The sequence below is a fragment of the Leopardus geoffroyi genome, chromosome A1 (assembly GCF_018350155.1).
Source record: "Leopardus geoffroyi isolate Oge1 chromosome A1, O.geoffroyi_Oge1_pat1.0, whole genome shotgun sequence".
Classification (NCBI taxonomy): Eukaryota; Metazoa; Chordata; class Mammalia; order Carnivora; family Felidae; genus Leopardus; species Leopardus geoffroyi.
Window position 1 is genome coordinate 87335775 of NC_059326.1, and position 72089 is coordinate 87407863.

Below are 72089 nucleotides of genomic sequence, written 5' to 3' on the forward strand. Positions count from 1 at the left end.
AATAGACATTTTTCCAATGAAAACATCCAGATGGCTAACAGACACATGAAGAGACACTCAACATCACTCGTCATCAGGGAAATACAAATCTAAACCACGGTGAAGGGAAGTCTGGGTTATTCAGTCAGCTGAGTGATTTCAGGTCAGGTCATGATCCCAGGGTCATGAGGTAAAGACCCACATTGAGCTCCATGGTCAGTGTGGAGCCTATTTGAGATTCTCTCTCTCTCCCTCTGCCTCTCCTCCCCCACTCACTGTCTTAAAAATAATAACAATAAATAATAATAATGATGATGATGATAGAACTCTCCTTTTTAATAGAACTTCCTCATTTGGAGTTGATCTGGTATTTCCTGATAATTAGATTCTGGGTATGCATTCTCAGCCAGAATTACACACAAGTGACAATATTTCCTTCTCAAGTTATCTCACCCAAAAGCAGACATCCATTTGCACCCATCGATCTTTTTTTTAGGTGGTCAGGGTACTATCTAGTTCCTGTTCTTTATAAAGTTACTATTCTTCTTTCGCAATTGATTAGCCAACTGAGGAGAGATAACTCTCAGACTACAGAAGTATCCTGCTCTGATTTAAACTTCTCTTTAGATTTTAGTATGCATTGCTGCTTCATACCTGATCCAATCTTTACTATGATGGTTGAGAATGATTTTTTTTTCCAATCGCATGCTGTTGATGTTTATAGATTGATCTTCTATCCAGCAACTTTACTTATTTTTTAGTTCTGCTGGTGTGGAAAGCCTCATGGATATTTCCCAATTAATAGTCCTATTGTGGAATGTGTATTAATTCAGATCTTCCTCTGGGTCATTGAGGGGTAAATTCCTAACTCAGTTTTAAGTTCCTCGTGCCCATTTTTTTTTCCTCTTTCAAGCTTAACTGTGCTTTAATTACATTTTACCCTGTGCGTCAAGACATCTCTAGCAGGGAGACAGTCTGTAATAGTTCACTTCACCCAGATGCAAAAAACAAAAATCTAGACCAGAGTTACTAAAAAGGGCTGGTCCTAGGCAAAAAAGAAAAAGAAAAAAAAAGTTTCTAACAGAATATAAATCATATACTTCTTTCTTTATTGAGACAGTCTTACCAAGAAAAAAAAGTCACCTTATCTAAAAAGCATACTTAGGAATGGGATTGATTTACATTCTTGCGTAAGCTCCTTATATCAACAGTCCATAGGCCATAGTTTGAGTAGCAAAGTCTGGATAGTTCATTTGACAGATGAAGCAATGTTTCCATCCTGAACAATTCTGTGTGGTTCAAGAGTTGCCCCATGTGTAGAGAAGCAATAAGTCAATATTTATTAATGATTTAATGCTATGCAAAGAGTGGCAGATGAACTGCTCCTGAGATAAATCCAAGATAAGCTCTTATAATTGAAGGCAAAATGTATTTTCTACACAATACTTCTATTTAGGAGTACAGGCTCCATCTACTCTAATACTGTCCTGTATATGATTTTCAACTTCCTGTCCTACCAGAGCTGAAATTTCAACCATCAGAATGAGATCAAGGTGATTTTTTTTCCCCATGCATTACAACTGAACCATTTGGTAAAGAGATTTTTTAAACGCATAAAGCAATTTAACTTATCTTTAAAGTAGAGAGATTTCTAGGTACCTTTAATTAAGGAAAAGAGAGCATTTAAATCAATAAATACAAAAGGTTTTATATTTTTTGAAATTTCACCAGGTAAAATAAACATGAATTATTTTATTAGAAAATATACCTGTTACAAAAATTTTAAATAAATAAGTTGCTGCCACAAAATTGCAACATAATACATAGTTTACTTTTTCTGTTACCCTCAGTAAAGGTAAATAATGTAAGAGTGATGATATGGGTAAAAGTAAACAGAGCAAAGAGGAGTGAAAAAAGATATGAGGGAAAGGAGATTTAGAGAGAGTAAAAAGAGAAAAAGTGCTTTCTTAAATGAGTTAGTCATATGAGGTCACCAAGAGGAACATCTTCTTCGACTAAGTTTCTACAATGAGAACCACATCATTTGGATGATTTCATTGTCTTGGTGTCTTCAAGCCAGGGGTACAGGAGATGCTCATAATCTCGACACAAAGGCACCATCAGCAAGGTTTCGCTGTCCCACACTGGACCAGAAGAATCATGGAGTGATGGTCTTAACCCTGGATGGAGGAGTGCTCCCTCCCACTTGTCTACACCGGAACAGCAGGGAGCCAAAACGCTGGCATCTGGTGGCCAGCTTCAACTGCTACCAAGAAGGCTCAAAGACAATGGTCAACTCAGGCTTTTCTTCTTGAAGTATTTCTAATGCACATTTTGTATCATAATTGAAATACATTCCACACAACCTGTAAAAAGCAAAAGAGAGCCTTGGGTTCTACTCTTCAAAGAACACTCTCAGAGTTGTTTTGTTTTGTTTTGTTTTGTTTTGTTTTGTTTTGTTTGTTTTTTTTGTTTTTGCCTAATAAATCTCATCTCCTTACTTCCCTTAACCTAACACACTTCTAAGGTCTCTGATGCTACACCTCATGCCAAATGTTATTTCTGTTATATTTTTAACCTTTAAGTTTGGAAATGTTTCAACATATGTAAATTTAGAGAAAATAGTATAAGGGATCCCCATATGCCTATTACCCAGATTTGACAATTACTAACTCATGGTCAATCTTGTTTTATCTATTGCCCCCCTACTCCTCACATCAATGGATATTACAAACACAGCATTTCATACATCTATAAATATTTAACTATGTGACACTAAATAAAGCATTTTTAAAACACAACCACAATGCCATTTTCACACTGTAAAAATTTAACAATTGGGTGTCTCAGTGGGTTAAGCACCCAACTCTTGATTTTGGCTCAGGTCAGGATCTCACAGTTCATGAGTTTGAGCCCCGTGTCAGGCTCTGTGTTGACAGTGTGGAGCCTGCTTGGGATTCTCTCCCTCTCTCTGCCCCTCCCTGGCTCAAGCTCTCTCTTTCTCTCTCAAAATAAATAAACTTAAAAAAAATTTTTATGTTAACAATAATTTCTTATTATCAACATATGTCCAATCAGTGTTTAAATTTCCTCAACTGACTGATACACTTTTATATTATGTTCATTGAATCAGGAGCCATATGAAGCTCACACATTGCAGCCTCTAAAGTGTTCTTTGATACATTCTTCCCCCTTTATATTTTTGTAAGTTTCCCTTGCAACTTAGCTAAGAAATCATACCATTTGTCCTGCATCATTTCTAACAACCTTGATTTGGTTGTGTTATGAACTCAGTGTTTGTATTTCTCCAAAATTCATACATGGAAGCCCTAATTCTCAATGTGATGGTATTTGGAAATAGGGCCGTTGGGATATAATTAGGGTTAGATGAGGTCATGGGGGTGGGCCCTCATGATGGTATCACTGCCTTTATGATAAGAGATGCACACACTCTGTCTCTCTGTCTCTGCCTTGCTCTCTTTCTGCCATATAAGGACACAGGAAGAAGGCAGCCCTCTGTAAGCCTAGAAGAAAGCTCTCACTAGAAGTGGAATTACTTGGCACTGTGATCTTAGATTTTCCGTATTCTAAAACTGTGAGAAATAAATGCCTGTTTGTTTAAGGCAGCCTGAGCTAATGAGATAGGTTGATTGGATCCATGGGCTTTTCAGCCTATTTGAAGCTTGTCCCTTACCTCCGGAGTGTCCTTCTGGGGTGGGTCAAGACTCCACATACAGTAATGTCCCTGGCTTCATCCTGACATATCCTACACTTTGTCCCTCTATTTATCTTAGCTCTGAGAATGTTGGCTTTCCTGCAGTAAACATGCTCCACTGTGTCTGCATAAGGATGCAATGCTGATCCAAACTTCCGTTTATTCAAACTTGCATTCCATTTGGTTCTTAGCCTTGAGGTCATGAACAAGAACAGAAGTCCTTGTTATAATATAGAATTTATATTACTTGGTAAGATATAGATAATAAATGAAAAATAAAATGATATAGCACGTAAGTATTCTGCTGAAATGACATAGCGTGTATGTATGCTGCTGATTAATACTACAGAGGAAAATAAGAAAAAAAAGGCAAAAACAAGAAGGATATGCTGATCTGTTCTTCTCATTAGGATGGTCAGAGACAGACATGTAGAAGACCTTTAGGCAGAGAATTTAAGGATACATGGAAACAAGACATGTGGATATCAAAGGGGAGAGAGTTCTAGGCAGAAGAAACAGCACATGAAAAGGTGACAGTATTTTTGCAAAACTGCAAAGATATCAGTGGAGCACAAAGAACAAGTATTAGGAGAAGATGAATTTGCAGAAGCAACAGGAGCCAGATCACATGAGGCCTTACACAATACCATGAGTTTGTGGATCTTGAAATGTGATAGGAAGTCACTAGAGCATGTTGGTAGGAATGATATGATCACTGATTCATTTTTTTAATGTTTGTTTGTTTGTTTAGAGACAGAGAAAGAAAGCAAGCAAGCAGGGGAGGTGCAGACAGAGGGAGGGAGAGAGAATCCCAAGCAGGTTCCACGCTGTCAGCACAGAGCCTGAGGTGGGGCTTGATCCCACAAACCATGAGATCATGACCTGGGCCAAAATCAAGAGTCAGATGCTTAACTGACTGAGCCACCCAGGTGCCCCTGACTCATGTTTTAGTTGCACCCTCCATCTGCCATGGTAAGAAGACTACATGCAGAGGAGCCTGGCAGAATGCCACCAGAACAATCCAGATAAGAGGGGACAATGGCTTGAAGCAGGGTACAAGTCATGAAGTTGGCAAGAAGAGATCAACAAGCAGGTATGTTATGAAAGAAGAGCTATTAGGACATGCCAACACGTTGGACATGTGCATAAGAAAAAGGTGTCAAAGGGGCGCCTGGGTGGCGCAGTCGGTTAAGCGTCCGACTTCAGCCAGGTCACGATCTCGCGGTCTGTGAGTTCGAGCCCCGCGTCGGGCTCTGGGCTGATGGCTCGGAGCCTGGAGCCTGTTTCTGATTCTGTGTCTCCCTCTCTCTCTGCCCCTCCCCCGTTCATGCTCTGCCTCTCTCTGTCCCAAAAAATAAATAAACGTTGAAAAAAAAATAATAAAATAAAATAAAAAAAAAAAAAAGAAAAAGGTGTCAAAGGTGACAGGATTTCTTTTTTGGCCTGAGCAATTCACAATGAGTAAGCGTTGGTGGAGATGGGAAAGAAGCAGGTGTTAGATGGGGTGGGAGGTATAATGCAGGTTTGAATTTGGACATGTAAAGTTTAGGTTTATTAGACAAATGGAAAGTCAGACTAGTATTTGGACATGGAATTCATAAAGGTATAAATTGGGTGACACAGGACATATATGATAAAGCCAGAAGACTAGATGATGTAAACACAAGATAGAGTTTAGAGAAGAAAAATTAGTTCAATGATTGCATCCTGGGGATGCAGGATGTGCAGGTCAGGTTGATAAAGAGAATCCACAAAGGAGACTGAGCAGATACAGCTCATGAAGTAGAAGAAAATCCAGGGTGTTGCCTCTAAAGCAAAGTGAGGGAAATGTCTTCAGTGGAGACTGTGATTGTCCTGACTGACCAAGGTAGGAGACTCACTAGGGAGTTCTTACTCAAGAGGTAATGAGTGATATTACTAATAAGGAAACCCAACACAATGCAGATGAACTGACGTCTGTGGAATTTCTAATCTTGCTGATTCTGAAACTCTCTTTCCATTTGGAAGTCTTCAGAAACAAGACCTATAACACCCCACTGTGCAAAGACCTTGGCAATTACAGTGAACCATGGACTCCTCCGGTTCTGCAAAGTCCAGTCCCTTGCATAGCCATGTAATTCTATTTGGCAACTTTCATTGGGGTTTGGGTTTCTTTCAGGAAAATGAATGGAAACTCTTTTCACACTGAACTGAAATTTGATTTTCAAAGTTAATGTCTGTATAAAGTCTGCATGAAGTTAAATATGTGGTTCATGACTCACATGCTTTATGGAAAAAAAAAAAAAAAAAAAAACCTCAGTCTGAGTAAAAATGAAGCCCTCCCAGGTTTTGATAACTGGTCAACCTGTCCTTCGTACTCTGAACCCCACCACGTGAATCTCTGAAGAGCACACTTACTTCAGGCGTTTCAGGAGGCAGCCCTGCTGCCTCAGCACCTCACAGAGTAGCATGACCCCCAGATCACCAAGGTCATTGTTGCCTAGGCTCAGGTCCCGCAGGCTCTGGTTGGAGGTCAGAAGTGTGGAAAGGTCCCAGCAACAGTGTGAGGTGAGACTACAGTTGTCCAATCTGCAAGAAACAGGGTGATTTAAAGAAAATGTCCCCTTAGCCATCCCACCAGGTGCCCAGATCTCAGCCTGAAATGTTTCAAATGCACAAAAAGCACAGGATTAACAAACTTAGAATAATCCTCTGTGCCTGTGGTTATTCTTCTTTCCTTTTCAGATGATAGTATTTTTTTTTCCAGTCTACTGGATTGTGCAGATCAAATTAGGAATAGTAGTTTGTGAATTGATTTTTCCCCAATTCTATGCCTCTCCCTAAATTTCCCTAAAACACAAGTGTCATATCTTTCTATTCTTTTGTGGTGAAATCCACAAATCCAAATCCAGTATTTACCTTTACAGCACTGAGAAGTAGAATTCTTCCCAGGTGCATGATCCTGTAACAAGCCAAACCTTAGGAGAACATCATTACTTCTCAGGTACAAATCATTCTGTCATTACCCCACACACACACATACACACCTTAGCCACCATGCATCCACATCATTGTAATAAGCTAAGGGACTGGGGCACCTGGGTGGTTCAGTTGCTTAAGCTACTCTTTGTTTCAGCTCAGGTCATGATCTCACAGTGTGTGAGTTCAAGTCCCATGTTGGGAGTTCAAGCTGCACTGGCAGTGCAAAGCCTGCTTGTGATCCTTTCTCTCCTTCTCTTTCTGCCTTTCTCTCACTCAAAAATAAATAAGCAAAAATTAAAAAAAAAAAAAAAGCTAAGGGACTTACTCCAATATCTGAAGCTTGCAGCTGGGGTGCAAGAGGCCCTCACAGAGTAGCTTCACCCCCGTGTCTCCAAGAGCATTGCCCCTTAGGTAAAGGTGTGTGAGTTTCTGGTTAGTGCTGAGCACTGAAGACAGAGCTGGACAGCAACCTGATGTAAGTCCAGAATTCATCAACCTGGAGAAGGAACAAGGAAAAGAGTCATCAGTGTTCAGACTTCCTTGAACATTGCACAGCTATCTCACCAGAGGAATCTCTTCTTATCTAAAAAGCTACATCCTTCAACTTCAAGATGAGGAGCCAGCATCTTGTATACAATCTGAGGAGCACATGACTCCTTGTCTCTGGCCACATAAAAGAGACAAATAATAGTCTCAGCAGATGCTTGGCAGGGATCAGTAGAAGAGACAGAGGAAAAGCAAATTAATCCAGATTCCTTCCACATCCTTCTTCCTTCTTATGCATATTCCCTCTGCCATGCATTCTCCCTACCACCACATCTTCAAGAAATACATCACAGGTTGTCTGTCACTGATAATTCCTACCACATTGCACAGACTTGCCTTATTTGACTCTCACATTAACTGAGCAAGTTAGCAGTGCCGCAGTAACTATTATGTATCTGTTACAGATCAGAAATCTTAGGTTTATCAAAGCATATGTTTCTCTTAGGGTCAAAGAGCAAGCGTTCAGTGGATGGGGGACCTGGACTTAAGCCTTCTAGTGCCATCTCACCTCTGTTGCCCCTTCTGCCCATATTCTTCTTGCTTCTGCCTTGGAAGGAGTCTCTCAGAGAATAAAGCTCTAAATTTGCATTACACACAATGGGATTAAGATTTTTGGTGTACTACACTTGGGTCAAGTTGAACATATTCTATCACCAACAGAAGCATGAGGGTTTTGAAGTAGAGAGCTACATCACTCCAGCATAGAAGCTCAGAGGGTGGTATACAGTATACAGAAAACCACATATGCTAGGGCCTCAACAAAACCTTGACTTAAGAACATCTCATGCAATCATATTCTTTCCTTCCACAATCCTTAACAATGACATGCCTTTAAGCTCCAAGATGTCTTAGAATCAGGAAAAATAGAAACATATAAAGTAGCATGAGCAGGTGATCAAAAGAAAACAGAAGTACTTGTTTTCCCAGTCAAGGATGAATCATAATTTTAAAAATAGAATAAGCAAGACAAAGAAGGGAATGAAGCCCAAAATGGAGGAGTAAAAACAAAACAAAACAAAACAAACAAACAAACAAACAAAAGGCAAGTTCTGAGGGGCTTCTAGTGAGTTAAGAATGGCCAGTTAAGAATAATTTTATCAGATGGACTCTATTTAACATGTACAAGGGATTTGCAGGATTATTGGCTGTTCTGAACTGAATGTTTGTGTCCTCTCAGAATCATATGTTGAAATCTTAATCCTCAATGTGATAGTATTAGAAAGTATGGCCTTTAAGGGGTAAATAGGTCTTGAGGGTATAGTCTTCATGATGGGATTAGCACCTTTGTAAAACAGACCCCAGAGAGTTCCCATGCCTCTACTGCCATGTGAGGACACACCAGGAAGGTGGCTGTCTGAAAGCCAGGAAGAGAGCTCTTACCAGAAATCAGATGATCTACAAGCACCTTGATCTTGGGCTTCCAGGATCCAGAACTTTGAACATAAATGTTTGTTGTTTGAGTCACCCAGAAAATGGTATTTTTGTTACAGTAGCCTGAACAGACTAAGACACTGGAAAAGATGAACAACATTCCAGAAGACTGAAGATAGTCATCCAAAAAGAAAGGAAAGACCATTTGAAAGTTACAAAATGGCAAGCTTTGCCATCCTCCCCAGAAAAGGATTAGAAAAGATTATGAAACAGATGTTTGAGGAGCAGTGCACCATGAAGTGACAACAGTTACAAGCACAGGATGATTTTGTTGAGAATGAGTCACATATGAATTGTCAAAACATTGATAATATTGGTAACATTGAGACTGAGTGATGGGTACGTGGAGTGCATAATAAACTGTTTAGTCAATTGAACACCCAATTCTACCAACCAATCCACTTGATTCAACAGATGTAACCAACTTTGTATGTACATCTTGGTATCATGCAATCCATTCAACTAAGTTCTACATTCACTGGGCACAGATATTTTGCCATGTACTATATTGTTAAATTATTGGGTTTTTTTAATTTTTTTAAAAACATTTATTTATTTTTCACGGAAAGAGAGAGAGACAAAGTGTAAGTGGGGGAAGTGCAGAGAGAGATGGAGACACAGAATCTGAAGCAAGCTCCAGGCTCTGAGCTGTCAGCACAGAGCCTGATTCAGGGCTCAAAACCACAAACTATGAGATCATGACCTGAGCCGAAGTCTGACACTCAACCAACTGAACCACCCAGGTGCTCCTGTCTTTTTTTTTTTTATTTACTAATGATATGCCTTAGGTTATAAATATGTGTTCCAAAAAATATTGAAGTAAATTTAACATTTATTGAGGGTTTACTATATGTTTTGCCAAGACAATGACTTTAAACAGGATTATCACATTGAATTACTACAAAACCAAGATGCAGGTATTGTTTTTATCCTTATTTTTAAATGGAAAAGCTGAGTAACAGGGAAATTACTTGAAGAATAAGAAGAAGCTTCTTAGATGGACTGTGAGGGTGGGAGGGTATTTTGCATACAGGCAAAAGGAAGGCAGTAAGCAAGAGGAGGAAGGGTGAAAGAGGCCAGGTTCCTAAAACTAAAAACGAATTCAATATGACTCAAAATGGAGTGAACGGTGTGTTAGGTGAAAGGGCAGAAACAGTGATCTAGAGCTGGTCACAGATAGTTTCGTGTACCATGCAAAGAAACACAAACTTTGGAGGTTTTTGTTTTTGTTTTTGTTTTTGTTTTTAAATAAATGACTCAATATTATCAAATCTGTATTTTAGAAAACTCCTCTGGTGTTTGTCAAAAGAAAAAAGAAGGTAGAAGGAACTGAAAGTAAAGAAAATCGAGGATTTTCCTCTGTTTATTGGCTGATCAGCCTCTGGAAAGTGCCACTGTTCAACAAGGCAGTAAAGAAAGGACAGGCAGGCAACAAAGGGATGAGGGTGGGGAATAAGTAATAAAAATTAAAGAATTTTGCAAATGCTTACCTTGTGGCAGTTGTGTAATATTGGGGGTAGGGGTAGGGGGTGCAAAATGCAACCAGAGATAAAGTTCTAAAGTTCAAGATATTTGGCTATGCCTAACAAAATATAAAATGCCTACAAGTGTTCCCTCATTAATTACACTTATAGGTATCCATCGCAAAAGAAATATCTACACATACATAAAGTTATATAAACAAGTATTTTTTTCAGGGACGCCTGGGTGGCTAAGTCAGTGAAGCATCCGACTTTGGCTCAGGTCGTGTCTCACAGTTTGTGTGTTTGGGCCCCGTGGGGGCCTCTATGCTGACAGCTCAGAGCTTGGAGCCTGCTTCAGATTATGTGTCTCCCTCTCTCTCTGCCCTTCCCCTGCTCATGCTCTGTCTCTCTCTCTCTCTCAAAAATAAATTGAAAACATTTTTAAAAATTTTAAAAAACAAATATGTTTTTCATAGTTACTTATAATAGTAAAAAGGGAAAAATTCATCCAAAGATTCACTATTCAATAAGAACTTAAATAAATCACTATAATGAATATTATGTAATATTATGCCCAAATCTATAGATCTGTATATACCAGCATGGCAATAAATCCCTGATAAATTTAAGAAGAAATAATAAGAAAGCATTCATATTATGATTCTGGTTTTGACAGATAGTATTATGGGTTGAATTATGTTCCCCAAAACCTTATATGCTGGAATCTGAACCCCCAGTACCTCAGAATGTGACCTTATTTTAAAATAAGGTCATTGAAGATGCAATTGGTTAAGAAGAAGTCAAGAAAGTGAGCCCTATTTCAACCTGACTGGTACCTTCTATATCTATAACAGGGAAATTTGGATACAAAGACACACACCAACACAGAGACAATACCATGTAGAGATGAAAGCTAAGAGGTGATGCATTTGTAAGCCCAGGATGTGGAACATTGCCAGCAAACCAGCAGAAACTGAAAGAGATGTATGAAACTGATTCTTCATCACAGCCCTAGGAGGAACAAACTCTGCCAACATTGGGATCTTGGACTAGTAGCCTATACTGCTGGAAGACAATAGATTGTGGTTGGAACATTCACACCAACTACAGCAGAATGCACATTCTTTTCACATGTACACAGAGCATTTTCTAAAATAGATCATATGTTAGGCCACAAAACAAGTCTTAGCAAATTCAAAAAGAACTGAAATAATGCCAAGTATCTTTTCTGACCACAATGGTATGAAAGTACAAATCAATAACAGGAGAACAACTGAAAATCCAAGAATACATGGAAATCAAATAACACTCTCCTGAACAGCCAACAGGTTTAAAAAATTTGCTGGAGAAATTAAAAAAAAAAAAAAAGAAAGAAAGAAAAACAAAACAAGAAAAACAAAAATGGAAACACAACATACCAAAACTTACAAAATATGGCAAAATCCATTCTATTCCAAAAGTTTTTAGCTATAAATGAATATATCAAGAAAATTGAGTGATCCTAAAAAAATCTAACTTCACATATCAAGGAACTAGAATAATAACAAACTGAACCCAAAGTTACCAAAAGGTGGGGCACCTGGGTGGCTCAGTTGGTTAGGCGACAGACTTCGGCTCAGGTCATGATCTCACAGTTTGTGAGTTCAAGCCCCGCGTTTGGCTCTGTGCTGACAGCTCAGAGTCTGGAGCCTGCTTCAGATTCTGTGTGTCTTCCCCTCTCTCTACCCCTCCTCTGCTCATGCTCTGTGTCTCAATAATAAATAAATGTTAAAAAAAATTTTAAAAAATTAAACTTCAAAGTTACCAAGAGGAATAAAATAAAAAGATTAGAGAGAAATAAAAAAAATAGAAAACAAGAAAACAATAAAAAAAGATGAACAAAACAAGAGTTGGTTCTTTGAAAAGATAAACAAAATTGATAAACCTTTAGCTAGACAAACCAAGAAAAAATGAGAGAACCCAAATCAACAGCATTATAATTGAAAGAGGAGACATTACAACTGACACCACAGAAATATAAAGGAGCATTAGAGGCTACTATGAAAAACTATACCCAATAAACTGGACTACTTAGAAGAAATGGAAAAATTCTTGAAACATCCAACTTACCAAAACTGAACCAAGAAGAAATAGAAAATCTGAACAGATCAGCTACTACTAAGGAGATTGAAATAGTAATCAAAAAACTCCCAACAAAAAAAGGCTTAGGACCAGATAGCTGCATTGATGAATTTTATTATCATTTAAAGAATTAGCAGCAATCCTTCTCAAACTTTCCCAATCAGAGAAACTCATTTTTGACGCTAGTATTACCCTGATACCAAACTACATAGGATACTACAAGAAAACCACAAGCCAATATTCTTCATGAATTTAGATGCAAAAATTCTCAACAAAATAATAGTAAACTGAATTCAGCAGCACATGTAAAGTATTATTCACCAAGTCAAGTGGAATTTATCCCTGGGATGACAGGATGGTTTCACACATGCAAATCAATAAATGTGATAAATTACAGCAATAAAATGAGAGACAATTTGATTTTCTCAATAAAAGAAAAAACATTTAACAAAATTCAACATCCATTCAAGATTAAAAAACTTTTGCCAAATTAGGCATATAAGAAATGTATCACAACATAATAAAGGCTATATATAACAAGCCCATAGCTAACATCATACTCAATGGTGAAAAATTGAAACCCTTTCCACTGTGATCAGGGACAAGAAAAGAGTGCCCACTCTTTGCATTCTTATTCACCTAATACTCAAAATCCTAGTCAGAACAAGCAGGCAACAAAAATAAATAGAAGCATCAGAATTAGAAAGGAAAAGGTAGATTTTACTCTATTTACATATGATGTGATTTTATATATATATAAAACAAAAGATTCAACCAAAAAAAAAATTAGACCTAATCAAAGTTGCAGGATAGAAAATTTATATACAGAAAAAATAACCCAGAGGCCCAGGAAGATGGTGGTGTAGGAGGATGCTGGGCTCACCACGTCCTGCTGATCACTGAGATTCCACCCACATCTACCGAATTTACCCAGAAAATCACCAGAAGACTAGCAGAACAGACTCTCTGGAGCCAAGCTTAGATGGGAGGCCCCCGGAAGAGGGGCCCCTCCAGAAGCGGACCACCAAAGGCAAAGTGAGCTGAGGCTGCCCCTCCCACCACTGTGCCCCTTGCAGATCCACCCCAGATAATAGGCCAGATCCCAGCTAAGCAGCACCACAAGACTGGCAGTGTGCAAGTAGCCCAGACAGAGGCCTCACCACCCCACAGTGAGTCCTGCCCCTTGGAGAGGGGAAGATAAGGTACACACCAGTCTGACAGTGACCCTAGCGGTGAGCTGGGGGCAGACATCAGGTCTGACTATGCCCCCCCCCACCAAACAACACAAGTTACTCCAGAAAGAATGGGGGAAGAGCCCTGCAGTTCCCCGCCACTCCAGGGACTATCCAAAATGACAAAACAGAAGACTACACCTCAAAAGAAATTCCAGGAACTAGCGACAGCTAACGAACTGATCAAAAATGATTTAAGCAATGTAACAGAAAATGAATTTAAAATAATAGTCATAAAATTAATCGCTGGGCTTGAAAAAAGTATAGAGGACAGCAGAGAATCTATTACTACAGAGATCAAGAGACTAAGAAACAGTCAGGAGGAGCTAAAAAATGCTATAAATGAGCTGCAAAATAAAACAGAGGCGAGCACAGCTCGGATTGAAGAGGCAGAGGAGAGAATAGGTGAATTAGAAGATAAAATTATGGAAAAAGAAGAAGCTGAGAAAAAAAGAGATAAAAAAATCCAGGAGTATGAGGGGAGACTTAGAGAACTAAGTGACATAATTAAACGAAATAATATGCATAATTGGGATTCCAGAGGAGGAAAAGAGAGGGAAAGGTGTTGATGGTGTACTTGAAGAAATCATAGCTGAGAACTTCCCTGATCTGGGGAAGGAAAAAGGCATTGAAATACAAGAGGCACAGAAAACTCCCTTCAGACGTAACTTGAATCGATCTTCTGCATGACATATCATAGTGAAACTGGCAAAACACAAGGATAAAGAGAGAATTCTGAAAGCAGCTAGGTATAAACATGCTCTAACATATAAAGGGAGACTGATAACACTCATGACGGATCTGTCTACTGAAATGTGGCAGGCCAGAAAGGAATGGCATGAAATCTTCAATGTGATGAACAGAAAAAAATATGCAGCCAAGAATCCTTTATCCAGCAAGTCTGTCATTCAGAATAGAAGGATAGATAAAGATCTTCCGAAACAAACAAAAACTGAAGGAATTCATCACCACTAAACCAGCCTTACAAGAGATCCTAAGGGGGACCCTGTGAGACAAAGTACCAGAGACATCACTGCAAGCATGAAACCTGCAGACATCACAACGACTCTAAACCCATATCTTTCAATAATAACACTGAATGTAAATGGACTAAATGCGCCAAGCAAAAGATATAGGGTATCAGAATGGATAAAAAAAAAACAAGACCCATCTATTTGCTGTCTACAAGAGACTCATTTTAGACCTGAGGACACCTTCAGATTCAAAGTGTGGGGATGGAGAATTATCTATCATGCTACTAAAAGTCAAAAGAAAGCTGGAGTGGCTATACTTATATCAGACAAACTAGACTTTAAATTAAAGGCTGTAACAAGAGATGAAGAAGGGCATTATAGAATAATCACAGGGTCTATCCATCAGGAAGAGCTATCAATTATAAATGTCTATGCGCCAAATACAGAAGCCCCCAAATATATAAAACAATTACTCATAAACATAAGCAATCTTATTGATAAGAATGTGGTCATTGCAGGCCATTTTGCTACTTCAATTACAACATTGAACAGACCATCTAGACAGAGGATCAATTAAGAAAAAAGGGCCCTGAATGATACACTGGATCAGAAGGACATGTTAGATATATTTAGAACTCTGCATCCCAAAGCAACAGAATATACTTTCTTCTCGAGTGCACATGGAACATTCTCCAGGATAGATCACATACTGGGTCACAAAACATCCCTTCATAAGCATACAAGAATTGAGATCATACCATGCATACTTTCAGACCACAATGCTATGAAGCTTGAAATCAACCACAGGAAAAAGTCTGGAAAACCTCCAAAAGCATGGAGGTTAAAGAACACCCTACAAAAGAATGAGAGGGTCAACCAGGCAATTAGAGAAGAAATTAAGAAATATATGCAAACAAATGAAAATGAAAATACAACAATCCAAACGCTTTGAGATGCAGTGAAGGCAGTCCTGAGAGGAAACTACATTGCAATCCAGGCCTATCTCCAGAAACAAGAAAAATCCCAAATACAGACTCATTCTATGAAGCCAGCATTACTTTGATTCCTAAACCAGACAGAGACCCAGTAACAAAAGAGAACTACAGGCCAACATCCCTGATGAATACGGATGCAAAAATTCTCAATAAGATACTAGCAAATCGAATTCAACAGCATATAACAAGAATTATTCACCATGATCAAGTGGGATTCATTCCTGGGATGCAGGGCTGCCTTAACATTTGCAAATCATCATTGTGATACATCACATTAATAACAGAAAAGATAAGAACCATATGATCCTGTCAATCAATGCAGAAAAAGCATTTGACAAAATTCAGCATCCTTTCTTAGTAAAATCTCTCGAGAAAGTTGGGATAAAAGGAAAATACTTAAACATCATAAAAGCCATTTATAAAAAGCCCACAGCTAATATGATCCTCCATGGGGAAAAACTGAGAGCTTTCCCCTGAGATCAGGAACATGACAGAGGTGTTCACTCTCACCGCTGTTGTTTAACATAGTGTTGGAAGTTCTAGAATAAGTAGTCAGACAACAGAATTAAATCAAAGGCATCAAAATCAACAAAGATGAAGTCAGTCTTTCACTTTTTGCAGATGACATGATACTATACATGGAAAACCTGATAGACTCCATGAAAAGTCTGCTAGAACTGATACATGAATTCAGCAAAGTCGCAGGATACAAAATCAATGAACAGAAATCAGTTGCATTCTTATACACTAATAATGAAGCAAGAGAAAGACAAATAAAGAAAGTGATCCCATTCACAATTGCACCAAGATGCATAAAATACCTAGGAATAAGCCTAACCAAAGATGTAAAAGATCTGTATGCCGAAAACTATAGGAAGCTTAGGAAGGAAATTGAAGAAGATACAAAGAAATGGAAAAACATTCTGTGCTCATGGATTGGAAGAGTAAATATTGTCAAGATGTCAATACTACCCAAAGCTATCTACACATTCAATGCAATCCCAATCAAAATTGCACCAGCATTCTTATCGAAGCTAGAACAAGCAATCCTAAAATTCATATGGAACCACAAAAGGCCCCGAATAGCCAAAGTAATTTTGAAGAAGAAGACCAAAGCAGGAGGCATCACAATCCCAGACTTTAGCCTCTACTACAAAGTTGTCATCATCAAGACCCCATGGTATTGGCACAAAAACAGACACATAGACCAATGGAATAGAATGGAAACCCCAGAACAAGACCCACAAACGTATGGCCAACTAATCTTTGACAAAGCAGGAAAGAACATCCAATGGAAAAAAGACAGTCTCTTAACAAATGGTGCTGGGAGAAGTGGACAGCAACATGCAGAAGAATGAAACTAGACCACTTTCTTACACCATTCACACAAACAAACTCAAAATGGATGAAGGACCTGAATGTGAGACAGGAAACCATCAAAACCCTAGAGGAAAAAGCAGGAAAAAAACTTCTCTGACCTCAGCCGCAGCAATTTCTTACTTGACACATCTCCAAAGGCAAGGGAATTAAAAGCAAAAATGAACTATTGGGACCTCATCAAGATAAAACCTTCTGCACTGCAAAGGAAACAACCAACAAACTAAAATGTGGAATGGGAAAAGATGTTTGCAAATGACATATCAGACAAAGTGCTAGAATCCAAAATCTATAAAGAGCTCACCAAACTCCACACCCGAAAAACAAATAATCCAGTGAAAAAATGGGCAGAAGACATGAATAGGCATTTCTCTAAAGAAGACATCCGGATGGCCAACAGGCACATGAAAAGATGCTCAACGTCACTCCTCATCAGGGTAATACAAATCAAAAGCACACTCAGATACCACTTCACACAAGTCAGAGTGGCTAAAATGAACAAAACAGGAGACTATAGATGCTGGCAAGGATGTGGAGAAAGGGGAACCCTCTTGCACTGTTGGTGGGAATGCAAACTGGTGCAGCCAGTCTGGAAATCAGTGTTGAGTTTCCTCAAAAAATTAAAAATAGATCTACCCTATGACCCAGCAATAGCACTGCTAGGAATTTACCCAAGCGATACAGAAGTACTGATGCATAGGGGCACTTGTACCCCAATGTTTATAGCAGCACTTTCAACAATAGCTAAATTATGGAAAAAGCCTAAATGTCCATCAACTGACGAATGGATAAAGAAATTGTGATTTATATACACAATGGAATACTACATGGCAATGAGAAAGAATGAAGTATGGCCTTTTGTAGCAACATGGGTGGAACTGGAGAGTGTTATGCTAAGTGATATGAGCCATACAGAGAAGGACAGATTCCATGTTTTCACTCCTATGTGGATCCTGAGAAATTTAACAGAAGACCATGAGGGAGGAGAAGGAAAAAAATGGTTAGAGAGGAAGGGAGCCAAAACATAAGAGACTCTTAAAAACTGAGAACAAACTGAAGGTTTATGGGGAGTGGGAGGGAGGGGTGGGTGGGTGATGGGTATTGAGGAGGGCACCTTTTGGGATGAGCACTGGGTGTTGTATGGAAACCAATTTGACAGTAAATTTCATAATAAAAAAAAAAGAAACTAAAAACAAAACAAAACAAAAGCCAAACAGCAATAAAACAATAGAACAGATCAATGAAACCAGGAGCTGTTTCTTTGAAAACATTATTAAAACTGATAAACCTATAGCCATACCTACCTAAAAAAAAGAAAAGAAACAGAAAATACCCCAATAAATAAAATCACAAATGCAAGAGGAGAAATAGCAACAACACCACTGGAATAGAAACAATAATAAGAGAATATTATGAAAAACTATATGCCAACAAATTGGACAACCTGGAAGAAATGTTTAAATTCCTACAAAAATATAAATTACCAAAGTTGAAACAAGAAGAAATAGAAAACTTTAACAGACCCATAACCAGCAAAGAAAATCTATCGGTTGCCAAAAATCCCCCAACAAACGAAAGTCCTGAGTCAAGTGGCATCACAGAGAAATTCTACCAAACACTTAAAGAGTCGATACCTATCCTTGACAAACTATTCCAAAAAATAGAAAAGGAAGACGTAACTCATTCTATAAGGCCAGCATTACCCTGATACCAACATCAGACAAAGACTCACTAAAAAAGGCAATTATAGGTCAATATCCTTGATGAACATGGATGCAAAAATTCTCAATCAAATACTAGCAAACTGTATATAACAGTATATTTAAAAAATCATTTCAGGGAGTAGTTAAGTAGGGGGACTGTGATTCTCTTCCCTCAAACACAGCTATATTGAGGTCTGATTACTTAGAACACCCAGGAAATCAATCTGCAAAGGGGCAGAAGGATCTCTACAGTTGGTGGGATACAGCATGGCTGGTGCAAGGATATGATTTAGGGGAGAGAAAAATGGCAGTGCCACAGAGAAGATGGAAACTTTTCCATGGAGAGATGAAAGAAGAAAAAGAGAGAGGGGTGGAGAAAGTGCAGTATCGAGTTAGCACAAGAGGAAAACTCTGGACCACAGACTGGGGATCAAAAAGTATTGAGTTCTCCAGTTCTTTTTTGAAAATAGTATTTGGAGCTCAAATCCTGAGGTTTTGGAAGTCCATGACTTTTTCTAGAATGGAGCTGAGGCTCGTGCTCCTGGGGTGGAAGAAGCTGGCCCCAGAGTGCATAGTATGGTGTAGAGAACTCTGGGATGAACCGGGAGAGAAAAGTCCTCTTCCTTGACTACTTTTGGAAAAGAGTTTATTGCCTCCACAAGGACAAAAGAGCCTTCAGATTCCAGCCAAAGGCCTTTCATCAGCAAGATGGAGAGGCTCTACTCTCCATCCTGGAGAGGAAGGGAGTGGATCCGTGCTGTGTCAAGTCCTTTAAGACTTTAGGTTTTGAATCCCAGCTGCACACCCAAGAATAAAAGCAAGAGAGCTTTGGCACAGGGCAAGCTGACTTCCCTTGCTCTTCTATGATGGCTGTCTGGACAGTGGGGGTTGAGATCCCCACTCCAAGGTCAAGAGATTGGGGTGGTGCCACTTTCCCCCCAACACCAAAATAGTGGGGCTTCAGAGAGCAACACATGGACCGCCAATGGAAGCAGGACCTGCTTACACCAACCCTGCCCCTCTGTGCCTGGAAACTGCTTATTTACTGGGCAGGACTGATTCTGAGCCAACATGGCCAGCCTCTCCTCCATACCAGCACGGCTGGCCACTATCCCCCACCCCCCAGGAATCAACAGACAACTCTTTGTTCTTTTTTCCTCCCTGTTCTCTTTTTCTTTTAGAATCAGGCTCATAGTTCCTTTTTTCCCCCATTTCCTTTTTTTTTTTTTTTTTTCTTTTTCTTTGATCAGGCTTTTTTATTCTTTTCTTTTTTATTCTGTTTTCTTTTCTCCTGCTTTTTTCTATTTTTTTTCATTTCTCTTCCTTTGGAATCAGTCTTTTGGTTGTTTGATTCTCTGTTGGGTTTCTTTTGTTTCTTTTCATTTTCTCTATTTTTGGAATAAACCTTTCCTCCTTGCTTTTTATCCCCAGGGTTATTTTAACGAACAAATCAAAGCACACTTAGGTAAAGGTCTTAACACTTCACTACTGCAAGCAAGGAAGAGATCTTCAGAGGACCCGCCAGTGGGATAGACCAGCCAAAACACAATAGCAGAGTGCACACAGCATACACCAGAAACAATTCCTGGAGTTCCAAACCCTGGACAGTGTATAACCCATTTTTATATAGTAGTACTCTCAGGAGCAGGACACATAACATGCTTTTAAAACATGCAAAAAACAGAAATTTAGCCAAAATGACAAGACAGAGGAATTCTTCCCAAAGAAAGGTCAAGAAGAAATCACATCCAGCTTGTATCTTGCTCAAAACAGATATAAGCAATATAGATGAACAAGATTTAGAACAACAGTCATAAGGGGAGCCTGGGTGGCTCCGTTGGTTAGGTGTCTGACTTCAGCTCAGGTCATGATCTCACAGTTCATGAGTTCAAGCCCGCATCAAGCTCTGTGCTGACAGCTCAGAGCCTGGAACCTGCTTCAGATTCTGTTTCTCCCTCTTTCTCTGCCTCTCCCCTGCTCACATTCTGTCTCTTTCACTCTCTCTCAAAAATAAATAAAAATTAAAAAAAAAAAAAAAGAACAACAGTCATAAGATTCATACCTGGGCATAGAAGACACCAGAGAAATCCTTGATACAGAAATCGAAGGCCTAAGAATTAGTCAGGATGAATTTAAAAATGCTACAGCTGAGATGCAAAATAAACTAGATACAGTGACAGTGAGGATTGAAGAAGCAGAGGAGACAATAGGTGAAATAGAAGTTAAAATTAGGAAAAAATAATGAAGCTGGAAAAAAGAGGGAAAAGAAATTATTAGATCATGAGGGGAAAATTAGAGAACTAAGTGATTCTATGAAATGAAACAGTACCTGTATCATAGGAGTCCCAGAAGAATGAGAAAAGGTGTCAGAAGGTTTATTTGAACAAATAATAGCTGAGAACGTCCCTAATCTGGGGAAGGGAACAGGCATCCAAGTCCAAGAGGCACAGAGAACTTCCTTCAAAATCAACAAAAACAGGCCAACACCATGACATATCATAGTGAAACTTGCAAAATATAAGGATAAAGAGAGAATTCTGAAAGCAGGTAAGGATAATAAGTCCATAACCTACAAGGATAGACACATAAAGTTCGTAGCAGACCTGTCCACTGAAATTTGGCAGGCCAAAGGGGAGTGGCAGGAAATATTCAATGTGCTGACTGGAAATTATGCTGCCAAGAATACTTTATCCAGTAAAGCTGTCATTCAGAATATAAGGATAGATAGCAACTTTCTGAGACAAAAACTAAAGGAGCTCCTGACAACTAAACCAGCCCTGCAGGAAATCCTAAGGGGAACTCTGAGAGATGAAAAGAAAAAAAACCAAAGCAGCAAATACTTCAAAGGACCAGAGACCATCACCAGAAACACCACATCTACAGATAATGCAATGGCACTAAATTCATATCTTTCAGTAATCACTCTGAATGTAAATATACTAAATTCTCCAATCAAAAGATATAGGTTATCAGAATGGGTTAAAAAAATATCCATCTTATGCTGCCCACAAGAGACTCATTTTAGACCTATAGTCACCTGCAGATTCAAAGTGAGGGAATGGAGAACCATCTAGCATGCTAATGGAGGTCAAAAGAAAGGGAGAGCAGCTACATTAATATCAGCCAAGCTACATTTTAAAAGAAAGACTGTAATGAGAGATGAAGAAGGACATTATATCATAACTAAGGGGTCTATCCATTAAGAAGAGCTAACATTTGTCAATATTTATGCCCCCAATGTGAAAGACAAATATATAAATCAATTAATCACATACATAATAACACCCCAATTACAACAATGGACAGATTATCTAAGCAGAAAATCAACAAGAAAATAATGACTTTGAATGACACACTGGACTGGATGGACTTCACAGATATATCCAGAACATTTCATCCTAAGCAGCAGAAAACACATTCTTTTCGAGTAAACATGGAACATTCTCCAGAATACATCATACACTGGGTCACAAATCAGCCCTCAACAGGTACAAAAAGATTGAGATCATAGCATGCATATTTTCAGATCACAATGCTATGAAACTTGAAATCAACCCACAAGAAAAAGTGTTGGAAATACCTTAAATACATGGAGGAGGTTAAAGAACATCCTTAAAGAATGAATGGGTTAACCAGGAAATTAAAGAAGAAATTTAAAAAATACATGGAAGCAAGTGAAAATGAAACACAGTCCAAACACTTTGGGATGCAGCAAAGGCAAGTCCTAAGAGGAAAATACATTGCAATCTAGATATATCTCAAGAAACAAGAAAGCTCCCAAATACACAACCTAAACTTACACCTAAAGTAGCTAGAAAAGGAGCAATAAATAAAGCCCAAAGCCAGCAGAAGAAGGGAAATAATAAAGATCAGAACAGAAATAAACAATATAGAGAAACAAACACACAAACAAAAAAACACAGTAGACTAGATCAATGGAACTAAAACCTGTTTTTTATATTTGAAAGAATAAACAAAACTGATAAACCCCTAGCCAGACTTCTCAAAAAGAAAAGAGAGTGGACCCAAATAGATAAAATCACGAATGAAAGAAGAGAGATTATGGGACACCTAGGTAGCTCAGTCAGTGAAGCATCCAACTTCAGCTCAAGTCATGATCTCAGAGTTCGTGGGTTCGAGCCCCATGTCAGGCTCTGTGCTGACAGCTGGGAGTCTGGAGCCTGCTTCATATTCTGTGTCTCCCTCTCTCTCTGCCCTTCCCTCACTCATGCTTTGTATCTCTCAAAGATAAATAAACATTTAAAAATAAAAAAAAAAAAAGAAAGAGAAGGGATCACAACCAACATCACAGAAAGACAATTATAAGAGAATACTATAAAAAATTATATGCCAAAAAACTGGACAATTGGGAAGAAATGTACAAGTTCCTAGACATTCACACACTACAAAACTCAATCAGGAAACAGAAAATTTGAACAGACCCATAACCAGCAAAGAAATTGAATTAGGTATCAAAAATCTCCCAGTAAATAAAAATCCTGGGCCACATGGTTTCCCAGGGGAATTTTACCAGACATTTAGAGTTAATACCTATTCCTCTCAAGATGTTCCAAAAAATAGAAATGGAAGAAAAGCTTTCAAACCCATTCTATTAAGCCAGAATTACCCTTATTCCAAAACCAAAGACCCCATTAAAAAGGAAAACTACAGGCCAATATCCCTAATGGACATGAATGCCAAAATTCTGAACAAGATAATAGCAAATCAAACTCAAGAGTACATTAAAAGAATTATTCATCATGATCAGGCAGGATTTATTCCTGGGCAGCAGTGATGGTTTAATATGCACAAATCAATCAATGTGATATACCAAATAAATGAAAGAAAGGCTAAGAACCGTATGATCTTTTAAATATATACAGAAAAAGCACTTAACAAAGTGTAACATCCATTCATAATAAAATTACTTAACAAAATAGGTTTGGAAGGAACATACTGCAACATAGTAAAGGCTATATATGAAAAACCCACAGCTAATATCATTCTCTATGGGGACACAGTGAGAACTTTTCCTCTACAGATGTGACAGAACAAGGATATCCACTCTCACCACTGTTATTTAACGTAGTACTGGAAATCCAGTACTATGCCAATTGTCTCAGCAATCAGACAACACAAAGAAATAAAAGGTATCCAAACCAGCAAGGAAGAAGTAAAACTTTCACTATTTGCAGATAACATGATATTCTATAAGAAACCTGAAAGACTCCACCAAAAAGTTGCTGTAACTGATATATAAATTCAAAAAAGTCACATGATACAAAATAAACGTACAGAATTTTTTTGAATTTCTATACACCAATAATGAATCAGCAGAAAAAGAAATTAAGCAATCGACCCACTTACAATAGCACAAAAATAAATAAATAAATAAATAAATAAATAAATAAATAAATAAAACAATAAGATACCTAGGAATAAACCTAATCAAAGAGGTGAAAGACCTGTATTTTGAAAGTTATAAAACACTGATGAAATAAATTGAAGAGGATGAAAGAAATGGAAAGACATTCCATGCTCATGGATTGGAAGAGCAAATATAATTAAAATGTCTGTACTACCCAAAGCAATTGACACATTTAACACAATCCCTATCAAAATACCACCAGATTTTTTCACAGAGCCAAAACAATCCTGAAGTTTGTATGGAACCACACACACACACACACACACACACACACACACACACACAAATGCCAAAGCAAACTTGAAAAGAAAAGGAAAGCTATAGGCATCACAATACCAGATTTCAAGTTACATTACAAAGTTGTAGTGATCAAAACCATATGGTACTAGCACAAAAAAGATAGATACATAAATCAATAGAACAGAATGGAAAACCTAGAAATGAGCCCACCACTATATGGTCAATTAATCTTTAAGAAAGCAGGAAAGAATAACCAAAGGGAAAAAGTCTCTTCAACAAACAGTGTTGGGAAAACTGGACAATAACATGCAAAAGAACACTGGTCCACTTCTTACTCCACACACAAAAACAAATTCAAAATGGATGAAAGACCTAAATATGAGACCTGAAATCATACAAATCCTAGAAAAGAGCATAGACAGTAAACTCTTTGACATTGGCTGTAGCAACTTCTTTCTAGTTATGTCTTCTGAGTCAAGGTAAACAAAAGCAAAAATAAGCTATTGGGATTTCATCAAAATAAAAAGCTTTTGTACAGCAAAGGAAACAACCAACAAAATTAAAAGGCAACCTATGGAATAGGAGAAGATATTTGTAAATGACATATGTGATAAAGGATTAGTATCCAAAATACATTTAAAAACTTATAAAACTCAACACCCAATAAACAAAGAATCTAGTTAAGAAAAAGGCAGAAGACATGAATAGACATTTTACAAATAAGGCATACAGAAGGCTAACAGCCATGTGAAAAGATGGTCAACATCTATCATCATCAGGGCAATATAAAACCATGATGAGATATCACCTCACACCTGTCAGAATGGCTAAAAATAATAATTCGGGGAACAAGGGGTGTTAGCGAAGATGCAGAGAAAGGGAAACACTCCTGCATTGCTGGTGGGAATGTAAACTGTGCAGCCACTCTGAAAAACAGTATGGAGTTTTCTCAAAAAGTTAAAAATAGAACCACCCTATGATCCAGAAATTGCACTACTAGGTATTTTCCCATGAAATACAATATTGCTAATTCAAAGGCATACATGCACCCCAATGTTTATAGCAGATTATTTACAATAACCAAATGATGGAAACAGTCTCTAAGTGTCTATTAACTGATGAATGGGTAAAGAAGTGATATATATAATGAAATACCATTCACCTGTCAAAAAGAATGAAATCTTACCATTTGCAATGACCTGGATGGAGCTAAAGAGTATTATACTAAGTGAAATAAGTCAGTTAAAGAAAGACAAATACCACATGATTTCACTCATATGTGGAATTTAAGAACAAAACTAATAAGCAAAGGAAGAGAGAGAGAGAGAGAGAGAGAGAGAGAGTTAAACAAACCAAGAAGCTGACTCCTAACTATAGAGAATAAACTGATGGATACCAGAGGGGAGGTGGGTAGGGGGATGGGCTAAATATGTGACGGGTATTACAGAGTACATTTGTTGTGATGAGCACTGGGTGTGGTACGTAAGTGCCAAATCACTATATTGTACACCTGACACTAATATTATAGTGTATGTTAACTAACTGGAATTGAAATAAAACCTTTATTTATTTATTTATTTATTTATTTATTTATTTATTTAGAGGGAGGGACAGAGACAGAAGGAGATAGAGGAATCCCAAATAGGCTCCACACTGTCAGCACAGAGCCCAACACAGGACGTGAACTCGCAAACTGTGAGATCATGACCTGAGCTGAAATCAAGAGTCTGACACTTAACTGACAGAACCACCCAGGCACCCCTAAATAAAATCGTTTTAAAAAGGTGATGGAGTAGGACGATTTTGAATTCATCTTGTCCCACAGACACAGCAACAGCTTCATCTATGCACCCAAAACTCTGAAAACTGGCAGAAAAGACATTCCACAGAGAAGAGGCCACATGGAAGTGGATAGCAGACATGGAGGCCTAGTTAAGAAGGAAATTCCTGACAAATCTAACTACAAATGAGAGGGATACTATAAACATGGAAAAGGAAAAGAAGCAGACTTCACACCAGTCACCCCAAGCATGAAAGACCCACACTGGGAAAACAAGTCACCACAAACTCTGGCTTTGAAAGTCAGTGTGACTTAACTCTGGGTATTTTAAAAATCAGTTGACCAGAGGGCAAGGGTAAATTTAATCCATACCTTAGAATAGACAGAATAATAGGGGTGCTTGGCTGGCGCAGTTGAAAGAATGTGTGACTGTTGACCTCAGGTTTGTTAGTTCAAGCCCCACATTGGGTGTAGAGATTACCAAAAAAAATAAACTTAAATTAAAAAAAATAGCCAGCATAATAAATAATTTTGCCCAAGCACAAAAGCAGCAGTTGAAAAGTATCTTGGGAATACGTGACCGAAATTTCTTTACTAATCTCAAAACATGTGTTGGAGGTGCAGGGGTCTTCAGAAGATTTCTCTGAGAACAAAAGTGCTAGTGGGCACCATTTCTCTTTTTTTTCCCAAGCCTAGATAGCTGGAAATGTGCAAGAGTCAGCATTAACATTATGGTGGATAGTATCCACCTATCTTGGTAATACTTCATGCCCTGCTGTGTTCTTCTGCAGACTCACCACTTCCAAATCACCCACCTCAGTAAGTGTCCATCCAAAGTGGCTCCTGCCCCACCACAAACAGCAAACAGCCCCAGCAAGTAGCCCCACTACTCCAAGGTGACTCCTGCCCTGGGAAGATAGGGAAATAACCCACACACACCAGCATGCCCACAGTTTTAGCAACTAAACCTTTTAGCTGACTACACAGGAAGAATGCCCTGCCACTTCATAAACGTACATTTGTCGCAGAAAGGCTAAGTACAAACAGCTAATCTGACTGCAGACCTCACCTACCTATGAGACTGTGGTAGCCTCAGAAGGCCCTTCAACAGAGCAAGAACCAAACTCTGCTCACTTCACCCACAGCAGCCACAAGATGGTGTGTGCAGCCCACGTAGGAGAACATCCCTGGAATGCCTGGTTCTGTTGACCAGGAATATTGCATCATAGGGAACCACAGAATCTCTTCTACACAAGGTCACTGCTTTCAAGACCAGGAGATATAGCCGACCTCCTTAATACATAGAAACAAACACAAAGAGTCAGGCAAAATGAGGAGGAAGAGGAATATGTTCCAAATGAAAGAACAAGACAAAGTTACAGCAAAAGAGCTAAGTAAAACATAGATAAGCAATATGCTTGATAAAGAATTCAAAGATTTAATGGTCATAAAGATACTTACTGGACTTAAGAGTGGATGAACCTCAACAGAAAGATAGAAAATATAAAAAAAGAACCAGCCAGAATAAAAAATCCATACAATCCAATACAAATACAATAGATCCAATCCAATAAAAGATACACTAAAGGGAATCAACAGCAGATTTAAGGATATAGAGGAATGGATCAACCATCTAAAAGGTAATGTAACAGGGGCGCCCGGGTGGCGCAGTCGGTTAAGCTCCGACTTCAGCCAGGTCACGATCTTGCGGTCCGTGAGTTCGAGCCCCGCGTCGGGCTCTGGGCTGATGGCTCAGAGCCTGGAGCCTGTTTCCGATTCTGTGTCTCCCTCTCTCTCTGCCCCTCCCCCATTCATGCTCTGTCTCTCTCTGTCCCAAAAATAAATAAACGTTGAAAAAAAAATTTTTTTTAAAGATAACGTAACAGAAAGCAAGCAAACAACAGCAAGAAGAAAAGAGAAGAATAAAATATTACAATAGGTTAAGAAAACTCAGTGACATTGTCAAGCATAACATTCACATCCTAGGGATCCCAGAAGGAGAAGAGACAGAACATATTTGAAGAAATAATAGTTGAAAAATTCCCTAATCTGGGGAAGGAAATAGATCCAGGTCCAGGAAGCCCAGAGAGTTCCTAACAAGATGAACCTAAAGAGGTTCACACAAGGACACATAATAATTTAAATAACAACAAAGTAATGATCAAAAGAATTCTAAAAATTTTCAGCAAAAGTATTGCAGGCCAGAAGGGACTGGTATGACATATTCAAAATGCTGGATGGGGCGCCTGGGTGGCGCAGTCGGTTAAGCGTCCGACTTCAGCCAGGTCACGATCTCGCAGTCCGTGAGTTCGAGCCCCGCGTCGGGCTCTGGGCTGATGGCTCAGAGCCTGGAGCCTGTTTCCGATTCTGTGTCTCCCTCTCTCTCTGCCCCTCCCCCGTTCATGCTGTGTCTCTCTCTGTCCCAAAAATAAATAAACGTTGAAAAAAAATTTTTTTTTAAAAAAACAAAATGCTGGAAAGAAAAACTCTGCAACGAAGAATATTCTATCCAGCAAGATCATCATTCAGAATAGAAAGATACAGTATTTCCCATATGAACAAAAGTTAAAGGAGTTCATCACTACTATACCAGCTTTACAAGAAATGTTAAAGGGGATGTCTTCAGTGGAAAGAAAACACATAACTACCAGTAAGAACATTATAAAAGGAAAAAAATTCACCGGTGAAAGCAAACATTCAGTAATGATAGTAGATTAATCATTTACAAAGCCAGTGTGAAGGTTAAAACACAAAAGTAGTAAAATCAATTATATCTACAAACCTCAGTCAAGAGATACACAAAATTTAAAATAAGATATAAAATATGGCATCGTGTACATACAACATGGGAGGGGAGTAAAAATGTAGTGCTTTTAGAATGTGTTCAAGCAACCATCAACTTAACATAGACTTATATCCATAAGATGCCATATATGAACCTCATGGTAACCACAAATCAAAAACCAAAATAAACACACATACATACACAAAAAGAAAGGAATCAAAGCACAACACTAAAGAATGCCATCAAACAACAAAGGAAGAGAGCAAGAGGACAAGAAAGGAACTGCAAAAACTACCAGAATACAATTAAAAAAATGGAAATAAATAATGCTTATCAATAATTACTTTAAATATAAATAGGCTATGTATTCCGATCAAACATATAGGTTGACTGAATGGATAAAAAAAAAAAAAGACCCATCTATATGCTGCCTGAAACGACTCACTTCTGACCTAAAGACACACACAGACTGAAAGTGAAAAGATGAACATATACCATGCAAGTAGAAAAAGAAGAAAAAAAAAAAAAAAACAGGGCTGCAATACTTATATCTGAAAAAACAAACTTTAAAACAAAGACTGTAACAAGAGACAAAGAAAGGCACTATGTAATGATAAAGGGAACAATTAAAAAGGAGGATATAACAATTATAAATATCTATGCACCAAACATAGGAACACCTAAAACATAAAGCAGTTATTAACAGACACAGAGGGAGAACATGACAGTAATACAATAATAAGGGATTTTAACACCCCAATTACATCAGTGGATAGATCATCCAGACAGAAAATCAAAAAGAAAATAGTGGCTTTGAACAACACATTGGCCAGATGACCTAACAGATATACATAGAACATTCCAACGAGAAATAGGAAAATACACATTCTTTTCAAGTGCATATAAAACGTTCTCCAGGAAAGATCACATGTTAGGCCACAAGACAATTGTCAGTAACTTTAAGAAGTTTAAAGTGATATCAAGTATCTTTTCTGACCTCAACAATATAAAATTAGAAATCAATTACAAGAAAAAATCTGGAAAGATCACCAATACATGTAGGTTAAACAACATGCTACTAAACGATGAATGGCTCAACCAAGAAATCAAAGAGGAAGTTTAAAAAAAAACATGGAGACATATGGAAATGAAAATACAACAATCCAAAATTTTCAGGATGCAGCAAAAGCTTTTCTAAGAGAAAACTTAGTAGCAATACAGGTCTACCTCAAGAAACAAGGAAAATTTCAAATAAACAACCTAACCTAACACGGGAAAGAGGAAAATAAAAAAGATGAACTAACAAAACCAAAAGCTAGTAGAAATAAGGAAATAATAAAGATTAGAGCATAGATGAATGAAATAGAGATTAAAGAAACAATGAAAAAGATCAATGAAATCAGGAGCTGGTTCTTTGAATTTACAAACAAAATTGATAAACCTTTAGCCAGACTCATCAAGAAAGAAAGAGGACTCAGAAAAGTAAAATAAGAAATGAATGAGGATAAATAACAACCAACCTCACAGAAGTACAAATGAGTATAAAAGAATATTATTAAAATGTATATGCCAACAAACTGGACAACTTAGGAAAAAAATAGATAAATTATTAGAAACATAATTTTCCAAAACTGGATCAGGAAAAGATAGAAAATTTAAAGAGACCAATTAAAGAAATTGTATTGATAATCAAAAAACTACAGACAAACAAAATTCCAGGACCAGATGGCTTCACATAAATTCTACCAAACATTAAGGGGCGCCTGGGTGGCGCAGTCGGTTAAGCGTCCGACTTCAGCCAGGTCACGATCTCGCGGTCCGTGAGTTCGAGCCCCACGTCAGGCTCTGGGCTGATGGCTCAGAGCCTGGAGCCTGTTTCTGATTCTGTGTCTCCCTCTCTCTCTGCCCCTCCCCCGTTCATGCTCTGTCTCTCTCTGTCCTAAAAATAAATAAACGTTGAAAAAAAAAATTCTACCAAACATTTAAAGAAAAGTAATACCTATCCCTCTCAACTATTCCCAATAGAAGATGAAGGAAAATTTCCAAATTCATTCCATGAAGCCAGCATTACACTGATACCAAAACCAGTCAAAGGCACAACAAAAAGAAAACTACAGGACAATATCCCTGATGAGCACAGATGAAAAAATTCTCAACAAAATATTCAACAATACTTAAAAAGTCATTCATCATGATCAAGGAGGATTTATTCCAGGGATGCAAGAGTAGCTCAATATTTGTAAACCAATGTGTAAATCACACAAACCAATTTGTAAATCAATGACCAATTGATTGGTTTGTAAATCACAAACCAATTTGTAAATCAATGTGATACATCGCTTTAACAAGAGAAAGGATAAAAACCATATGACCATCTCAATACATGCAGAAAAATTATTTGACAAAATACAACATCCATTCATGATAAAAACTCTTAACAAAGTGGCTTTAGAGGGAACATACCTCAACATAATAAAGGCCATTTGTGAACAAGCCACAACTAACATTATATTCAATGGTTAAAAACTGAGAACTTTTCCTCTAAGATCAGGAACATGACAGGATGTCAACTCTCACCACTTTTATTCAACATAGTACTGGAATTCCTAGCTGCAGCAATCAGACCACGACAACAACAAAAGGAACCCAGAGTAGTAAGGAAGAAGGAAACTCACTATTTGCCAATCACATGGTACTATATATAGAAAACCCGAAAGAATCCACCACAAAAACTATTAGAACTGATAAATGAATTCAGTAAAGTTGCAGGATACAAAATTAATATACAGAAATCTGTTGCATTTCTACATACTAATAATGAAGTAAAAGAAAAAGAAACTAAGAAAACTATCCCATTTACAAATACCATATATTTCATTTATATGTGGAATCTAAAAAACAAAACAAATGAACAAGCCAACAACAACAACAACAGCAGCAACAACAACAACAAAACAGAATCAAAAATACAAAAGAACAAAGTGGTGGTTCCCAGAGGGTAGGGGAGTGAGTGAAATAGGTAAAGGGGATTAAGAGGTACAAACTTCCAGTTATAAAATAAATTAGTTATGAGGATGAAAAGTACAGTATACGGAATATAGTCAATAAGATTGTAATAACGTTGTATGGTGACAGAGGGTAACTACACTTATCTTGGTGAGCATAGCATAATGTATAGAATTGCCAAATCCGTTTGTTGCACACCTAAAATTAATATAACATTGTATGTTTACTTCAATTAAAAAGCAAAAACAGTGGTTGCTAGGGATGAGCAAAAAGGAAGGATGAATAGTGCAAACACAGAGGATATGGGGGCAGTGAAACCACTTTCTGTGATACTATAGTAGTAGACACATGTCATTATACACTTGTCCAAACTCATATAATGTACATAACTAGGAGTGAATTCTGATGTAAACTGTGGACTTTGGGTGATTATGATGTGTCAGCCATTAGTTATAACAAATGTATCACTCTAATTGTGTTGATAATGGGGGACACTATGTATGGTGGGGACAGAAGGTATGTGGGAAGTCTCAGTATCTTCCTTCAAACCCTGCTGTGAATCTAAAAGTGCTCTAGGATATAAAAATCTATTTTTTAAAGGCTAATAAGCAATAAAGCAATATATAAGTTTAAGACCTGTTTTCTGATCCATCTCTATACATGTTGTTTTTGAAACTAAGGGGCATATGAAAGTTCCCAGAGAGTGTAAAAATATCAGTAAAAAAACAAAAAAGAAAACCAGTGGTGAAATCCCCAGACCACAGGAAGCGAAGTCAATGCAGGACCCAAAGAAGAGGAAGCTATAAAATTAGCAGGAAAGACTGAGTAGCACCCCAAAAACAAGAGAGAAGAGTTTCAGGAAGAAGATGAGTGGAATTAAAAGCAACAGATGTCAACTAAAATAAAAACTAGGAAAGATGTACAAGTTACAGCCAGGACCGCAGAGGGCCACCAGAGAGTCTATGCTCTGGACCTCTTCCCTTCTGTTCTTTTCCTGGAGTATTTCTTCTCCCCTGGCTTCTGCATGGCTCACACTTTCACTTCATGTAGTACCTGATCCAATGGCACCTGATCTGAAGGTGGGCAAGAAAGTAGCCCTCATCATGAATGCAGTTTTTATTATACTATTTACGTGTGTTGTATATTGTCTGACTGTCTAGAGTCTAGTGTCTGTAGCCCCCATAAGAATGTCTGTAAAAACAGACTCTTGATCTCTTACTCACTGCCACTGTCAGCACCTACAAGTGACCAGAAACAAAGTAGCCAAAAGATATCTGTTGAACAAACCAAGAGCAGCAGAAGCCAAATTGCTGAGGTAGACCAATAAGGAGAGGATATGGAGGCATTCAATAAAGGTCTCTTCAAGGAAAGAGATACGGTGATATGTGAGGTTGGGCTGATGTGACAGGTAGGAGACATCAGAGTGTTATGAACATATAGAGGCTTTAATTATGGATTAATGGATTATTCCTCAGTAAAGAACCTTCTTGCTCTATTTTGCCTTGGTGCTGATCTGATTGGTATTTACATCAGTAATGTGAATGAAGACATTTACAATTTGCTTGTTGTAGGTAGAGGTAACATGGACCGAATCACAATTCAAAGATGCCTAAACAATCAGTCAAAACAAAGACAAGATGGAATTTAGCAGAGCTAAATGTGAGGTCCACACAGGTCGGAGAGAGCAGGATGTAGAAGTCCTCTAGAAAGTGCAGCAGCAACACATCATGAGACAGTGTTTACTGGAGTTAAGGGAGCAGACAGTGGGTCCCACAGCCATCCAGCTGGGTGTCCCAAGGCAAAGGTCCTAAGCGCTCTTAGTCTCACTTTCTCCTATTTAAATTGGAGACACTGATACCTACCTACTTGGCATATTTTTTATGAGGCCGCTGAGATAACCTATGTTAAGATCATGGAAGAGCAATGATACATGTTTAAGTACGTGATTATCAGTAAATATTTTTGTGCCATTATAAGAAATATGTTTGGTCTTTGTCCCCATTTCCTGGCACAGAGCTTCTAAAACTCTTGAAATATCCTAAATGTGTTTTTTTAATCCCCCTAAGTGGAAATTAAAGAATTTCCTATCTGTCTATTTTGCTATTCAAAGAAACCCCTTTTTAAAAATTTTTATTTGTTGTTTTGAGAGAGAGAGAGAGAGAGAGAGAGAGAGAGCAGGGGCTGGGGAGGGGCAGACAGAGAGGGAGAGAGAGAATCCCAAGAAGGCTTCCCACTGTCAGTGCAAAACCCAACACAGGGCTTGAACTCACAAACTGTGAGATCATGACCTAGCCAAAATCAAGAGTTGGAGGCTTAAGTGACTGAGCCACCCAGGCGCCCCTCAGAGAAGCCCTTTTTGATCACATCTGAGTTTGTACTAATGAGACGACTAAAGGGAGGCCATAGGTGGCCTTAGGATGGGGTGGGTCACCAGAATGACAAAGTGATTAGAGAATTGGAACTTTCAGCCCTACCCACCAACCTCAAGGAAGGAGAAAGGAGGAAGGCTGGAGATTAAACTCTATAAAATGTCTTGGAAAATAAGATTTAGAGCCTTCTGGACTGGTGAATGCATCCATGTACCAGGAGGGTAGACTGTCCCAACCACATGGGGACAGAAGTTCCTGTGTTCCAGACCCTTATGGACCTCACCATATGTGACTCTTCATCTGGCTGTTTATTTGTATTTTTCATAATATCTTTCATCATTAATGTAAATGTAAGTTTTGTTTCTCTGGCTTCTGTGAACTATTCTAGCAAATTTTCAAACCTAAGGAGGGGATCATGGAAACCACTAATTCATAGCTGAGTCAGAAGGAAGTGCAAGTAACCTGTGCCCACTACTTGCAATTGGTATCTAGCATTGCCAGTGTGTGGAACATCTATGACTGAGCCCTGAAGGGGTGGGGGTCTGCACTAACTCTGAGTATATAGTGTCAAAATGGAATTGACTTATAAGACACCCAGTTGGTGTCTGCAGATATTTGGTTACCAGAATTTCACATTATTATTTACACATGTGAACTTGTGATCTGATATGACTGCCAAAAACAAGGAAATAACAAGTTCCCCCTGAGACAGTACAGTACCCTGCCATGGGAGGTGAAAATTCCACCATACATCATTAAGAGTATCAGGTTCAGATCTGGGCAATGTACTTCAAATAGAAACAATAACAGAACAGCTCTTACCTAGGACAGCATGACTACATAGGTAAAGATGTGAAGCCACATCCTACCTGAGCATTTAGAGTCATCCAGGCAAGAGATGAGAAGACCTAGAGTGTGAGTATTGTCTCTGGGGAATTGAGATCAGCATCTCTCAGCAGAACCCAGTGGAAGTGCGGGGAGGGGGGGGGGAGGTGGTGCAGAACAGGGAACAATGCACAGAAACCAAAGAAGGTGCTGCATAGAAATAAGAACTCTCTGCTCTGCAGTAGCCACATTGTGCAGCAATGACTGGTGTGCTTGGAAGTGTTCACACACAAAACCGGTGACTATCCATGTGAACGTCTTAGAAAAAAGTGTTTCACTTGGTGGAGAATTGGGCTGCGCAATCCCTAAGGTTTCTTTCAACTCTAAGAATTTCCAATTCTGTAGTCATAAATACCTTACTAGCAGAAGGTAGTATCTAGTCTGTCTCCTCCATTCTCTACCCTCAACTCCATTGTATAGTCTTTTATACCGCAACCCCCACCCACATTTTCCGAACATACATCCATGGAGAGAACATGCTTTTCTGCTGAGACACCCATGAAGACTTACCCCAGTTTCTGCAGCTTACATTGTGGATGCTTTGCTTTTTCACATAGAATTCCAACTCCTGAGTCTCCCAGCGCATTTTCCCCCAAGTAGAGTCTGGTCAGGGACTGGCTGGTGCTCAAGACAGATGCCAGGTCCTCACAACATGCTGATGTGAGACAGCAACTGATCAACCTTCCATAAAGATGGCAGAATGTCATAAACCTTCTCTTACCTCTGTGAGTCAAGGATGCACGTGATCTGATGCTACCTCTACTCCCATCCATACATGGGAAAAGTGGGCCCAAACTCTATGCTAACTTTTTATTTCATTTTATTTGGTGTAATAGAAAGTACCATCCAAGCCCATGCCAACTCCACATCTTTTCAGCTCCCTATACTTACTTTTATTGTGTTAAAATATACATGTGACATAAAATTTACTCTCTTTAAGTGCACAATTCAGTAGCATTTAAGTATATGCACATTGTTGTGTGACCATGACCACCATCCATCTCCAGAAGTTTTTCATCTTTCCAAACTGAAACTTGGTATCCACTAAACACAAATTCCCTGTTCCTCCCTCCCCCAGCCCCTGGGACCAACTATTTGGATTCCTGCCTCTATGAATCTGACTATTTTAGGTACTTCCTATAAGCCAGATCATATGTATTTGCACTTTTTAATCTGGATCATTTTAATGAGTATAATGTCCTCAAGATTCATATAAATTCCTTTTAAGGCTGTATGCATGTATATACCACATTCCTCCACCCCAAATCCCACCCCCAACCCCACCCTATACCACATTTTTTAATCCATTCATCCATGGGTATTGAGATGTTTCCACCTTCCAGCTATTGTGAATAATGCTGCTATAGACACAGTTGTACTGATACATGTTTGGGTGCCTGATTTCAGCTCTTTCCTATATATAGCCAGAAGTGAAATTGCTGGATCATATAGTAATTCTATGTCCAATTTTTTGAGGAACTGACGTACTGTTTTCCAAACCAGCTGTACCAGTTTACATTCCCATCAGCAATGTGTGATGGTTCCTAATTCTCCATATCCTCACCAACACCAGTTTTTCATTTTGTTTTATTTTTTTAATTATATTTTAGAGAGAGAGAGAGAGAGAGAGAGAGAGAGAAAGCAGGAGTGGAGACAAAAAGAGAGGGAGAGAGAGAGAGAATCTTAAGCAGGTTCCATACTCAGCGTGGAATCGACCCAGGGCTCCATCCCATGGCCCTGGAATCCTGAATGGAGCTGAAATCAAGATGACATTCAATGGACTGAGCCACCCAGGCACCTGAAAGTTCATGCTGGATTACTTTTTTTTTATAATTGCCATTATAATGGGTATAAATTGGCCTTACCATTTTGAAGTGTTTTCTCTTCTTCAAAATTCAAGTCTCCCAGAATCATTTAGTGAGAGCTGCATAAAATATCAAGTGTCTGCCACTCTTGTGTTAGGACCTCTTTTCCTATTTAGTGTGGAGACTAAGGGCTTGTCATAAAGTCCCAAAACCCTTCTGGAACAATGCATTATTGGGGTTTTATTTTCTCAGCTAGACTATAAATACCTTAAAGGCAAGCATGATATATTTGATTATTTAACTTCCTTTCTAAGGTTTGGTATGTGGCTCTTCCCACAGGAAACACTAACTGACTGAATTATTGATAAACACTGGGAAATCTGAGCAGTGAAGGTCATTCTCATGCTAAAATCTCCCATCTTTGGGTTGCAGAGTTCTAAATTCTGCATCCCAAAGCAGGAGAATATACTTTCTTCTCAAGTGCACATGGAACCTTCTCCAAGATAGATCACATACTGGGTCACATTTTATACATAAGTATAAAAGAATTGAGACCATACCATGCATACTTTCAGACCACAATGCTATGAAGCTTGAAATCAACCACAGGAAAAGTCTCAAAAACCTCCAAAGGCATGGAGGTTGAAGAACACCTTACTAAAGAATGAGTGGTTCAACCAGGCAATTAGAGAAGAAATTTAAAAATACATGGAAACAAATGAAAATAAAAATACAACAATCCAAATGCTTTGGGATGCAGCAAAGGCAGTCCTGAGAGGAAAATACGTTGCAATCCAGGCCTATCTCAAGAAACAAGAAGAATCCCAAATACAAAATCTAACAGCACACCTAAAGGAAATAGAAGCAGAACAGCAAAGACACCCCAAATCCAGCAGAAGAAGAGAAATAATAAATATCAGAACAGAAATAAACAATATAGAATCTTAAAAAACTATTGAGCAGATCAATGAAAGCAAGAGTTGTGTTTTTGAAAAAATAAACAAAATTGATAAATCTCTAGCCAGGCTTCTCAGAAAGAAAAGGGATATGACCCAAATAGATAAAATCATGAATGAAAAGGAAATTATTACACGCAATCCCTCAGAAATACAAGCAATTATCAGGGAATACTATGAAAAATTATATGCCAACAAACTGGACAACCTGGAGGAAATGAACAAATTCCTAAGCACACGCACATTTCCAAAACTCAAACAGGAAGAAATAGAAACTTGAACAGACGCATAACCAGCAAAGAAATGGAATCAGTTATCATAAATGTCCCAACAAATAAGAGTCCAGGACCAGATGGCTTCCCAGGGGAATTCTACCAGACATTTAAAGCAGAGATAATACCTATCCTTCTCAAGCTGTTCCAAAAAATAGAAAGGGAAGGAAAACTTCCAGACTCATTCTATGAAGCTAGCATTACTTTGATTCCTAAACCAGATAGAGACCCAGAAAAGAAAAGACAACTACAGCCCTATATCCCTGATGAATATGGATGCAAAAATTCTCAATAAGATACTAGCAAATCGAATTCAACAGCATATAAAAAGAATTATACACCATGATCAAATGAGATTCATTCCTGGGCTGCAGGGCTGGTTCAACATTCGCAAATCAACCAATGTGATACATCACATTAATAAAAGAAAAGATAAGAACCATATGATCCTGTCAATCGATGCAGAAAAAGCTTTTGACAAAATTCAGCATCTTTCTTAATCAAAACCCTCAAGATAGTCGGGATAGAAGGAACGTACTTAAACATCATAAAAGTCATTTATGAAAAGCCCACAGCTAATATCATCCTCCATGGGGAAAAACTGAGAGCTTTCTCCCTGAGATCAGGAACACGACAGGGATGTCCACTCTCACTACTGTTGTTTAACATAGTGTTGGAAGTTCTAGCATCAGCAATCAGACAACAAAAGGAAATCAAAGGCATCCACATTGGCAAAGATGAAGCCAAGCTTTCACTTTTTGCAGATGACATGATATTATACATGGAAAATCTGATAGACTCCACCAAAAGTCTGCTAGAACTCATACATGAATTTAGCAAAGTTGCAGGATACAAAATCAATGTACATAAATCAGTCGCATTCTTATACACTAATAATGAAGCAACAGAAAGACAAATAAAGAAACTGATCCCATTCACAATTGCACCAAGAAGCATAAAATACCTAGGAATAAGCCTAACCAAAGATGTAAAAGATCTGTATGCTGAAAACTATAGAAAACTTAGGAAGGAAATTGAAGAAGATACAAAGAAAAGGAAAAACATCCCGTACTCATGGATTGGAGGAATAAATAATGTCAAAATGTCAATACTACCCAAAGCTATCTACACATTCAATGCAATCCCAATCAAAATTGCACCAGCATTTTTCTCGAAGCTACAACAAGGAATCCTACAATTTGTATGGAACCACAAAAGGCCCCGAATAGCCAAAGTAATTTTGAAGAAGAAGACCAAAGCGGAAGGCATCACAACCCCAGACTTTAGCCTCTACTACAAAGCTGTCATCATCAAGACCCCATGGTATTGGCACAAAAACAGACACATAGACCAATGGAATAGAATAGAGACCCCAGAATTGGACCCACACAAGTATGGTCAACTATCTTTGACAAAGCAGGAAAGAATATCCAACGGAAAAAAACACAGTCTCTTTAACAAATGGTGCTGGGAGAAGTGGACAGCAGCATGCAGAAGGATGAAACTAGACCACTTTCTTACACCATACACAAAAATAAACTCAAAATGGATGAAGGACCTGAATGTGAGACAGGAAACCATCAAAACCTTAGAGGAGAAAGCAGGAAAAAAAAAACCTCTCTGACCTCAGCTGCAGCAATTTCTTACTTGACACATCTCCAAAGTCAAGGGAATTAAAAGCAAAAATTAACTATTGGGACCTCATGAAGGTAAAAACCTTCTGCACTGCAAAGGAAACAATCAACAAAACTAAAAGCAACCAATGGAATGGGAAAAGATATTTGCAAATGACATATTGGACAAAGGGCTAGCATCCAAAATCTATAAAGAGCTCACCGAACTCCACACCCGAAAAACAAATAATCCAATGAAGAAATGGGCAGAAAACATGAATAGACACTTCTCTGAAGAAGACATCCAGATGGCCAAAAGGCACATGAAAAGATGCTCAACATCACTCCTCATCAGGGAAATACAAATCAAAACCACACTTAGATATCACCTCACGCTAGTCAGAGTGGCTAAAATGAACAAAACAGTAGACTATAGATGCTGGCGAGGATCTGGAGAAACAGGTACCTTCTTGCACTGTTGGTGGGAATGCAAACTGGTGCAGTTGCTCTGGAAAACAGTGTGGAGGTTCCTCAAAAAATTAAAAATAGACCTACCCTATAACCCAGCAGTAGCACTGCTAGGAATTTACCCAAGGGATACAGGAGTGCTGATGCATAGGGGCACTTGTACCCCAATGTTTATAGCAGCACTCTCAACAATAGCCAAATTATGGAAAGAGCCTAAATGTCCATCAACTGATGAATGGATAAAGAAATTGTGGTTTATATACACAATGGAATACTACGTGGCAATGAGAAATAATGAAATATGGCCTTTTGTAGCAATGTGGATGGAACTGGAGAGTGTGATGCTAAGTGAAATAAGTCATACAGAGAAAGATAGATACCAAATGTTTTCACTCTTATGTGGATCCTGAGAAACTTAACAGATGACCATGGGGAGGCAAAGGAAAAAAAAAGAGGTTAGAGAGGGAGGGATCCAAACCATAAGAGGCTTTTAAAATCTGAGAGCAAACTGAGGGATTGATGGGGGTGGGAGGGAGGGGAGGGTGGGTGATGGATATTGAGTAGGGCACCTGTTGGGATGAGCACTGGGTGTTGTATGGAAACCAATTTGACAATAAATTTCATATTTAAAAAAATAAAATAAAATAAAATAAAATAAAATAAAATAAAATAAAATAAAATAAAATAAAATAAAATAAAATAAAATAAAATCGCCCATCTTGGCTCATTGAAGCCACAGCTCCTGCTTGCCTCACGAAGGAAAATATCTCAGACTCACCAGAGCTTCTTCAGATTGCAGAATAGATGCCTCAGTCCCACACAAAGAAGTCTGATTCCAAAATCTCCCAAGCTGTTGTGGCTCAGATCCAATTCTACCAGCTTCTGATTGCTGCTCAGGACCGAGGAGATGTTGAAGCAGCACTGATAGGAAAGGCAACATCGCCCCAACCTTCATGCCAAGTACAGAAGCAGAAAGCATCAGAACACAGGCTGCTTATCTCGTCACTGCCTTCCAGTCTAAGCTTGTTTTCAGCACCAAACAGGGGCACTTGTGGTCTCATGTCACAAAGGGAAAATCTTAACCAAACTTATGTAAAGTGTCATCCTATCAGAACTCCTGCACACAGCCTGAGACTTACTGTGAAGTTCGTCCCCAAGCTCACTAACTCACAGACCGAGACCACAACTGCTGAGTGCATCAGTGAACTCCCTCTATAAATAATGGTCAGCTCTCCAATGTATACATGGCATGTCCCTGTTTTATGCATGAAAAAGGTGGTGAATCTATGTGTTTCACTTCTTTAGCACATGTCCCTGTGAAAATCCCTTACATGGGCACTACTCTAGGGCTTTACCCTTCTACTTCTCTTTGCTAATCTTGCCCCCATTGTTCTGATGATTAAATCCCAGCCTTCCACCTACACTGAAATAGCAGGAAGCTCTAATTCTTGACTTGTTTTACAACCACACACACACACACACACACAAACACACACACCGCTATCACCATCACCACCGACAACAACTATGTGTCCCTGTCAGAGGAGCAAGAATAACATTCTCCTTTCCAGGACAATAGTTCATCATCCTAGAACTGCTAATCTTCCTTTCTTCCCCCATTTCCACACCAACTAGAAGTAAATGTATGACTAAATCACTGTGGTAAAATAAATCATTATCACCCATGTCTCCTGGTTTGTGTCTCACTCTCTGGAATCACACAGGGACACCCACCAGGGAGGTGGGGAGAATGGCGTGGGATAGATATAGAGAGGCAGGTAAAGAGCTAAAAACAGAGCTTGAAGGCAAGAAGGGGATTTGTAATTTATCAAAAGAGCAGAGAGAAGCAAAAGAATGGCATGATCAAAGTAGAATTTTCTAAATAACCCTCTGACTTCTATATAGAGACTAGAATTGTAGGTGGTGAAAGTGAATGTGGGGAGACCAGTCAATATTCATTAAGTATGTATTTTTGAACACTAATGTTTGCTGAGACACTTATCCTGACATTTCAGGGACAATGGAAAGATAAACATGAATCCTGACCCATGAAGCTGATGGTCTTGGAGGCCATTACAAAATCCAGACAAGTAATCATGGTTGCTGGACCTGGGCTAGTGGTTTGTATAGGAGGTAAAATTGATAAATTTGGTGTTGGGGTGGGTATGGTGATCAAGAGAGGGATTTATGAAAACACCCGGGAGTGGTAGACTCTAACGCTGGCTGTGTAGCTCATCCAAAATGCAGATATGTTATGGAAGAGAGTTTGGGAGATGGCTCAGACACCTGTGTGCTCCTCTTGAGGCATGTAAGTCTGACTCACAGTTTGGGCTCAGAGCAACCACTCTTTATTAAGAAAGCTAAAGGAGAGTCCCTGTGACATTTCAATGTATACAAAATGTTTTGATGGGGTCCAGCCTAGGTAGCCATTATACATGATGAAATTCTCTGATTCCCATCTAAGAGGATGGCCGGTGAGAAAATGGAAGACCTTGAAGGTCAGGCACTTTTTGTCACATCACCAACAAATGACTTAATTTCATTTCTCCTTCATTCTTCCCCATTTGAAACTTCCTGAACAACTGGCCTCCAATTCATTCTGCCTTCCCACCTCTTATAGGCTGAATTGTGTCCACCATTCCTTCCAAAAATTATACATTGAAGTCTTAATCCTAGGATTTCAGAATTGTGACTCTATTTGGCGATCAGGCTTTAAAGAGTTAAATATGGTCATTAAATTGACCCCCATCCAATGCAACTGGTGTCTTTGAGGATATCAGACATGAATACAGGGACCGTGTGAAGACACAGGGAGAAGACCACCATCTGTAAGCCAATGAGGGAAGCCTCAGAAGAAACCAGCCCTGCTGACATCTTCATCTTGGACTTCTGGTACTGTGAAAAAACGAATTTCTGTTGTTTAAGCCTCTGGGTTTGTCGTACTTTGTTATAGCAGCCCTAGAAAACTAATAAACCACTTATCTGGACCCTGAGGTCTTCCTCCAGTCCTCCCTATATCTCATTCACACACACACACACACACACACACACACACACACACACAGACATGCAGGTTCTTACCACAATCTCCGAACATTACAGCCAGGACGCTGGAGCATCTCACATAACACCATCATCCCTGGGTCCCCCAGAGCATTGTCACTGAGGTTCAGTTCCGTGAGGTTCCAGCTAGTGCTTAGGACTGAGAAGAGACCCTGCCAAAGGCTAACAGTGAGATGGCAGTTCACCAACCTAGAAATTGTAAGGAAGGAAGAAAGAGAGAAAGGAAAATCAGGAGTGGCTTGGCACCAGACCAAGACTTCCCAAGCATTATAAAATGACTTACAGAGGTTGCCTGAATGGCTCAGTCAGTTAAGCATCTGACTCTTGATTTCAGCTAAAGTTATGATCTCACAGTTCACGGGATTGAGCCCTGAATATAGCTCTGTGCTGACAGTGTGGAGCCTACTTGGGATTCTCTTTCCCTCCTTCTGTCTCTGCCCTTCCCCTGCTCTCTCTCTCTCAAAATAAATAAATAAACTTAGAGAAAAAAAAAGAAATGACTCACAGAAACAAAGATTGCATACTGAGGAATAACAAAGGCTAGGGGGCCCTGGTACAACTGTCCTACACACCTTATTATGGAAATGGCTTGAACCTGTGACTGGCTGCCTTTGTGCACCCCCTATCCCCTCTGTCAGATGTCCTTCTCCTCCCCTCTCATTGGTCAGCTGTCCTGCCCAAGGCCATGGACACTCTGGAAGTGATTCAGAGCCTAGTTCTGACACTGGCTACATAACAGCATCTGTGATGCTCTCAAAAACCCCTAGGCCAGTCCTCTCCATAGGAATAAGTCAGAATCTCTGAGATGGGACCAAGCATATCAATGTTTTTAAGACTTCCAGTGCTTCCAATGTGTAGCTCATGTTGAAATGCAGATTCTGACTTTGTGGGTCTAGGACTGGGCCTGCAATTCTGCACTTCTAACAAGCATGAGGTGGATGCCCATGCTGCTGGCTTCAGAAGGTTCCAGAACACACAAAGCAAGCTCCTACCCTCTGTGGAACATAACTGTCATCTAGCAAGATGGGTGTCAGGCTTTTTATCAGGACTTTTAGTCTAAGTCTCTGCAAGCCTTCTCCACGGCTGTGTAACCATGGTCAGGTCTCTTCTCAGACTAGTTTTTAGGGCCCTAATGAGCAGGTATGCCTCCTTCCCTCACTTCCTGACTCTTTCTCCCCCCCTCCCATCCCCCTGCTATTCTGAACTATTTCCCGCCATAGAGACATATCCTGCTTCCGCAACTTCTGCCTTATGAACCCACTATTCCCTCTGTTTGAGCTGCCTTTGCCCATGCTTGGCTCCTCATGATCCATCCTTCAGAGTCCAGCTGTTCAAGGGCTCCCCACGGTGGGCTTCTGGTGCATCCTGTAGGTGTTCTTGCCATAGCTGATTCCTCCCTATAGTCCATTCTTGTGTCCCAACTATCCCCACAACCAAACCTTACATCACTGTGAGCAGGGCCTGGGTCTCAGCAACACTGAAGCCCCAGTGGGTGGTCCTTGATGACCAAATGATAAATAAATATCATCCTGGAAGTGCTGCCAAGAGGGAGAGAGGGAGATGAAAATTCATTGCTCCTAGTAGAAGGGCCAGCCCCCTATCTCTTTAATTTTGTCTCATGTCAAGTGTTTTTTGGGGGGGGGTTGTTTTTTTTTGTTTTGTTTTGTTTTGTTTTGTTTTGTTTTGTTTTGTTTGTTTTTGCGGGTTAAACTCAAGCACATGCAGAGCATCTACCTTCCCACCGTAGCTGTGGCCATGTCCAAGCAGGGATTTCAGAGGTCAGGGAACTGAACTGCTTTGCTGTACAGACACAGAAACTGGCTTCCAATCCCCTACAAAGTCAGTGAACAGACCTTGAAGAGAGTGCTCTTAAAGAGGAAGACCTTGGTGACTTCCTTGTTATAAACACAGTGTGAAAGCTTAAAAGTACCTTCTCCTTTCCAGCCCTATTTCCTTCAGTTTCTCTCATTATATTTGTTCCAATGAAGTCATGTCAGTCCCCCATAGTCTCCTACATACACTGCTCCTCAGACCATATTTATACTTTGTTACACAGACACCACTGCCAAAATCCCTTTACCTTCTCCTACACTCACTCACATTCTACAGATCCTTCATGGCAAGCTCCAACATCACTCCTCTGAGAAACTTCTCCCTCCAGCACCGAAGGCCCTCTATCCTCTCTGTTCCTGGGACAGTCACTGTGATTGTTTTGCTGCTTGGGAATTGACTAGATACTATGCACTAGAGCCCCAAGTAGATTACAAGCAATTTGAGTTCACAACACTTGCATTCAACTCTCTTCCCCACGTAATACCTTGCACTGAGTTCACATCCACCAAACGTTTATTTTATTGGTGGTGGTGGTGGTGTTGGCTTTTTTCTCATCCATTTGTCCACCTACCTTTCCTCTACTAGTCAATCTCTGCCGCTGAAGGAGTCTGGTAGAAATGGGTGGTGGTGGCATTATGTAGCTGTTGCAACCACATTTTTTAAATGCTTATTTATTTATTTTGAGAGAGCATGCACATTAGCAGGGGAGGGTCAGAGAGAGAGGAAGAGACAGAATCCCAACCAGGACCCATGCTGTCAGTGCAGAGCCCGATGTGGGGCTTGATTTCATGAACTATGTCATCACGACCCGAGCTAAAATCAAGAGGCTGATGCTTAACTGACTGACCCACCCAGGTGCCTCTGTTGCAACCACATTTTAAAGACAATTGAGAAGTGGGAAGAGAGAAAGTGCCCAGAGAAAGGTGACTAGAAAGTGAAGGCAACACTACCATTCTACCACCTGCCTGAAGCCAAATTGTCTTACCGGTGAGTATAGGCAGCATGAGGATCTAGGAGGACACAGTGGTCCACCTCACAGTGTTGCACTTCCTCCTCCTCTTCCTCCTCCTCTTCCTTTGGAGAGTTATGAAGCAACCTCAGGGAAAGTGATTCCACACCTTGACAGTTCTCAATACAAAAAGAAGAAACTACATGGTCCATTCTGGTAGAGAGATTGATGTCAATTTGGGGGAAATGGCCCATGGCCTTTTTCACAAAGTCCTCCTCTTGCATCTCATATAGACAGTAGAACAACTCCAACTGGCTGGGCTGGATCTGCAGATTCTTGGCCTTGGCTTTCTTTTCAATCCATTTTAGCAGCTCCAGCCTGATTTGCTGAGAGATCTTGCAACTCAGTTTTTTCTCCAAGTAGGAGGTTCTCTCCTGGTTTACAAGGCCAAAGAGGAAACGGACAACGAAAATCAGATACCCCTTTTCAAACTTGCCATAGTTTTCCAGAAGGACTGTCACATCTCTGTTGGGAAGCTTGGAACCATTCAACAGCAAGCTCCCTGTGTCTCCCTGTCCCTCCTCTTCCAGCAAGTAGTACATGGCAGCAAAGAATTCCTGGAAGGTCATGTGGATGAAGCTGTAGAATTTCTCACAGTCCACTTCCTTCTGGAATAGGTTGATCCTCAAGAAAGCAGATACATCTGCCTTCTGAAGGCCATGATTCCTAAGGTCGCACTCCTCAAACAGGATTTTCTGGTTCCAGATTCCATCTGCGGCCAAGGAACAGAGACCCCGGAGGTTAGTAGAGACATCGTGGTTCTGGTTCCCTCTGCGGGATTGCAACAAAGTGGAGAGGAAGAAGATGTACACTGCAGTGGTGGTCTTGGATGTCTGGGCAAGACTCTTGCCACTGTCCATCTGCTGTTTCAACCCAGTGCACACAATCCAGCAGACCAAGGGGATAAAGCACATGGTGAAGAGGATCTCATTCTCCTGAATCAGCCTGAAGGCCTCCCTGGCTTGCTGCTCATCTGAGAAATACTTGAAAAAGTATTCCTTTCTCTTGGCCTCTGAGAAACCCAGGATCTCCACATGACGGGGCCGGTCCAGCAAATGCTGTAGTTTCTCCAGAGCCACAGGTCTCGTGGTGATAAGTAAAGAGGCCTCGGGAAGCAGCCTCTTTCTGATGAGGCTGCTCAGGAGAATGTCTCCCCGCTCTACCTTCTGCCAGTTTGTACAGAGCGCCTCTGTGTGCTCATCAAAGGCACCCTGAAGTTCATCGAAGCCATCCATGAGGAAGAGAATCCGAGAAGGCTTGCTCACAATCTTGCATATGGGTGGGTTTGGATCCGGGCAGCAGCTGACAATCAGGTCTCCCAGGCTCCTCCGTGTCCCGAGACTCACTTCCCGACAGTGGATATAAAACAAATAGTCAAACCTGTCCTGGTAAATTTTCTCTGATGCCCAGTCCAACATGATCTTCCTTGCCAGTATTGTTTTCCCAATGCCTGCTGCTCCCTGGAATACCACCGTGTGAACAGGCTCAGAGTGTTGGTCATCAGGCTCAAACAGTAATTCCACATTCAGAGAGCTCACAGGGCTGTCCAGCATCTTGGCTGAAGTCCTGCCGATGGCCAGGAGCTCATGTTCCCTCTCTTGCTGGTTCTTGTGTTCCTTGACAAGACGCAGCCTGGTATAGCGTTTGTTGAGGTTCACGCTCTCACCCAGACGAGCATTCCTATCTTTGATACACTGGAATCTGCTCCTCACATGTTTTTTGTACTTCTTACAGTAATCTGAGGCAAAACAGAAAGGTAGACTTTGGGAGAAGCCCAAGCACACGAGAGCTCTCAACAAGGGTCTCTGGTCCATAGGGAGTGATGACCAGAGCTAAGAAATGGAAAGTGCAGGTTCTCTTCACTGCACAGGTACAGACAGTCCCAGAAAATCTAGGATATCAAAATCTTCCTATACACAGCTGAGCAGAAGAACAGCAAAGTGCCACAGGCACTGTCACCTACCAGAAAATTCTTTTCTACAATGTTTATTTATTTATTTTTGAGAGAGAGAAAGAGAGTGCAGGGAAGGGGCAGAGAGAGAGAGAGAGGGAGAGAGAGAGAGAGACTCCCAAGCAGGCTCTTCACAGTCAGCTCAGAGCCTGCTGCAGGGCTGGAACTTATGAACCATGAGATCATGACCTAACCCAAAATCAACATTACCAACTGAGCCACCCAGGTGCCCCCAGAAAGTCATTTATTTTTCTTCTATCTTATTCCTTTAGGTCGGCATCCCATACCTTTTAAAACCTGAAACACTCAATCACCTCCCCTTGGTGACTTCCCTTGGGACTGCAAGGAGCCATGTGAACACTGATCTGTTTCTTCAGCTCTAGTGGATTTCCTGAAATGGGCCTCTGTACCCCCAAGGAGCAGGAACATATAGGATGAACAAGCTTCCCTGCCTCCAAAGCAGGATTTCCAAACCCAATGGGAAGCACTATTCCCATTGCTTACCCTTCTTTTTTTTACAAATAGAGATTCTGGATAGGTACCCGAATAAACCCATCCACTCTTCTTCAAAGCTTTCTTCCCGGTATACCACATGTGCATTATCTGAAAACAAAAGGAAAAAGAAATACAAATTTAAAAGCCAGGACTCCTGACTAAGGTGACATAATTCAGACCCAGTACCCAACAGCTGGCACAGCTCATAGTCCCCTGTTCCAGATCTCTCCCAAACAAAAACAGAGCTCAGAGCTGCAAATGACAGGTGTGCAGCTGGACATCCACTTCGTGGCATTCATGCACTTTTAAATGTCTAAATATCCCCAAGATGGCTATGGACCAGCAGGATTACCCTTCCCTGCCCCCAAATGTCTGAAATTAGTCATACCCACATTCTTAGTCTCCCAAAGTAAGAATTACCAATCTAGTTTGTCTAACTCAGTGGTTCACTATCCCAGCTGACTTGAGATTCACTTAGGAAGCTTTAAAAATATTGACTCTGAGGTGCACCTGGCAGCCTAAGTTGGTTGAGTGTCAGACTCTTCATTTTGACTCAGGTCATGATCTCATGGTTTAGAAGTTCCAGTCCCATGTCAGGTTCTGTGCTGACTCCTGGAAGCTGCTTAGGATTCTCTCTCTCCTGCTCTCTCTTCCCTGCCCCTGATTGCTCCCTCTCTCTATCTCAAAATAAATAAAAACATATCTTAAAATACTGATTCTTGGACTCCACCCACAGTGATTATTTTTCAATTTATCTGAGGTAGGGTCCAGCACCATTGTGTATAATAATAGATAAATAAATATAAAATAAAAGTTATATATATATATATATTTTCTTTTCTTTTTTAAATATAATTTATTGTCAGTGGGGTGCCTGGGTGGCTCAGTCAGTTAAACTTCCAACTTCGGCTCAGGTCATGATCTCACAATTCATGGGTTCAAGCCCTGTGCCAGGCTCTGTGCTGACAGCTCAGAGCCTGGAGCCTGCTTCAAATTCTGTGACTCCTTCTCTCTCAGTCCCTCGCCTGCTCATGTGCTCTCTCGCTCTCTCTCAAAACTAAATAAACAGATTATATATATATATATATATATATATATATATATATATATATATGTATATATATATAATTTATTGTCAAGTTAGCTAACATTCATTGTATATAGTGTATAGTGTGCTCCTGGTTTGGGGGTTAGATTCCCATGATTCATCACTTACACACAACACCCAGTGCTCATCACAACAAATGCCCTCCTCAGTGTCCATCACCCATTTTCCCCTCTCCCCCATCCACCCCCATCAACTCTCAGTTTGTTCTTTGTATTTAAGAGTCTCTTATGTGTTTTCCCCCCTCTGTTTGAAACTAATTTTTCCCTTTCCCTTCCCCCATGGTCTTGTGTTAAGTTTTTCAAGATCCACATATGAGTGAAAACATATGTTATCTTTCTCTGACTTATTTCACTCAAGATAATACCCTCCAGTTCCATCCATGTTGTCATAAATGGCAGGATTTCATTCTTTCTCATTGTCAAGTAGTATTCCGTTGTATATATAAACCACATCTTCTTTATCCATTCATCAGTTGATGGACATTTGGGCTTTTCCCATAATTTGGCTATCGTTGAAAGTGCTTCTATAAACATTGGGGTATATGCACCACTTTGAATCATCACTCCTGTATCCTTTGGATAAATTCCTAGTAGTGCTATTGCTAGGTTATAGGGTAGTTCTAGTTTTAATTTTTTGAGGAACCTCCACACTGTTTTCCAGATCAGCTGCACCAGTTTGCATTTCCCCACCAACAGTGAAAGAAGGTCCCCATTTCTCCACATCCTCACCAGCATCTGTTGTTTTCTAAGTTGTTAATTTTAGCCACTGTGACAAGTGTGGGGTGATATCTCAGTGTGATTTTGATTTGTATTTCCCTGATGATGACTGATGAGCGTCTTTTCATGTGTTTGTTAGCCATCTGGATGTCTTCTTCAGAAAAGTGTCTACTCAAGTCTTATGCCCATTTCTTCACTGGATTATTTGTTTTTTGGGTGTTGAGTTTGGTAAGTTCTTTATATAGTTTGGATAAAAACCCTTTATCTGATATGTTATTTGCAAATATCTTCTCCTATTCTGTCAATTGCCTTTTAGTTTTCTTGATTGTTTCCTTTGCAGTGCAGAAGCTTTTTATCTTGATGAAGTCCCAATAGCTCATTTTTGCTTTTAATTCCCTTGCTTTTGGAGATGTGTTGAGCAAGAAATTGCTGTGGCTGAGGTCAAAGAGGTTGTTGCCTGATTTCTCCTCTAGGGTTTTGATGCTTTCCTGTCTCACACTTAGGTCTTTCATTTATTTTGAGTTTATTTTTGTGAATGGTGTAAGAAAATGGTCCAGTTTCATTCTTCTGTTTGTAGCACCCAATATATTTTGAAAGCTCCAACATGCATCTACAGTTGAGAATCATAGATCTAAACAGTCACTAAATTACACATCCCAAAGAAGCATTTCACCAGAGAAATTAAAGTACAATAGAACAAGTGCTAAGCAACCAGGGTAAATATTTGAGAGATAATTTTAGATGAGCAGGAACCCAAGAGCAACATAAAAGATTCCTGGTAAAGGGGCATCTGGGTGGCTCAGCTGGTTTACTGTCCAACTTCTGCTCAGGTCATAATCTCACGGTTCGTGAATTCAAGCCTCACGTTGGGCTCTGTGCTGACAGCTCAGAGCCTATAGCCTGCTTCCGATTCTGTGTCTCCTTGTCTCTCTGCCCCTCCCATGCTGCACTCTGTCTCTCTCAAAAATAAATAACCATTAAAAAAATTTTTTTAAAGATTCTACGTAGGTGTCTACTTATTCTGAATGCAAATGCTATTGATAACTCGGTCACAAAACAAAATCTAAACATTAACTCAAACCAAAACCATGACTTAATTCTTAATTTAAAACCTAACCCTACAATCTTCTCCCCCTCAACAAAAACAAAAACAGACTTCTAACCCTAGTTATAATTCTTCCATCTCAGAGCCCAGTTACAGAAGCCAAGATAGCATAGTAGTTAAGAGCCAGGATCCAGCCCAAGGCACACCTGGCACTGAATCCAGGACTTGGATCTGACTGAAACAGAGTCTCAGGCAACCAGAATCTCTTTCAGACTAACTTCAAGTTGTTGGCCAACCTCCAGAATGATCTTCTATTTGCAAAACTGAAACTCTAACCATTAAACAATTCCCCATTCCCCACTGCCTGCAGCTCCTAGCAACCACTTTCTGTCTCTATAAATTTAACCACTGTAGTAGCTCTTATAAATGGAATCATACTGTGTTTGTCTTTTTGTGTCTGGAGTGTCTTATTTAGTAATGAAACTGAAAGTTCATTTTGAAAGTGCCAGCCTCATGGCGCCTGGCTGGCTCAGTTGGTAGAGCATGCAACTCTTGATCTAGGGGTTGTGAGTTCAAGACCTATGTTGGGTGTAGAGCCTACAAATAAAATTTAAAAAAAATGCCAGCCTCATGGAGTTCTTACAAGGAATTACCAAAATCCATAAAAACTGCTTAAGTGAACCACTTCTGCCACTATGATTATTACACCTTAATTTGGTTAATTAGTATATAAGTAAGGACACAATTTTAATTATATTATTATATGCATTTTTTATAACATCCCGCTGCTGTGCATCCCCACCTCATGCCCCCATTATCATGTTTCTGTCCCTCATTATGTCCATATCACTGACCCATTCGCCATACTTCTCCTGATCTGCTGATTCATTTTATTCCTCCTTTCTACTAGCTCAACATCATCAGCCTGTGATCTTCTAGGTTCCTTTGAGCCCTTTCTTGTACCCTTCCCTTGTTCAAAACATCAAGCCAGAAAGAAAAACTCTACCCCCAACATGTCCACAGTTCCTATGGGATAGATGAGCCATGAGTTGGATTTTTAAAGGAGCTAGAAGGAAACCAAACTGCTTTCCTCCAATGTCTCATGGCAGTATCATGAGAGGAAGAAAGAGGATAAAGCCAAGATGATAAATGGAATTATTAAAAAACAAAGGTTAACTTTATTGCATCAAAAGATACCATCAACAGAGTGAAAAGGCAATCCATGGAATGGAAGAAAATATTTGCAAACCATATATTTGATAAATAGTTAATATCCAGGACATAAAAAGAGTCCTCACAAGTCAACAACAGCAACAACAAATACCCCAATTAAAATATGGGAAAAGGGAGTTGAATAGACATTTCTCCAAAGATAAACAAATGGCTAAAAACCACATGAAAAGTCATTCAGTATCAGTAGCCAATCAGGAAATGCAACTCAAAACTGCAATAAGATATCATCTCACAGCCATTAGAATAGCTACTATCAAAACAAAAATAAAATAAGTGTTGGGGATGAGGAAAAATTAGAACCCTTGTACACTGTTGATGTGAGTGCAAAATGGTGCAACCACTGTGGAAAACATTATGGGAGTTCCTAAAAATTGGACCTAGAATTACCATATCATCCAATAATTCCACTTCTGAACATACACCCAAAGGAACTGAAAGCAGTGTCTCAAAGAAACTTGTACCCACATGTTCCTACCAGCATTAGTCACAAGAATCAAAAGCTAGAAGCAATCTGAATGTCCATTGATGGATGAATAGGTGAACAAAATGTGGTATACATATACCAGGGGATATTATTACACCTTAAAAAGGAAGGAAATCATGTCATGTGTGACAACATGGATGAAGCTCAAGGACTTTATCTTAAATAAAATAAGCCACATACAAACAAATACTTTATGATTCAATTTATAAGAGGTACCAAGAGTAGTAGATTCATAGAGACAGAAAGTGGTGGCTCAAGAGGCTGAGGGGAAGGGAATGGAGAATTGTTATTTAATGGGTACAGAGTTTTGTAAGATGAAAAAAAGTTCTGGAGATTGATTGCACAACATGACTCTGCTTAACACTACTGAACCATACGTTTAGAAATGTAAGAGGGTAAATTTTATGTTATGTGTATTTTATCACAATTTTTAAAAATGTTGTCTTCCTTCCACTCACCCCACTGTGGCTCATCCCTCTTAGCTTTTTCATAAAGGTCTCTCCTGTTGATTGCAGCAAAAATCCACACTGCCATGGCCCATGCCTTCTCCTCACCATTGAAGTCAATCATCAAAGTAGCTAGATCCATGTGGTCTGCCTTCTCTGTCTGACTCCGAGGGAGTGGGCTGAACCCCTTTTGAGAAGGGTAGTCTTCTAAGTGCATCTTGAATTTCTTAAAGTCTGTGTCTCCCAAATCCTCCAGGTAACGGGCCAACTTGCAGCGGACACTTGCCATGTTCATCCGTGGCTCTGGTCAGGGTCTTTGGGCATAGGTCCACACTGGGAAGCTGGAACAGTGGAAACAGACAGGTAAGGAGAGTCATTTTTTAATTCTGCCCTCTTTAGAGAGAATTAAACTATGAAAAATCCAGAATACAAAACAAAAACTATAACCCAACTGTGAGTTGCCATCTTTAATTTTAAGAAGTGAACCAGGGGCACCTGGGTGGCTCAGTCAGTTAAGTGCCCAACTTTGGATTTCAGCTCAGGTCATGATCTAGGAGTCATGCGACTGAGCCCCACATCGGGCTCCATGCTGAGCCTGGAGCCTGCTTGGGTTTCTCTCTCTCCCTGTCTCTGCCCCTCCCCTGCTCATTCGCATTCTCTTTCTCTCTCAAAATAAATAAATAAACATCAAGAAGAAAAAAAAGTGAACCAAATACCTACCAGAATGTTCTCCTGTTAGCTTGACTCAGGAGTGTGTCCTGAGCCATGGAAGAAAGGTGTCCCTGTGGACAGAAACAGTAGTTAAACCCACAAACGCAACTGCATTAACAGCCTTATATATGCCCAAACCAACTGCTCTGTGATGTCACTTCCAAATGTCACCGAGAGAATTTTGTTCTCACCAATGACTGGGCTATGGCCTACGATAAACTCTTCATTACTCCTCACCTTCACTTTCCTCATCTATAAAATGACAGAGTGGAAAATATGGCTCTTAAGTTCCTTCTAATTGAAAGGCTCTGGTTCCCCGTTTTTGCTTTGACCCAGGAAATGAGTAACTATGATGGTAACAGAGCAGCACATGGCTGGACAGAGAAAGAACACAGAAGCAGGCAGAGAAGGGGATGGTCTTCTAGTGCACGTCTATTGATCCACTGATTGATAGAAACAAATGAAATGAAACTTAGGTACCGCGGGGGTGGGGTGGGTGGAATAAACACATAACATCTCTTTAAGGTCTCCTTGCAAAATTCACAATTATAATTGTTAGAACTGACATTTATTGAGAGTCTCTTGTGGGCTAAGTCCCTGCACTAATCCTTTTTCTTATCTAACTCTCACAAAGCTGTATGACATGAGTATATTTCTAAGCCTGTTTTGTGGAAGAGGAACTTAGTCTTTTTTTTTTTTTTTTTTTTTTTTTAGGAACTCAGTCTTAGAAACTAGGGGGTTTGTCCAAGGTTTCACAGAAAGAAAAAAAATTGGTTCAAAGCCAGGATTTAGATCAGGGTCACTGATTTCTCATATCCCTAACACTGCACTGTTCACAGAGTGGAAAGGTGTGTAACTATCTCTTTCATCACTTAACTAGGTTTGTCAGTCAGATCCAAAACAAAAAAGATCAAAGACTGTAAAATAGATGGTTAAAAAGCAAAAAACATTTTCCCAGCATTTGCCACACACAGCCGTGTATTACAGAGCTCACTGAGCTCAGTTTCCCTACGTAAATTTAGGGTTCCACAAAGAGCAGAGGTCAGCTGCTACAACTTTTTCTCTTCCACCTTTCCCAGATTTTGGACAGATGAACGCGCTCATTGTGTTTGGGATTGGTCCCTTCACAATGAATTTGGAAAAGCACAGCATCAACCTAAAGGCATAAATGATGCTGATGGGAGGGAGAGAGCCTGTGGAGCTATGGAACACTTTAAATTAGAATTTAGAATGACCACAGATTAGTGTGCAAGACACAGAGACAAGCTCACCTCTCTCTGTATCTCACTCCTGGCTCCACGCACCTGCCAAGTCTATTCCTTATGCATTTGAGGGGTGGTGGGCCGCCTCCAGATGGATCCATCCCTGGTCCCCCTCCACCAATCTTCTCATCCACACTCAGACTGTCTGTACCTGTCCTCGGTGCCCCCCTTTCCCTAACCCTAGTGCACCCTATCCCAACCTTTATCTCCTATGTTCCTGTTGTCTAGGATGTTCATTTCCTCATACACATCCTCTCCATCCAGCCTCTGGGGGACTGCTCGGCAAATCCCCCAGAGTCGTGGGTCTAAGCTGTGTCTGCTGTCCTGGCCCTCACCCCTGCCCCTAGGCACACACTTGCACAAACACATAAAGCCCAATAATGAGAAACATCAGAGTACATTCCAAATCCTCATTGAAGGACAAACTTTCAAGCTGGCCTAAGAATCCCTAGTGCATTAACCAAGAGAAATCTGGCCCTCGACATCCCCTCCCCATTTCTCCCCAGTCCCTTGCATCCACACAGTGTCACAGAGCTGGACTCACCCAGATGCAGGCCTCAGAAACAGCCCAAGAGGAAACTTGATGAATTTATAGTGGCCACAGCCCAGCATGGGCAGGAAGGATGTGGCCTAGCATGGAGTGAACAAGCTTGCATCACAGACAAAGTTAGAGACTAATGTTTACTCATATTGCTGGATTTTCCAAACCAAACGAGTGGTGTTCTTATCTCTGGTTGCTGCCAGAGATGTCTGCATTCTTCTGAGTGTCCCACTGGGGAGGGGAGTTGGGGGAAACTAAGCTGGTGCTCAGTGGATGTTCCCTCTGGCTCTCACAGCTGCTGTTTGAGTGTTGTGATGACAAATAGGAGGGTAGAATGGAGGATCCACCAGAGCTGGCAAGTGGAGAATCAGGAGCAGCACTGGCCCATCACACTATAGATCCTTGCTCTCTCAAGCCACCACATGGAGGCAGTCGGCAGGCAGCGTAGGGTCTGCTCATCACCAGCTGGTCTGTTTTAACCACTTTCTTGAAGTAAGAATACACCTGTGAAGGGGCGCCTGGGTGGCTCAGTCGGTTGAGTGTCTGACTTCAGCTCAGTTCATGATCTCATGGTTCTGAGTTCGAGCCCTGCATTGGGCTCTCTGCTGTCAGAACAGAGCCCACTTCAGATCCTCTGTCCTTCTTTCTCTGCCCCTCTTCCACTCATTCTCTCTCTCTCCCTCAAAAATAAACATTAAAAAAAGGACTGAAACCAATGTTGCCCTGTATATTAACTAACTAGAATTTGAATAAAAATTTAAAAAGAAAAAAAAAACACCTGTGAAACTATCACTGCCATCAAATCCACCTGTTTATCACCCCCCAAACTTCCCTCCCACTCCTTTATTATTGTTCTTGTTGCTGCTGCTGTTGTTATTTTATTGTTAATATTTTGTGTCTATAGGAAGAAGACTTCATACAAAATCTACCCTTTAAATAAATATTTAAATAAATAAATAATAATTGGTAAATAAATATTTAATAAATATTTTAATAAACACAACACAGAATGATTAACTGTAGGCACTGTGCTGTACAGCAGATCTCCAGGACTTAGTCATCCTGCATAACAGAAATTTTACACCCTTGACTAATACCTCTCCACTTTCTCTCTCCCCAGCCCCTGGCAACTACCATTCCACTCTCTGTTTCTATGATTTTGACTATTCTAGATTCCACATATGAGTGATGTCATACAGTATTTGTCTTTCTCTGTCTGACTTATGTCACCTTGCATAATGTCTTTGAGGTCCATCCATGTTATGAATGGCAGGGTTTCCATTATTTTTTTTAATGTTTATTTATTTTGAGAGAGGAAGAGAAAGAGAGAATCCCAAGCAGTTTCCACAATGTCAGCGCAGAGCCTGACGCAGGGCTCAATCTCACAAGCCGTGAGATCATGACCTGAGCCGAAATCAAGAGTCAGATGTTTAACTGACTGAGCCACCCAGGTGCCCCCAGGATTTCCTATTTTCTTGTGGCTGAATAATATCCATCATGTGATATAGATAGATAGATAGATAGATAGATAGATAGATGATAGATACATAGATAACAGATAATGAAAGATAATAGATGATAGATAATAAATGATGATAGATAATAGATGATAGATAATAGATGATGATGATAGCTAGATAATACATAATAAATGATGATAGATGATAGATAAATAGATAATAGATAACAGATGATGATGGATAGATGATAGATGATAGATTGATAGAGTATATCTTTTTTTCTCATTATTTATTTATCTATTTATTTATTTATTTATTTTAATATGAAATTTATTATCAAATTGGTTTCCATACAACACCCAATGCCCATCCCAACAGGTGTCCTCCTCAATACCCCTCACCCACCCAGATAGAGTATATCTTTATCCATTCTTCCATTTATGGTCACTTAGGGTGTTTCCATATCTCAACTATCATGGGTGATGCTGCCATGGGTGTGTGAGTGCAGGCATCTCTTCGAGATCCTGGTTTCAATTCCTCTGGATAGGCACTCTACTCCCTGACTCACTTAGGCACTTGTTCTCCTAACACTTATGGAGCACCTGGTGCATACCAGGCAATAACACAAAGTTGAAAAGCACCTTGCCTTACCCAAGAGGACCTTGGAGGATAAACACCCAGACCACCTTCTCCAGTACTTGCAGTGGCTGCAGAACCAGTGACAATGACATGGGTTTAACAGAGCGTAAAGAATGAGAGGTGCTCAGCACCCCAGGCAAGTTCAGGGACCCTGGTGCAAGAAGGACAAGAGTCCAAATCCAGAGGAGAGCCACTGGCCAATGACTTTGTCTCTCTGTGCCTCAGTTTCTTCACCTGTAAAATAAGGGAAACAATGGCACCAATTGTAGAGGGTTTTTGTAAGGATTGTAAGGATTGAACAAATGAATAAATGTGAGGCCTCTTGAACAGAACCTGATTTGGAGAAGCTGGTGTCAGTGGTTAACACCTGTTACTACCGTTGTTATAATTATGTGCAGAATGCTCTGAGAGAGGAAAGAGTGGTATCTATTACTATATCCTGCAAGGGAAGAATGGCAGACCTGAGCCTCAAGCTCTGCCTGTCATTAGGGGCTTCAAGGGCTTCAGACACTCAGGCTACACAGATCAATCATGCTCAAACGGATAAGGCTGAACCAGGAACAGGAGTGTGTGTGTGTGTGTGTGTGTGTGTGTGTGTGTGTGTGTATGAATGAGCTTTTCCTTTTTTTAAATTTTTTTAACATTTATTTATTTTTTGAGAGACAGCATGAGTGGGGGAGGAGCAGAGGGACAGAAGGAGACACAGAATCTGAAGCAGGATGCAGGCTTTGAGCTGTCAGCACAGAGCCCAATGTGGGGCTTGAATTCATGAACTACGAGATCATGTCCTGAGTCTTAGATGCTTAACCGACTGAGCCACCCAGGTGCCCCTCCTTTTTCCTTTAATTCTTTCTGTACTATTTGAATTTTGTTTTGTTGCCATAAACATTACTCATGAGTAAGAAATAAATAAGCTAAATACTACTTCTTCATAATACATCTAAAAGAAGCCTTCACATGGGGGCGCCTGGGTGGCTCAGTCAGTTAAGCGTCCGACTTCGGCTCAGGTCACGATCTCACGGTCCGTGAGTCCGAGCCCTGCGTCCGGCTCTGGGCTGATGGCTCAGAGCCTGGAGCCTGCTTCCGATTCTGTGTCTCCCTCTCTCTCTGCCCCTCCCCCGTTCATGTTCTGTCTCTGTCTCAAAAATAAACTTTAAAAAAATTTTTTTAAAAAATTAAAAAAAATAAAAGAAGCCTTCACATTTATTATTTTAATGTTTATTTACTTATTTATTTTGAGAGAGAGAGAGAGAGAGAGAAAGCGTCAGCAGGGGAGAGGGGCAGAGGGAGAGAGAGCATCCCAAGCATGCTCTGTGCCCAGTGCAGGGGTTTGACCCAAGGCTCAATGTGGGATTGGACTATGGGCTCAATCCCACAACCATGAAATCACAACCTGAGTCAATATCAAGAGTCAGATGCTTAACGGACTGAGCCACCCAGAAGCCCCAGGAAACCTTCACATTTAAATGATTATGAGAACCTGCCTGTGAAGGAGGCAGACAAGTTAAATATAGTTTTACAGATAAAGGAATAGTAACAGGGTGGATTTAGGCATTTTTAAAGATACAGCCAAGGTGGGATTGATATTGAACTTGAGATTTCTGACTTCTAGGACAAGAACATTTTTTTGTTTGTTTTGAATCACTGGATTCTACTCCTGAAATCATCATTGCACTATATGCTAACTAACTTGTATGTAAATTTTAAAATAAATTAATTTAATAAGTAAATAAATAAAATTTAAAAATAACTCAGAAAGAAAAAAAACATTTTTAATTTTAGGGTGATGAAAACAGCTAATTGTGAATATTTCCCTCCTTGAATAATTATGTACTTTTCATGCTTTCCTATCAGTGTATTATGTATCTGTATATGTATGTATATATATATATATATATAAAGATATAGACATAAAGATATAGATATATAAAGATTTTTTTCTGACATAACAAATGGTTAGTCTATATTGAATTGTAGTTTATTCTTTAGATCTGTTGACTGAGGATTTTTTCCTTTGTTTTATTCACATAAATTGAGTGAGTGAATCAGGTTAATTTACATACAGTAAAAACACATGCTTTCTTCTTGTAAAAGGCTGTGAGGCCTGACAGTCATGTGTGGTCCCATCACCACCACCATAGCTGTCACTCAGAACACTTCCAACATCTGCCATCCTTCTTGTGCCACTTCTTAATCAACCTGTGTCCCCACCCACAGACCCTGGCATCCCCTGGCCTGCTTTCTATAGCTAAAGCTGAGCCTTTTCGACAGCGTCACACAAACAGAACCCCAGGGCACGCAGCCTTCTGTATCCAGGTCCTTCCACGCACTGGAACACATGCGAGATTCGCTTCTGTTGCTGTGCCCTCTTTCCCTTTTACTGAGGGGATGTATTCCATGCTGTGCACAAACCACCCTGTGTTTGTTCTTTTCCCACACAAAGCACATGTGGGTCGTTTCCAGTTTGGGCAATTGTTCATAAAACCACTAAAACATTCACATACAGGTTTTTGTGTATGTTTTCATTTCTTTTGAGTGAGTATCTAGGAGTGGAATGGCTGGATTGTGTGACAAGACTGTGTCCAACCTCATGAGAAACTTCAAAACTGTCTTCCAAAGAGGTTATGCCACTAGCAATGCATGAGGGTTCCAGTTCCTTTACCTCCCTCCCAGCACTTGCATTTTACTTCTTTAAGCCATTGTAACAGGTGTGTAATGCACTAAGGAAATTAACAAAGAGGTATTTTGAAAATCCATGCCATTGAACCACTTACAATGATTTAAGGACATTAGTCACCAAGAGGCTCAAGAAGAACAGATATGATTTCTAGACTTCACCACTCTGACGCTCAGTTCATGCTGTACCTCTGAGCTGGCCCACTCTCTTTGCTGTGAGGCTCAAAAACACAACACCTGAAAGAGAAATGCAAAGTACATTGTTCAACTATCATTCCAGAATTCTGGAAAGATACTTTAATCATAAATTAAAACTAGACAAGAAAAATATCACTGTGCTCTTAGCATTATTCTGCATTCTGAAAAAAATTCTCATCCCCAGTTTCACTTCTACATGGATGATGAGAGAGCACTTTGCTTTCCTGGAAGAGATATTGTCTTAGTCTGCAGCGACTGTGCTACTTTTCATTTGTCAGCTCTCCACTGATCATTCTAGTGGCCACTAGCCACCTGTGTCTACTGAAATTCAAAAGGTTTCCCCACTTTCCTGAGCATGTTTTTTTTTAAGTTTTATTTACAGTTAGTTAATGTACTGTGTTCTATTACTTTCAGGTGTACAATACAGTGATTCAACACCTACATACAACACCCGGTGCTCATCACAAGTGCACTCCTTAACCCATCACCTAGTTACCCCATCCCCCACCCACCTCCCCTCTGGTGACCATCAGTGTGTTCTCTACAGTTAAGAGTCTGTTTCTTGGTCTCTCTCTCTCTCATTTTATTTCCTTTGCTAGTTTGTTTTATTCTTAAATTCCACAAAGGAGTGAAATCATATGGTATTTTTCTCTAACTTATTTCGCTGAGCATAATACTTTACCTCCATCCACGTCTTTGCAAATTGCAAGATTTTATTCTTTTTTATGACTGAATGATATTCCATTGTATATACATACCACCTTTTTTTATCCATTCATCAGTTGATAAATATTTGGGCTGTTTCCATAATTTGGTTATTGTTGGCAGCATTACTATAAATATCGGGGTGCCTCTTCAAATCAGCATCTTTGTACCCTTTGGGTAAATACCTAGTAGTGCTATTGCTAGGTCATAGGGTAGTTTTATTTTTAACTTTTTGAGGAACCTCCATACTGTTTCCCAGAGCGGCTGCAACAGTTTGCATTCCCATCAACAGTGCAACAGTTTCCCCTTTCTCCACACCCTCGCCAACACCAATTGTCTCCTCTGTTGTTAATTTTTGCCATTCTGACAGGTGTGAGGTGGTATCTCATTGTAGTTTTGACTTGTATTTCCCTAATGATGAGTGATGTTGAGCACTTTTTCTTTTCTTTTCTTTTCTTTTCTTTTTTTATTCTCAAGTTAGCTAACGTACAGCATAACCTTGGTTTCAGTAGTAGATTCCAGTGAATCATGACTTCCATATAACACCCAGTGCTCATCCCAACAAGTGCCTTTCTTACTGCCATTGCCCATTTAGCCTATCCCCCCACTCACCTCCCTTCCAGCAACCATCAGTTTCTTTTTTGTATTTAAGAGTCTCTTATAGTTAGCCTCTCTGCTTTTATCTTATTTTTCCCCTCCCTTCCCCTATATTCATCTGTAGAGTTTCTCAAATTGCTCATATGAATGCAATCACATATCTGTCTTTCTCTGACTGATTTTGCTTAGCATAATACCCTCGAGTTCCATCCACATTGTTGCAAATGGCAAGTTTTCATTCTTTTTCATCCCTGAGTAGTAGTCATATATATATATATATATATATATATATATATGTATATACATATATATACACACACACACACACACACCACATCTTCTTTATCCATTCATCAGTTGATGGTCATTTGGGCTCTTTCCACAATTTGGCTATTGTTGATAGAGCTGCTATTAACACTGTGTAATAGCCACTTCAAATCAGCATTTTTGTATCTTTTGGATAAATGCCTAATAGTGCAATTGCTGGATCACAGGATAGTTTGATTTTTAATTTTTTGAGAAACCTCCATACTATTTTCCAGATTGACTGCACCAGTTTGCATTCCCACCAGCAGTGCAAGAGGGTTCCCCTTTCTCTGCATCCTCACCAACATCTGTTGTTTCCTTAGTTGGTAACATTCTGACAGGTGTGAGGTGGTATCTCATTGTGGTGTTGATTTGCATGTCCCTGATGAGTGATGTTTAGCATCTTTTCATGTGTCTGTTCACCATCTGGATGTCTTCTTTGGAAAAGTGTCTATTCAAGTCTTTTGCACATTTCTTCACTGGATTATTTGTTTTTTTTGGGTGTTGAGGTTGATAAATTCTTTGTAGATTTTGGATACTAACCCTTTATCTGGTATGTCATTTGCAAGTATCTTTTCCCATTCCGTCAGTTGCCTTTTAGTTTTGTTGATGTATCCTTCTCCATGCAGAGGCTTTTGATCTTGATGAGGTCCCAATAGTTCATGTTTGCTTTTATTTCCCCTACCTCTGAAGATATGTCAAGTAAGAATTTGCTGTGACCAAGGTCAGAGAGGTTGCTGCCTGTTTTCTCCTGTAGGGTTTTGATGGTTTCCTGTCTCACATTTAGGTCTTTAATCCATTTTGAATTTATTTTTGTATATGCTGTAGGAAAGTGATCCCCTTTCTTTCTTTTGCATATTGCTGTCCAGTTTTCCCAACAACACTTGTTGATAAGACTTTTTCCCATTGGATATTCTTTCCTGTTTTGTGAAAGATTAATTGATCATATCATTATGGGCTTCTTTCTGGATTTCTAATCTGTTCCATTGATCTATTTGTCTGTTTTTGTGTCAGTACCATACTATCTTGATCTTACTGAAGATTTATAGCTTGATGTCTGGAATTTTGATGCCTCCAGCTTTGCTTTTCATTTTCAAGATTTCTTTGACTATTCAGGGTCTTTTGTGGTTCCTACAAGGTTTAGAATTGTTTGTTCTAGCTCTGTGAAAAGTGCTGTTGGTATTTTGATAGGGATTGCATTGTGTAGATTGCTTTGGGTAGTGCAGGCATTTTAACAATGTTTTTTTTCTTCTAAACCACGAGCATGGAATGTCTTTCCATTCCTTTGTGTCGTCTTTAATTTCTTTCATCAGTGTTTTACAGTTTTCAGGGTTTTATTTATTACTAAGTATCTTATTATTTTTAGTGTGATTTTTTAAATGAGATTGATTTCATAATTTCTCTTTCTGCTGGTTCATTATTAGTGTATAGAAATGCACCAGGTTTCTGTGCATTGATTTTGTATCCTGCAACTTTACTGAATTCAGGTATTAATTCTAGCAGTTTTGGGGTGTAGTCTCTTGGATTTTCTACAGAGAGTACTATGGCATCTGCAAATAATGGAACTTTAACTTCTTCATTGCCGATTTGGATGCCTTTCATTTGTTGTTGTTGTGTCTGATTGATGAGGCTAGGACTTCCAATACTTTGGTAAATGACAATGGAGAGAGTGGACATCCCTGTCTTGTTCTTGAACTTATGGGGAAAGCTCTCAGTTTTTCCCTATTAAGAATGATATTAGCAGTGGGTCTTTCATATATGGCTTTTATATATTGAGGTATGTTCCCACTAACCCTACTTTGTTGAGGATTTTTATCATGAATGGATGTTGTATTTCATCAAATGCTTTTTCTGCATCTATTGAAAGAATCATATGGAATATATCTTTTCCTTTATTAATATGGTGTTTCAAGTTGATTGATTTGAAAATACTGAACTAGCCCTATAGACAGAGAATAAATCTAACTTTATCATGGTGAATGATTCTTCTAATATACTATTGGATTAGATTTGCAAGTGTTTTGTTGAGAAATACCATGTCCATCAAGGATATTGGCCAATAATTGTCTTTTTTAGTGGAATTTTTGTCTGGGTTTGGTATCAAGGTAATGCTGGCACAATAGAATGAATTTGGATGTTCTCCTTCCATTTCTATTTTTTGGAAAAGTTTGAGAATAGGTATTAACTCTTCTTTAAATGTTTGGTAGTGGGGCGCCTGGGTGGCGCAGTCGGTTAAGCGTCCGACTTCAGCCAGGTCACGATCTCGCGGTCTGTGAGTTCAAGCCCCGCGTCGGGCTCTGGGCTGATGGCTCAGAGCCTGGAGCCTATTTCCGTTCTGTGTCTCCCTCTCTCTCTGCCCCTCCCCCGTTCATGCTCTGTCTCTCTCCCAAAAATAAATAAACGTTGAAAAAAAAAATTTTTTTTTAAATTAAAAAATAAATAAATAAATAAATAAATAAATGTTTGGGAGTGTACCCTGTGAAGCCATGTGGTTCTGGACTTTTCTTTCTTGGGAGTGTTTTTGTTTTTATTTATGTATTTATGTATTTATTTATTTATTTATTTATGAATTTATTGTCAAATTGGTTTCCATACAACACCCAGTGCTCATCCCAACAGGTGCCCTCAATACTCATCACCCACCCACCCCTTCCTCCCACCCCCCACAAACCCTCAGTTTGTTCTCCGTTTTTAGGAGTCTCTTATGTTTTGGCTCCCTGCCTCTCTAACTTTTTTTTTTCCTTCCCCTCCCTGATGGTCTTCTGTTAAGTTTCTCAGGATCCACATAGGAGTGAAAACATATGGAATCTGTCCTTCTCTGTATGACTTACTACACTTAGCATAACACTCTCCAGTTCCACCCATGTTGCTACAAAAGTCCATATTTCATTCTTTCTCATCGCCACGTAGTATTCCATTATGTGTATAAACCACAATTTCTTTATCCATTCATCAGTTGATGGACATTTAGGCTCTTCCCATAATTCAGCTATTGTTGAGAGTGCTACTATAAACATTGGAGTACAAGTGCCCCTATGCAGTAGTACTCCTGTATCCCTTGGGTAAATTCCTAGCAGTGCTATTGCTGGGTCATAGGGTAGGTTTATTTTTAATTTTTTGAGGAACCTCCACACTGTTTTCCAGAGCAGCTACACCAGTTTTCATTCCCACCAACAGTGCAAGAGGGTTCCCAATTCTCCACATCCTCACCAGCATCTATAGTCTCCTGTTTTGTTCAGTTTAACCACTCTGACTGGCATGAGGTGGTATGTGAGTGTGGTTTTGGTTTGTAGTTCCCTGATGAGGAGCGACGTTGAGCATCTTTTCATGTGCTTTTTGGCCATCTGGATGTCTTCTTCAGAGAAAAGTCTATTCATGTCTTCTGCCCATTTCTTCACTGGATTGTTTGTTTTTCTGGTGTGGAGTTTGATGAGCTCTTTATAGATTTTGGATACCAGCCCTTTGTCCCATATATCATTTGCAAATATCTTTTCCCATTCCATTGGTTGCCTTTTAGTTTTGTTGGTTGTTTCCTTTGCTGTGCAGAAGCTTTTTATCTTCATGAGGTCCCAGTAATTCATTTTTGCTTTTAATTTCCTTGCCTTTGGGGATGCGTCGAGTAAGAGATTGCTGCGGCTGAGGTCAGAGAAGTTTTTTCATGCTTTCTCCTCTAGGGTTTTGATGGTTTCCTGTCTCACATTCAGGTCCTTTATCCATTTTGAGTTTGTTTATGTGAATGGTGTAAGAAAGTGGTCTAGTTTCATCCTTCTACATGTTGCTGTCCACTTCTCCCAGCACCATTTGTTAAAGAGACTGTGTTTTTTCCGTTGGATATTCTTTCCTGCTTTGTCAAAGATTAGTTGGCCATACTTGTGTGAGTCTAGTTCTGGGGTTTCTATTCTATTCCATTGGTCTATGTGTGTGTGTTTGTGCCAATACCATGGGGTCTTGATGATGACAGCTTTGTAGTAGAGGCTAAAGTATGGGATTGTGATGCCTCCTGCTTTGGTCTTCTTCTTCAGAATTACTTTGGCTATTCGGGGCCTTTTGTGGTTCCATATGAATTTTAGGATTGCTTGTTCTAGTTTCGAGAAGAATGCTGGTGCAATTTTGATTGGGATTGCATTGAATGTGTAGATAGCTTTCGGTAGTATTGACATTTTGACATTATTTATTCTTCCAATGCATGAGCACTGAATGTTTTTCCATTTCTTTTATATCTTCTTCAATTTCTTTCAGAAGCTTTCTATAGTTTTCAGCATACAGATCTTTTACATTTTTGGTTAAGCTTATTCCTAGGTATTTTATGCTTCTTGGTGCAAATGTGAATGGGATCAGTTTCTTTATTTGTCTTTCTGTTGCTTCATTATTAGTGTATCACAATGCAACTGATTTCTGTTCATTGATTTTGTATCCTGCAACTTTGCTAAATTCATATATCAGTTCTAGCAGACTTTTGGTGGAGTCTATTGGATTTTCCATGTATAATACCATGTTATCTGCAAAAAGTGAAAGCTTAACTTCATCTTTGCCAAATTTGATGCCTTTGATTTCCTTTTGTTGTCTGATTGCTGATGCTAGAACTTCCAACACTATGTTAAACAACAGTGGTGAGAGTGGACATCCCTGTCGTGTTCCTGATCTCAGGGAGAAAGCTCTCAGTTTTTCCCCATGGAGGATGATATTAGCTGCGGGCTTTTCAAAAATGGCTTTATGATCTTTAAGTATGTTCCTTCTATCCCAACTTTCTCGAGGGTTTTTATTAAGAAACGTTGCTGAATTTTCTCAAAGGCCTTTTCTGCATCGATTGACAGGATCATATGGTTCTTATCTTTTCTGTTATTAATGTGATGTATCATGTTGATTGATTTGTGAATGTTGAACCAGCCCTGCCTCCCAGGAATGAATCCCACTTGATCATGGTGAATAATTCTTTTTATATGCTGTTGAATTCGATTTGCTAGTATCTTATTGAGAATTTTTGCATCCATATTCATCAGGGATATTGGGCTGTAGTTCTCTTTTTTTTACTGGTCTCTGTCTGGTTTAGGAATCAAATACTGGCTTCATAGAATGAGCCTGGAAGTTTTCCTTCCCTTTCCATTTTTTGGAATAGCTTGAGAAGGATAGGTATTATCTCTGCTTTAAATGTCTGGTAGAATTCCCCTGGGAAGCCTTCTGGTCCTGGACTCTTATTTGTTGGGACATTTTTGACAACTGATTCAATTTCTTCGCTGGTTATGGGTCTGTTCAAGCTTTGTATTTCCTCCTGATTGAGTTTGGAAGTGTGTGGGTGTTTAGGAATTTGTCCATTTCTTCCAGGTTGTCCAGTTTGTTGGCATATAATTTTTCATAGTATTCCCTGATAATTGCTTGTATTTCTGAGGGATTGGCTGTAATAATTTCCTTTTCATTCATGATTTTATCTATTTGGGTCATCTCCCTTTTCTTCCTGAGAAGCCTGGCTAGAAGTTTATCAATTTTGTTTATTTTTTCAAAAAAAACCAACTCTTGGTTTCCTTGATCTGCTCTACAGTGTTTTAAGATTCTATATTGTTTGTTTCTGGTCTGATCTTTATTATTTCTCTTCTTCTCCTGGATTTGGGGTGTCTTTGCTGTTCTGCTTCTATTTCTTTTAGGTGTGCTGTTAGATTTTGTATTCGGTATTTTTCTCGTTTCTGGAGATAGGCCTGGATTGCAATGTAGTTTCCTCTCAGGACTGTCTTCGCTGCATCTCAAAGCGTTTGGATTGTTGTATTTTCATTTTTATTTGTTTCCATATATTTCTTAATTTCTTCTCTAATTGCCTGCTTGATGCATTCATTCTTTAGTAGGATGTTCTTTAACCTCCATGCTTTTGGAGGTTTTCCAGACTTTTTCCTGTGGTTGATTTCAAGCTTCATCACATTGTGGTCTGAAAGTATGCATGGTATGATCTCAAATCTTGTATACTTATGAAGGGCTGTTTTGTGACCCAGTATGTGATCTATCCTGGAGAAGGTTCCATGTGCACTCAAGAAGAAAATATACTCTGTTGCTTTGGGATGCAGAGTTCTAAATATATCTGTCATGTCCATCTGATCCAATGTACCATTCAGGGTCCTTGTTTCTTTATTGATCCTGTTTCTAGATGATCTATACAATGTTGTAAGTGGAGTATCAAAGTTGCCTGCAATTACCACATTCTTATCAATAAGGTTGCTTATGTTTGTGATTGTTTTATATATTTGGGGGCTCCCGTGTTCAACGCATAGACATTTATAATTGTTTTCTCTTCCTGATGGATAGACCCTGTAATTATTCTATAATGCCCTTCTTTATCTCTTGTTACAGCCTTTAATTTAAAGTCTAGTTTTTCTGATATAAGTATGGCTACTCCAGCTTTCTTTTGACTTCCAGCAGATTGATAGATAGTTCTCCATCCCCTCACTTTGAATCTGAAGGTGTCCTCAGGTCTAAAATGAGTCTCTTGTAGACAACAAATAGATGGGTCTTGTTTTTTTTTTTTTTATCCATTCTGATATGCTATGTCTTTTGGTTGGCACATTTATCCATTTACATTCAGTGTTATTATTGAAAGATATGGGTTTAGAGTCATTGTGATGTCTGCAGGTTTCATGTTTGCAGTGATGTCTCTGGTACTTTGTCTCACAGGATCCCTCTTAGGATCTCTTGTAAGGCTGGTTTAGTGGTGATGAATTCCTTCAGTTTTTGTTTGTTTGGGAAGACCTTTATCTGTCCTTCTATTTTGAATGACAGCCTTCCTGGATAAAGGATTCTTGGCGGCATATATTTTTCTGTTCATCACATTGAACATTTCCTGCCATTCCTCTCTGGCCTGCCACGTTTCAGTAGACAGATCCGTCATGAGTGTTATCAGTCTCCCTTTACATGTTAGAGCATGTTTATCCCTAGCTGCTTTCAGAATTCTCTCTTTATCCTTGTATTTTTCCAGTTTCACTATGATATGCCATGCTGATCAATTCATGTCTGAAAGGAGTTCTCTGGGAGCCTCTTGGATTTCAATGCCTTTTTCCTTCCCCAGTTCAGGGAAGTTCTCACCTTATTTCTTCAAGTACACCTTCAGCACCTTTCCCTCCTTCTTCCTCCTCTGGAATCCCAATTATGCATATATTATTTTGTTTAATTATGTCACTTATTTCTCTATGTCTCCCCTCATACTCCTGGATTTTTTTATCTCTCTTTTTCTCAGCTTCTTCTTTTTCCATAATTTTATCTTCTAATTCACCTATTCTCTCCTCTGCATCTTCAATCCGAGCTGTGGTCAGCTCCATTTTATTTCGCAGCTCATTTATACATTTTTTTAGCTCCTCCTTACTGTTTCTTAGTCCCTTGATCTCTGTAGTAATAGATTCTCTGCTGTCCTCTATACTTTTTTCAAGCCCAACGATTAATTTTATGACTATTATTTTAAATTCGTTTTCTGCTATGTTGCTTAAATCATTTTTGATCAGTTCGTTAGCTGTCACTACTTCCTGGAGATTCTTTTGAGGAGAATTCCTCCGTTTTGTCATTTTGGATAGTTCCTGGAGTGGCAGGGTACTGCAGGGCTCTTCCTCTGTGCTGTCTGGAGTAACTTGCATTGGTGGGCGTGGCTGCAGTCAGACCTGATGTCTGCCCCCAGCCCACCCCTGGGGCCACAGTCCAACTGGTGTGTACCTTATCTTCCCCTCTCCCAAGGGCAGAACTCACTGTGGAGTGGTGTAGCTTCTGTCTGGGCTACTTGCACACTGTCAGTCTTGTGGTACTGCTTCAATGGGATCTGGCATATTAGCTGGGGTGGATCCACAAGGTGCACAGGGGCGAGGGAGGGGCAGGCTCAGCTCTCTTTGCCTTGGGTGGTCGGCTTTGGGAGGGGACCTGTGGCACCGGGTGGGAGGCAGACCCGTCAGAGGGATGGATCTGCAGAAGCACAGCATTAGGTGTTTGCACTGTGCAAGCAAGTTCTGTGACTGGAACCAGTGCCCTTTGGGATTTTGGCTGAGGGATGGGCGAGGGAGTAGACACTTCCCAGCATCTTTGTTTCCCGCCAAGCTGACCTCTGTCCTCCAGGGCTCAACAACTCTCCCTCCCACTCTCTGAGCAGACTGTTAACTTACAACATTCCAGATGTTAAGTCCCGCTGGCTGTCAGAACACACTCTGTCCGGCCTCTCCATTTTTGCAAGCCAGACTCGGGGGCTCTGCCTTGCTGGGTGGGCTGGCTGCCCCTCCAACTGCCCTGGCTCCCTCCCGTCAGTCCGTGTAGTGTGCACCACCTCTCTGCCCTTCCTACCCTCTTCTGTGGGACTCTCATCTACACTTGCCTCTGGACAGTCTGTTTCATTAGTCTTCTGGTGGTTATCGGGATAAATTAGGCAGATGTGGATGGAATCTAAGTGATCAGCAGGACGCGGTGAGCCCAGCATCCTCCTATGCCACCATCTTCAGGAACTCTTTATTTTTGAGAGAGAGCATGAGCAGGGGAGTGTCATAGAGAGAGAGGAAGAGGGAGAATCCCACACAGGCTCCATGCTGTCAGCACAGAGCCCAGCACATGTCTGGATCTCACAAACCAAGAGATCAAGACCTGGGCCAAAGTCAAGAGTCAGATGCTTAAGCAACTGAGCCACCCAGGTGCCTCTTGGGAGTGTTTTGACTACTGATTCAATTTCTTTGCTAGTTATGGGTCTGTACAAAATTTTCTATTTCTTCTTACTTCAGTTTTGATAGTCTATATGTTCTAGGAATTCATTTATTTTTTCTAGGTGGTGCAATTTGTTACATATAGGTTTTCATAATATTCTCTCATAATTGTATTCCTGTGGTATTGGTTGATTCAACTTTAAATTAATTAAAATTATCAGGTCAGTTCTAGCTGCACTAGTGGCATTTTGAGGACTCAATAACCACATGTCAGGAGAGCACAAAATAGGACATGTGCATCAACCACACAGTTTTATTTGTTAGCCCTGGTCTGATTACTTGGAAGGGCTGCCTGGAACTTCTCTTGGTTGAGAACATTAAAAAATTAGATCCAGGGGTGCATCGGCTCAGGTCATGATCTCATGTTTCATGAATTTAAGTCCCACATCAGTCTCTGTGCTGATAGTGTGGAGTCTGCTTTGGATTCTATCTCTTTCTGTTTCTGCCCCTCCCCAACTTGCACTTTCTCTCTCTCTCAAAATAAATAAAATTTTTAAAAACTTTTAAAAAATTAGATGCATTAGAAGAACTGTAGAAATCTGCAACAGAAGGAACAATGATCCATGAGAGATGGAATTATTATTCTATCAGACACTAGGTAAATAGGTGAAAGTATATTTGGTACTACTTATTTTTTTTTTAAATATAAACATGCACTTACTAGTACATGTGTAGACAAATCGGGAAGAACTATATTTGAAACTACAAACATGAAGTAAAATAATACAGAGGATATTTATTTTGCATGTTAATTGAGAATGCTGTTATTTTGTACATTTCTTTATTAATTGTTTTTTTTTCC

At 39.7% G+C, this 72089-nt stretch overlaps 1 protein-coding gene across 2 annotated transcripts; it reads right to left on the reverse strand.

Annotated features, from left to right (window-relative positions):
* Positions 1–1716: 1716 nt before the first annotated feature.
* Positions 1717–54484, reverse strand: NLRP3 (NLR family pyrin domain containing 3). 2 transcript variants are annotated; one of them, XM_045483349.1, is made up of 10 exons: positions 54208–54484; positions 53500–53828; positions 48465–48563; positions 45986–47747; positions 43186–43356; positions 40883–41053; positions 35501–35671; positions 6981–7151; positions 6092–6262; positions 1717–2345 (listed from the first exon to the last, which is right to left on the reverse strand). In XM_045483349.1, exons 2-10 carry the CDS (start codon positions 53780–53782, stop codon positions 2246–2248), a joined length of 3099 nt encoding a protein of 1032 aa, XP_045339305.1. In that variant the 5' UTR covers positions 53783–53828; positions 54208–54484; the 3' UTR covers positions 1717–2245. The 2 variants fall into 2 exon arrangements, with proteins under 2 accessions (XP_045339305.1, XP_045339315.1); XM_045483359.1 differs by lacking the exon at positions 35501–35671.
* Between the last annotated feature and the right edge of the window lie 17605 nt (positions 54485–72089).

Excerpts from the sequence above, each read along its gene's own strand:
- NLRP3 (XM_045483349.1), bottom strand. The coding sequence starts at position 53,782 with ATGAACATGGCAAGTGTCCGCTGCAAGTTGGCCCGTTACCTGGAGGAT. Across the intron at positions 43,357-45,985 it reads CATGCTGCCTATACTCACCG|GTTGGTGAACTGCCATCTCA; the intron begins GTAAGACAATTT and ends TACAATTTCTAG. Across the intron at positions 6,263-6,980 it reads TGCAAGCTTCAGATATTGGA|ATTGGACAACTGTAGTCTCA; the intron begins GTAAGTCCCTTA and ends TGTTTCTTGCAG.